The sequence below is a fragment of the Phaseolus vulgaris genome, chromosome 8 (assembly GCF_000499845.2).
Source record: "Phaseolus vulgaris cultivar G19833 chromosome 8, P. vulgaris v2.0, whole genome shotgun sequence".
Lineage (NCBI taxonomy): Eukaryota > Viridiplantae > Streptophyta > Magnoliopsida > Fabales > Fabaceae > Phaseolus > Phaseolus vulgaris.
In genome coordinates this window covers 56,172,193-56,241,524 of record NC_023752.2, presented here as the reverse complement: position 1 = coordinate 56,241,524, position 69,332 = coordinate 56,172,193, and the positions used below count along the sequence as shown (strand labels likewise).

General features: G+C 32.7%; 8 protein-coding genes across 11 annotated transcripts; 6 read left to right on the top strand and 2 right to left on the bottom strand.

The window, feature by feature from the left end:
• Window positions 1-13,388: 13,388 nt before the first annotated feature.
• Window positions 13,389-18,684, top strand: LOC137826049 (uncharacterized). The gene is made up of 7 exons (XM_068631891.1): window positions 13,389-14,149; window positions 14,244-14,393; window positions 15,765-15,920; window positions 16,013-16,144; window positions 16,233-16,397; window positions 17,189-17,658; window positions 17,780-18,684. The coding sequence occupies exons 1-7, from the start codon at window positions 13,576-13,578 to the stop codon at window positions 18,386-18,388; spliced, it is 2,256 nt and encodes a 751-aa protein (XP_068487992.1). The 5' UTR covers window positions 13,389-13,575; the 3' UTR covers window positions 18,389-18,684.
• Window positions 18,685-21,010: 2,326 nt separating this feature from the next.
• Window positions 21,011-25,516, top strand: LOC137826060 (uncharacterized). Its single transcript, XM_068631904.1, has 7 exons — window positions 21,011-21,616; window positions 22,024-22,173; window positions 22,443-22,598; window positions 23,280-23,447; window positions 23,558-23,722; window positions 23,960-24,420; window positions 24,668-25,516. The coding sequence occupies exons 1-7, from the start codon at window positions 21,070-21,072 to the stop codon at window positions 25,274-25,276; spliced, it is 2,256 nt and encodes a 751-aa protein (XP_068488005.1). The 5' UTR covers window positions 21,011-21,069; the 3' UTR covers window positions 25,277-25,516.
• Window positions 25,517-26,998: 1,482 nt separating this feature from the next.
• On the bottom strand, window positions 26,999-28,643 carry LOC137826059 (1-aminocyclopropane-1-carboxylate oxidase-like). Its single transcript, XM_068631903.1, has 4 exons — window positions 28,362-28,643; window positions 28,004-28,230; window positions 27,545-27,878; window positions 26,999-27,442 (listed from the first exon to the last, which is right to left on the bottom strand). Exons 1-4 carry the CDS (start codon window positions 28,464-28,466, stop codon window positions 27,191-27,193), a joined length of 918 nt encoding a protein of 305 aa, XP_068488004.1. The 5' UTR covers window positions 28,467-28,643; the 3' UTR covers window positions 26,999-27,190.
• Window positions 28,644-35,720: 7,077 nt separating this feature from the next.
• On the bottom strand, window positions 35,721-37,215 carry LOC137826058 (1-aminocyclopropane-1-carboxylate oxidase 4-like). The gene is made up of 4 exons (XM_068631902.1): window positions 37,028-37,215; window positions 36,700-36,926; window positions 36,243-36,576; window positions 35,721-36,152 (listed from the first exon to the last, which is right to left on the bottom strand). The coding sequence occupies exons 1-4, from the start codon at window positions 37,130-37,132 to the stop codon at window positions 35,901-35,903; spliced, it is 918 nt and encodes a 305-aa protein (XP_068488003.1). The 5' UTR covers window positions 37,133-37,215; the 3' UTR covers window positions 35,721-35,900.
• A 5,350-nt stretch (window positions 37,216-42,565) lies between these two features.
• On the top strand, window positions 42,566-47,170 carry LOC137826057 (vacuolar protein sorting-associated protein 29). Of its 2 annotated transcripts, none has more exons than XM_068631900.1 (4): window positions 42,566-42,757; window positions 44,368-44,536; window positions 45,404-45,541; window positions 46,578-47,170. In XM_068631900.1, exons 2-4 carry the CDS (start codon window positions 44,405-44,407, stop codon window positions 46,878-46,880), a joined length of 573 nt encoding a protein of 190 aa, XP_068488001.1. In that variant the 5' UTR covers window positions 42,566-42,757; window positions 44,368-44,404; the 3' UTR covers window positions 46,881-47,170. The 2 variants fall into 2 exon arrangements, with proteins under 2 accessions (XP_068488001.1, XP_068488002.1); XM_068631901.1 differs by having other exon boundaries at window positions 42,585-42,757; window positions 44,365-44,536.
• A 580-nt stretch (window positions 47,171-47,750) lies between these two features.
• Window positions 47,751-49,950, top strand: LOC137824438 (uncharacterized). Its single transcript, XM_068630085.1, has 5 exons — window positions 47,751-47,974; window positions 48,057-48,127; window positions 48,231-48,311; window positions 48,438-48,481; window positions 49,692-49,950. The coding sequence occupies exons 1-5, from the start codon at window positions 47,935-47,937 to the stop codon at window positions 49,789-49,791; spliced, it is 336 nt and encodes a 111-aa protein (XP_068486186.1). The 5' UTR covers window positions 47,751-47,934; the 3' UTR covers window positions 49,792-49,950.
• Window positions 49,951-51,493: 1,543 nt separating this feature from the next.
• On the top strand, window positions 51,494-53,463 carry LOC137824242 (small ribosomal subunit protein uS13m). 3 transcript variants are annotated; one of them, XM_068629786.1, is made up of 4 exons: window positions 51,494-51,716; window positions 51,809-52,042; window positions 52,331-52,483; window positions 53,243-53,463. In XM_068629786.1, exons 1-3 carry the CDS (start codon window positions 51,657-51,659, stop codon window positions 52,481-52,483), a joined length of 447 nt encoding a protein of 148 aa, XP_068485887.1. In that variant the 5' UTR covers window positions 51,494-51,656; the 3' UTR covers window positions 53,243-53,463. The 3 variants fall into 3 exon arrangements, with proteins under 3 accessions (XP_068485887.1, XP_068485886.1, XP_068485885.1); XM_068629785.1 differs by having other exon boundaries at window positions 52,827-53,463; XM_068629784.1 differs by lacking the exon at window positions 53,243-53,463 and having other exon boundaries at window positions 52,331-52,715.
• Window positions 53,464-63,533: 10,070 nt separating this feature from the next.
• LOC137825380 (uncharacterized) lies at window positions 63,534-64,631 on the top strand. Its single transcript, XM_068631053.1, has one exon. The coding sequence runs from the start codon at window positions 63,534-63,536 to the stop codon at window positions 64,629-64,631; it is 1,098 nt and encodes a 365-aa protein (XP_068487154.1).
• The last annotated feature ends 4,701 nt before the right edge of the window (window positions 64,632-69,332 follow it).

Sequence of the window (69,332 nt, the reverse complement as noted above, 5' to 3'; positions counted from 1 at the left end):
ATCAATTATTGTTAGTTAATGTATAACCCATTATGGGTAGTGTATTAGAAGTAGGGTCGAATATCTTAAATAATATTTTAGTCTAATAAGTAAAAAAAATAGTGAAGAAGGTAAATTTGGTTAAAAGTGAATAAATTATTGTTAGTTAATGTATAAGCCATTAAAATCTGTCTAACAATAAGTTTTTTTTTAATTAAAACTCTGTTCTAGTATCTCCATTGTACATGCACCAAAGATCACGTTAGTGTGGTTGGGTTGTGAAACACATGAATGAAATTAAATATGCTTTTATTTATTTGGGTCCAGAGGAAAAAGGCAGGTGCATGAATGGCTACTAGATTTTGTGTCTAGTATCTTCTTCATTGAGTGCATGGCTTTTGCTACTTTCTGGTGTAATATTTTCGTAAGGCTCACATTTTTTTGCTTTCGGAAAATGGATAAAACTTTCTAAAGTCCACATAACAAAAGTATAATATCCTAAAAAATATAATTTTTTTAAAAATAAAATAAAACAAATGTTCTTTATTCTTTTTTTCAAATTCCTACATGCACCTTCACATATATCTATTCGTGTACTACATAATAGTTATTGCACTTTATACAAAAACAATAAGAAAGTGATTCTGAATCTAATTAATTTTTTCAAAATCGATTTGTGAAGTAAACATTATTTTTATTTATATATTATAAATTTGATATTATTTTAATTAATGTACTCCAACCAAAGCTTAATTGATGCATGTACATCAAACATGGGTACTTTTGTAGTCTAATTGACAATAATTACATTTCACAAAAAGGTTAATTATTATCATAATGAAATGTAAAACCTATAAGTCAAACTTAACAACACGGATTTGAAAGATAGAAGAACATTGCTTATCTTCATCATGACAGCAGTGTCTTAATAAGGAAAGGAGATGAATTTTAGCACAAAATGTGAGAAAAGAAGTTTGAACGATTCATCTTGATTCTTGAAAATATTTTTTTATCAATAAAAAATAAATAAAATAAAATAAAGTATTTAAGATTCTAACCTTGTACAAAACTCAATCCCTATACCAATACAATGCTATCAAAACATCAGCAGCCAATGCTAGATTGATTAGCCTAAACAACATCTAATTTACTATAAGAGGACAACACATTTTAAAGATTAAAATAATTAGTTATTATTTAAATAAATTAAAAAATATTTTATAAATTAAAATAATTATTGGTATTTAAAGTAGTTTCTATTATTAATAAAAATTTATGAAATAGTTTTTAAATTGGTATCTAATTCTTATCTACCAAAGGTTTTAACTACTTACTATTTTATATTCTAAATTATTTTCTATTATTCTTTTAGAAACCAATTTAGAATCTAAAATATTAGTAATTAAAACTTAGATAACTAATTTAGATATCACTTTAGGAACTATTTTATCAAGTTTTATTAATTGGATTATAACTACATATTTGTTTTTGCATATTTTCATTTTTTTTATTGGTTTCTTAATCCGTTGATTCTTTTTCTAAAGTGTCATTGGTGGTTTTGAGTTAACAGCTTTTGATAAACTTTCGGGGTATCTCTTTTGAGAGTAGTTGTTGATCATTTTTGTTTTATTATGTAAAATGATTATATCATCTTTAAAATTGTTCTTATTTTTTTTTTATTGATAAAAAATATAAAAAAAAAACTTTCAAAATAAGAAAAAAAGTTTAAAATCATTTTTTGGTGAGAAGATTGACCTAGATTTAGACCATGGAGAATACCCCCAACAAATTTCTCCTTGCACCCTATCATTTTTTAAAAATACTATTTTATCCCATGATTTACAAATTATTTTTTTTTTGAAGTATTTTCAAAATATATTTTTCAAAATACATTTTATGAATTTTAAGTTTAACATTTCAAAAGTTAAAAAATATATTCCAAAAAAAAAATTAGAATGATTTTTTATTCTATGAATTTTTTATTTTTAAAATATATTTTAATTAAAAATATTTTCTATTTTAAATCATAATATTAAAGATAATTTGAATATTTAAAGAAAATAGGATTAATGCATAAATACGGAAAGAAACAATCGGGAGAATGAGCACAGGCCCAAACTCTTACACACTTAGGCCCTGTTTGGATCCAGGGGAGGTACTGTTGTCGACGACAGAAGTCACAACAACACCTCGTTTGGATCCATGCATGGTTGCGGGTGAGTGTGGAAGGACGAAGAAAGTTGAGTGAATTCGCCTTCTGCTCAAAGATGAAGAGAAAGTTGCACTGTAGAGTGGGAGTGCCAAGTCATCCGAAGGAAGTTACAAAGTTGCCCTTGTTTTTGCTGGAATAAGAGGAACAATGGCCCTGCATGCATGCCACATGAAGCCATGAGATTCCTGACTTGGCTCAGGAATCGTTTGACTCTGTGTGAAACTGTGAAAGGAGAGTGAATGCAGTGGGTGAGGTAGGTGGGCGTGAAGCTGGCTATATAACAACATGAAGGTGGTTCCTCCATTCACAGAAAACCAAAGAAACCGAGCCATTAGAGAGTGCAAGGTAGTGTGGTTGGAGAGATTCCTATAAGCCATCATAGTTTGTGTTAGGATACCTTGTTCATCTCACGTCCTGGGTTGATCTGTGTGATTCATCTGGGTTCGTCTGAGGTGAGAGCTTTTTTTGGAATGGTGCATAATCGATTATGCCTCAATTAGAACCAGTCAGATAATCGATTATGGTGCAGATAATCGATTTTTCAAAGTTAGTAATCAATTATCTGTAAAAATTTACAGGCATAATCGATTATCTGTAGTGTTGAAAAAGGGTCATAATCGATTATTGAGTGCCATAATCGATTATGCTGGATTTTTGCCTACCAGCATAATCGATTATCCATGGATAATCGATTATCCTATGTGTATAACTGAGAGCATAATCGATTATGTTCTAAATTTTTTTGGAATTTTGTGTTTCTTAATTTTTTTTTATGTGATTTTCAGGCACTGTTCTTCATCCTATCAGTCATCCTAAGTCATCCTATTGTGCTGTTCTTGCTTATCTTCAGGTTTTTAATTTTTTTTATGTAAAGTTATTTTTTTTTATTTCTGTTTTATATTTATGTTTGGATGATTATAATTTTGTAATATAATTTGTTTAGAATTTAGTTTAGTTAATTATGTTAAGGAGTTAGTAAATTAATGTTGGTTGTAATATAATTTATTTAGACTTTAGTTTAGTTAATTATGTCAAGGAGTTAGTAAATTAATGTTATTATTTGATTTATTGTTTTAATTTTTGTAGATAGTTATAATTTTTGTAAGATTTTAAAAAAATATTTATTTGTATGAAATGAATGATTTCCAGAATGGAAACAAAATTTTTTAAAGTTTAGGTGATTAAAGAGAAGTGAAAAAGTTTAGTTAAATATTGTTTATAAGAGAATAGATTTATTTATTTAAAATGATTGGACAAAAATTATTAATATTATCATTAAAATTATTAAAAAAATTGTTTTAGTTATTTTTGTTATAAGATTTAATTGTTTATAAGAATAAAATTAATGTTTTTAAAATGAATATTTTTACAATTTGAAATAGAATTTTGTAATTCGTAGGTTTTTTAAAAAGTAATTGATATTTTTAGAAGTTGTATTTTTAATTGATATTTTAATAATAAATGTACAAAGTTATTATTTATTTAAAAATGAATTGTTTATAAAAAAGATTTACAAAATTTAATTTAGACAGAATAAAATTCAAAATTTTAAAAATATTTTTATAGGGTTTTCATTTTTGTAGATTTAACATTATTTATTAATGTTATAATTAAAAAAATTAAAAAAATGTTGTAGTAATTAAAAAAAACAGTCAAAGTGTTGAGTAAAAATATGATTTTGACTTAATTTTTTTTAATTTGTATTTCACATTAATTATTGGTGTTAGAATTAAATGTTATAAAAAAATGTTATAGTAATTTAAAAAGTCAGAAAAACATTACATAAGAAATATGAATTTTTAATAATAATTTTAGATAGTAATTAGTGTTTCAAAATTAAATTGTTTATAAGAAATAATATTTTTACAGAATGTTGTAGTGATTAAAGAATAAAATTAATGATTAAGGTACAATGAATATTTTTACAATTTGAAATAGAAATTTGTAATTAGTAGGTTTTTTAAAAAGTAATTGATATTTTAGAAGTTGTATTTTTAATTGATATTTTAATAATAAATGTACAAAGTTATTATTTATTTAAAAATGAATTGTTCATAAAAAAAGATTTACAAAATTTAATTTAGACATAATGAAATTAAAAATTTTAAAAATATTTTTATAGGGTTTTCATTTTTGTAGATTTAACATAATTTATTAATGTTATAATTAAAAACATTAAAAAAGATTTTTAGTAATTTAAAAAAACAGTCAAAGTTTTGAGTAAAAATATGATTTTGACTTAATTTTTTTTTAATTTGTATTTCACATTAATTATTGGTGTTAAAATTCGACTGTCTTTGTTAGTAGCTGGACATGTAATATTTGACTGTCTTTCTTAGTTATTGGGCATGTAATATTTGATTGTCTGTGTTAGTTATTGGACATGTAATATTTTGCTCTGTGAACTTCTACTTTCATTAGCAATGTAATATTTTGGTTTTTGAACTTGCATTATTGCTTTATGATATTATGTTAACTTCTGTTTAGTTATTTATTGTAGTAATTGCATTATAAATGACATCATCATCCCACAAACGTAACAGAACCCGTAAGGGTAAATCTCCAGCAGAAGATGTTGACATTCCTTCTCCACCAACGAGGATTCCAGAAGTTCTTGATTATTCAAGATACTTCAGTACTAGGCGTCAAATGGTGGTTTTTGAAAAGAACTTTCACGCAAGAGCAATATTACCACCAAAAGTGATGCATACTCCATTTTTTGTTGGTTCAGGATTTGAATTCCAAAATCTTCTGAATTGGCAATTTTACAACCTTTCCTTGGAATTAATCTTCCGTATTATGAGGATTTGGTAAGAGTATTTTATACAAATGCAAAATTCACACCTGCTGGTCACCTTGCCATTGAGATTTGCGGAAAAATGATACACATTAAAGAAATAGATTGGATGATCATTGCTCATCTACAATATGACGGTCTTAAGTTAACCCCAGGGACGATACCTGAGGAACTGGATTTTGATCAAGGTCTAGCATTATCGTCCATGATTCGTGAAGATGTTGAAGGTCAAAATCTGAAAAATGTCGGTAGTCTGAAAATGAATGACCGATTGTTGCATTACACATGGGTGCATTGCTCATCTACAATATGACGGTCTTAAGTTAACCCCAGGGACGATACCTGAGGAACTGGATTTTGATTGAGGTCTAGCATTATCGTTCATGATTCGTGAAGATGTTGAAGGTCAAAATCTGAAAAATGTCGGTAGTCTGAAAATGAATGACCGATTGTTGCATTACACATGGGTGCATATCTTGTGCCCTCGAGGAAGCAACTGTGCACAACTGCTGAATGAAAATATTTTCATGATTGTGGTTAATCAAGAATAAGAATAATGTACGCATTAATTGGCCTCATTACATAATGCAACACATCATCAAATGTCGGGATAACAAGATGTCTCTCCCATATGCAAATTTGATAACGAGGATCTTGCAGGTGTATGGCTTTGATTTGTCCAATGAACAAGCAATAATGCTAGGCTGGAATCATTACTTTGGCAAAAAAGTATGACAAAATTAAATATATTCCAGGTCAATGGCATATGGCAACTTGGTAGACTCCAACATGCAAACGAAGAAGATGATGAAGAGGATGAATTGCCAGCACAAGATGTTGAAGGTGGTCAACCTGAGGAGGAAAACCCCACTCAAAGGGAATTGTTAAATCAAATTTTGTCCGGCATACAAAACATGAATACCCGAATGGACAAAATGGAGGTTACTCTGGCTGACATTCGACGTCATCAAGGTCATTGAGTGTGTTATTATTATGTTATTGTCATTGTTATTTTTATTTCTAAGTTTATGTTGAACATTGATGAATTGTGTTTGTTATTTTTGACGTTGACATTGTTATTGTTAAGGTTTTATACTACTTTTCATGCTACTTATTTACATAATCATATTGTTTTTAATGCAACTTTTTTACCATCTTATTACTTCGACAACATTGGTTAAGTGTCATTAATGTCTGCATATCACAACACGTCGTCATCTAGTTGTACTGGTTAGTGTGCAAAAACGTGGTACTTTTACCCATGCTACTGGGAGCACAAGTGCCTTCATTGATCCTATTTGTGATTGTGGACAATTTGCTGTTTTGAGAATAGCGACAACACAAAAAAATGCTGGAAAATTTTTTTGGGGTTGTCCCAACTACAAGGTAAAATTTATTCAATTAGGTTTCAAACAAACTTAAGAATGTTATTTTAAACTTATTCATTGTTCAATTTTATTGTTTTCTTCAAAACAGATTAGAAGTGGCATGGTTCTAGGCTGTAATTTTTTCAAATGGTGCATTGAAGACGTTGCCGATGAAAAATATGAAATTATTATCATACAACGGAATAAGATATGTCTTCTAGAAAACCGTTTGAAGGTCTCCAAAAAAAGGATTCAAATGTTATTACTGAGAATGTCTTTTCTTTTTCTAATTAACATTATTATGTTCTTCATGTAATGACTTTATATTATATATTTTGACACCTACTTAATATTCATGTTATATTCTAAATTTCTATTTTCTTTTTAAAATATATTCATTTTGCTATTCATAATAATGAAAATTATTATTAAAATTAATTTTATATATATTTGTATATATATATAACATAACATAATTTATAAAATCATTTATAATATTAAAATTATGTAAATAAATTAACTTAAATAAAAAATAATTCTTAATTAATAAAATGTTAAATAATATATTTATACTTTAATTTTAAATTATAATTAACTAAAATATAAAATAGGATTAATCATTATTTATTCTTTTTTTATATACAAGGGTAAAATTGTAATCTCACAAACTTTACTATTCAAAATAATTTATAATATTCTTACAACTATCACATCACTTACAGTTTTCAATAAACTTTTCTCACACATCCACTCTAACATACCCCAATCCAAACAACCTCAACTTTCTTCACACTTTCTTCACACTTCCACTCCCACTCACCCTTAACTTTCCACTCCCCCACATCCTTTAATCCAAACACATCCTTAAAGAGAATTAACACAATTCTTTTTCTGTCCATATAAATTAAAAATGAAATATTTTAACGACAATGTTTTTAAGAACTTTTTTAAATGAAAGTGTATATAATTTATTTTTCAAAAATGATTTTTACTATTTTAATTTTTTTTATCTCTTTCCATGTAATTTACTTTTATTTTTAAATTGAATTGCATTATTTTTTAGAAGATATTATCAATACTTAAACTAGACTCGTATCACAACATAAATTATTTATCATAAATATAAAATATAGTTCATATGTAAAATATATATTTATTTAGTACAAATTTGAAATATTAAAATATTTATTTATTATAAAATTTTATTATATAAAATAAACATTTATTTTACAATTTCACTAGTTAAAAAAGAAGCCCAAGAAGAATAAGAGAGGAGATAAAACGAACTAAAATATAAATTCTTTAAATGTCTTTATTATTTAAATGTAGAATTTAACATTTTCAAATAGGACATAAAACAAAAATATAGAAAAAGAACAATCGTAATTATCATGTTTATGCTGACCAAAATAAAATTGAAAATAAAACAACAGAATAAATTCTGAGCTAGTAAAAAATAAGACCAAATCAATTATTCACCTTTTTTTTTAACTATTCTACTTATAGCAAACTAAAATGCTTTTTTATGCAATAATTAATAATAAAATATTTTAACCTAAAGTTTTCTGCATATTATTACCTAAATCTTTCACTAGGTGGATTTCAGTTTTAAGTGAAAATGGTTAATTTCATGATGTCAAAACAAGTGTGCAGTGGCGAAAATAGTTATTTTTTAAGTTTCATAAAAAATTTCAAAATATGTAAACATATACCAATTCTTTCCTTCATCTCGAGTTTTATTCTAAAATAAAGGAAAAAGGAGAAAGATTATTCCTTGAATTTATACTTTTTGAAGAAGAACTGTGATGCATATACAACATGCATATGAAACACGCCAATATGTAAAAGCTTCCACAGTTATAACAACAAAAAATTGTGATATAACAATTAAAACTAGTAATCATAAAAGGAGTCAAACATTCGAATAAACCTATTGAGGAAAAAGGAAAAATGTATAATAAATAGGAAAAAATATGGAACACTGTTCCTCATTTGGGAAACAATTTGAGATAGTACCATTTTTAAAAAAAAAAACCACTAATACTAAACTTATATTATATTAATATTTTTAAAGGGTTAAGATCTCATTTATAGAAAATGTCACTCAAGAGGATTCATTTGTGAGCATAATTTTTTCCATTAACACTTAAAAGAATGGAATCTTTTTTTGTAAATTAAAATTATTTAGATAGAAGTAAAAAATGTATATTAAAAGAAGTTAATGTGAAAGAATTTTTACAATTTTGGTTATGTTTGGTAAGAAGAAAATGGCAAGTTACATAAAAATTCAAGAAAAGAAAGATAAGAAGATGAAACTTTAGTAAGCATTCTTCTTCAAGAATCCTTCATGCCTCCTTACATCTCTCTCTTTAAAAAGTGCAAAAAGCAAAAAGAAACATAACTGGAGAATTCCAAAAGTGACGAATTAAAGAGGGTGTGTGTTAATTGTTTCTATTTTCATTTTTTTTTTCTATATCTCACTTTATATAAGGTTGCTCTAAATAACTTAAACTCTTCCAACTAGGATTACAAAATAAAATAAACGAATATGAAAATATCTTTTAGTTATTTATAAATTTTTTATTTATTTTAGCACTTATTTATAAAACAATTTCAAAGTTTAATAAATTTTAAATGAGAAATTAATTACTAAAATAACATTAATATGTTAACAAACTATTTTTAAAACAGAAACTTTTGTCAACTAGATCGATATTTTTATGAGTTCAAATTCTCTGTTGATTTTTTGTTGTTGTGATTTAAAGTGTCTTTAAAATAATCTGATTCTAATATATTAAAATAACTTTTAAATTATTTTAAAATATCAAAAATCAATATATTTTAAACACACGGAATAGAAACAACACAAAATATTCACTAGAAAATTCAAATTCTAATTTTACATTATGGCTTTAAATGGAAATTAAAAATATCACCATTCGACATATTAACCTTATATTACTGTGTGCAAGAAAAATGATAAAAAATGTTTTTTTTTTCATATAATTTGCTTTGTCGACTTCAACTTCTTTTCTTTTAATATAGTAGGGTTAATTCCATTATAATTTTTTCTTTACCTTTAAAATAGTTATATATTTTTTTTATTCTTGATTTTTTAAGTGAAACGAGAGTTTTTAGTGTATCATAACTAACACTACAAGAAAATAGAAACCAATTTTTAGAGACCAAAATAATTAGTTGCAATAATAACTAAATTAGAGACTATTTTAGAAACTAAAAAAAAAGTTTGGTTTCTAAATTAGTTTCTACTATTGTTAAATAGTTTCTAAATTGGTATCTAATTAGCAACCAAGGTTTTAACTACCAATTATTTAGTTTCTAAATTTGGTAGCAAAAACCTTGGTTGCTAATTAGATACCAATTTAGAAACTATTTAACAATAGTAGAAACTAATTTAGAAATCAATTTTCTTTTTTAGTTTCTAAAATGGTCTCTAATTTAGTTACTATTGCAACTAATTATTTTAGTTTCTAAAAATTGGTTTTTATTTCATGATTTTCTTGTAGTGTAATCTTCTAACTCAATGACTAAATATTTTGAGGTACTTGTTTCTAACTTTTTTTGATAAAAACTTTCACTTTAGACATCACTATATAACTTGACATCTCAACTAGACTGGAGCAACAATAATTATCTGTCATCACATGAAAAAATATTATTAAAAAAAATACAAAAATATAGAGAGAATATACCAAAACTCATTGCTAACAAAAACGATATATATATATATATATATATATATATATATATATATATTCATAAAGAATTCTAATAACTGACTATATGAAAGTCTATTATACCAATGAAATAAATATTCTCTATGAATAATTAAATTAGTCAACTTATGAGTAGATGCATTTTCTTCACAAAAAATATGAGACTTATTTTTAATTGGTTAAGATAAAATTAATATTAATCTTCATATTTAAGTTATTGTTACTTTGAAATTGTAGGGTAAATTCCCTATCTAGCACCATTTACACTTTTATTTTCCTAACTAGCACCCTTTTGTTTTTATTTCTCTATCTAGCACCCTTTTGTTTTTATTTCTTTATCTAGCACTCTTTTATTTTTTATTTTCCTATCTAGCACCATTTCATAAATAAATAAATAATAAATTAATTTTTTTTTATAATTTTAATTTTGAATGCATTAAAATATAAGTATTTTTAATGTTTAAAATAGTTAGAAATATAATTAATGAATAAAGAAATGACTTTTTACAAAATAAAAATAAAAAAATAATAAATTAAAAATTTTTAGTTTAAAATTATTTTTTTAAGAATGAAGAAAATAAGAAATTAAACCCTACAACAACATAAAAGTTGAATCTATAAACATAAATTAGTATTAATTTTATTATTATTGATGATGTAATTATGTTAATTTCAAGTAAAAAATATAGGACATAATTATAGAAAAACCAGAGTCAATTAGTATTAATTAATAGTGGACACACAAATAATATTGAAGTGTCTACCCTAAATGCAAAATCCTAAAAAAAACTAATGCAAATGCTACACTTAATGCTTAAAAATGAGAAGAAAAAAATGCAAAAATAAATAAGTATAGAAAATAAAAACAGCAATAATAAAACAAAAACAAAAAACAAAAATAAATAAACAATAACAGAAAAAAATAATAACTAAAACACATATAAGATATAAAATAAAGACAAAACAAAATAAGATAAATATACAAGATATACAAAAAAGTAAAAATCCAAACAAGATAAAGATAAGAGATATAAGACGATACTAAATAAGTAGATGTTGATCATAAAAAAAAAAAATGAAAGATGATCATTCATTTAATATTTTCTTTAATGGTACATTAAATAGTTTGTGCGAAATGAAATATAATTAATGACGAGAAGTGCACAATCCAATAATGTTGGGACATGTTCTTTTTGTGTCATGGTGTTTGACAATATGAACATTTGTTTGTTCGATCATGGTATTCTCTTATGTCCATATCAGTCCTTATTCGACTTGACTTAGGTATCCCCTTTGAGGTTATTTTCATGTTGGGACTTTGGCATAGTATTTGACCAGTGTATGCATGTTAATACTCTTCATCTCTTAGGAGTTCCATCAAATAGTCTTTCGTAACATGAAAGATTTGTTTCAATGTTGCTGTTTTTATTTTCTATATTTATTTATTTTTATATTTTTCTTCTTCTCATTTTTAAGCATTAAGTGTAGCAATTGCATTAGTTTTTTTTAGGATTTTGCATTTAGGGTAGATAAACACTTCAATATTATTTGTGCGTTCAATATTAATTAATACTAATTGACTTTGATTTTTTTATAATTTTTTTTAACCAAAGAAGAAGACTAATATATATATATCAGAAAAGACAAAGAAAAGAGACAAATTACACACTAGGCTTCTAAAAATACACTTATTTTTATAAAAAAAATTATGTCTTGTATTTTTTACTTGAAATTAACATGATTACATCATCAATAATAATAAAAATAAATACTAATTTATGTTTATAGATTCAACTTTTATGTTGTTGTAGAGTTTAATTTTTTATTTTCTTCATTCTTAAAAAAAATTTAAACTAAACATTTTTAATTTATTACTTTTTTTTTATTTTGTAAAATCTCATTTCTTTATTCATTAATTATATTTCTAACTATTTTAAACATTAAAAATACTTAAATTTTAATGTATTCAAAATTAAAATTAAAAAAAATTTATTATTTATTTATTTATTTTTTGAAATGGTGCTAGATAGGGAAATAAAAAATAAAAGGGTGCTAGATAGGGAAATAAAAATAAAAGGGTGCTAGATAGGAAAATAAAAACAAAATGATGCTAGATAGGAAAATAAAAGAGTAAATGGTGCTAGATAGAGAATTGAGTCTGAAATTGTATGCCTCCATATAATGAATTAAAATATAATGAATTAAAAGGAAAAAAAATGTATATTAACTACTATTAACCTCTAACTAGTGTAAAATTTTACCACGCAATATTTCTTTCTTTATCTACACTCAATTTTAAGTTAATAACATTGTCACTCTCCTTTCTTTATCTACACTCAATTTTAAGTTAATAACATTGTCAGTCTCCTCTCATCCCATTTCTTTTTCATTCTATCATAACTTCTCAGGAAATTCCTAACAAAATTCCAAACACATAATTGGTTCCATCAATTTACAATAACAGTTCTCTGCAGCCCATGGAGCAACAACTATTTTTCTGCTTTATTTTTTTTTCCAAATTTTGTTGTTCAGTCACACTGAGAAGTCGAAAAGAATAAAAAACCAAAGGTCATTACAGCTACCATTACTAATAAACAGAAAAATTGAAGAAAAAGAATCAACAGAAAGAACAAAAAATGGAGGTTGTACTTTTTTGTAGTACAAGTAACCCTTTATTTTTCTTTCGAATCCAATAAACTCAGTAGGCCACTCCCAACAATTTGGAGTGGTTCAGTGATAATATTAATTTGAAAAGCGATTTAATAAAAAAAACATTTTTGAGACTGATCTCAAACCAAATAATAATTCTTTTACAATATTATATATATATAAAGTTTGTTTAACAAAGGAAAAAAAATCACTCTACAATTTTATTTTATTATAATAAAATAATAAATTTATTTAAATGTGAAAGGAAGATAATCCAATATCAACTTATTATTACTCTATATATATATTTTTATTTATGAGTTCTCATATGTTCACAATCTAACAACAAATTATTCCATAATATAATTAATAGAAGTAAAAAAAATGAGAAATACTCTTTTATTGTGAAATGTGGACTAATAGAAGATGTAAAACAAAAATGTTGTGAAAGTAATATTTTTTTTTATATTTATCTTCCTTCCTCTTAAATCATACAACTCATACTAAACAAAATGTAAGACTAATAACATTTGTATATTTTTTAATAAATTACTAAAAAAATGTATTTAAAAAAGTGTAACGTAGATTATTTCTTCATCATAACCATATGAATATATGTTTTCTTTTTCTCTTCTTTGGTGTTTGCTACAGTGTCATAAACTCAGAGTGGTCCATTCATGACAGTACTCTCAAATTATACTTCCCGTGTCAAATAGAAAAGTGGTAAAACATGTGAAGTTGAAGCATCAGTGCTACAATGGTCTCCTCCTGCCATGTTAAATAACACTACATACATACAAACATAATTCTCATATTATTTCAAGTTCAAGAAGGATGGATCCTGGAAATTTTGAAAATTCTGAAAGTTTTGAAAATTCTGAGGAGGATTTGACGAACTATTCATCAGATAAATTGAGTGACTGTGTGGCAGAGTTCACATTGGAAGGGAAATGGGATAAGGTTGTGGACATGTACAAGCGTGTCCCAGAGTGTCACACGGCAATGATTAACGAATCCGTGGGCACTGCACTGCACGTGGCCGTGGATTTAGACGAAGAAGCTGTGGTTTATGACCTTGTGAATGAAATTACCAGAGACAGACATGAAGAGAAGATCAAGGCACTGGAAACGGTGAACGATCGAGGGGATACTCCTCTGCATGTAGCGGCTTCGAGGGGTTTCACAAAGATATGTAGGTGGATCATAGGAACGAAGGAGGAGAGGATTTACTTGGTGAGTCGAAAGAACAAAAATGGAGAGACACCTCTCTTTGGAGCTGCCATCAACTGGAAGAAACAAGCCTTTGCTTATCTTTCTAACGTTTCCGGCCACAGCGCTCCCTTGCAAGATCTTGTGCGTCACAATGGTGACACTATTCTTCACTGTGCTATCGAGAGAGAGTACTTTGGTATGTTTCTCATACCTATCTTCTTTTAGACCACATTATTACATTATATTAATTCTTTCATTAATGTGTATATGTTTTTATGGATATGGCGCAGATTTGGCTGTCATAATAGTGCATTATTATGATTTCCTTAGCACACATAAGAATAAAGAGGGATTAACCCCTCTCACAGTCCTTGCTACTAGGCCCTCGGCCTTCAGAAGTGCTACCAAACTTTCATGGTGGAAGCGAATCCTCTACCACTGTAAGTATTCTGGAAAATATTATTTTACTGGTTTGTTATCTGTATGTTTTCTACTATATCACCATCCAAGTATTATTATATATCTACGATGTTAATATATCGTATCTATACACCGTATTTCATGAAATGAAGTAATATTTAGATACTTGTATCAGTGTAAACTATCCATTTTACTTAAAAGCTACTATTTTATCAGTTTTAATCAAATAAAAGTTTAAATTCTTTTAACTTTTTATGAGCAATGAATAAATAATAATTAAAAGACAACAATTCGGGTATCTGAATCTTTATACAAATATCTTCAACCTCTGTATGTAACTAACAAGTTCATAATCACTACAAATTCAAAAATACATCATAAAAACAAATCCACACTGCTTCCTACACAAAAACAGCTTAACCAAAGGCTAAAAGTTACATAATTATGCAGTATACAGCACCAAAAACAGAACAAGAGCTGCATAATTATGCAGTATGCAGCACCAAAAACAGGACCAGAAAACTTTCTCCCTTCCAATTGGCATCCGTTTGCTTGGTTCTTGATGACCCTTGTAGCATTAACACCAGTGCCCCCTGCTAGTGCCAAAAGAACTTTTCCTAGATCCCCTTCTGCTTCCTAAAGCATTTAACAACTGCATGACCTCGTGGAGAAAGTCATAGAAACCCCATAATGATGCTCCCATACACACAGAATCTCTCTGTCAGCACCCTTTCCATACCATAGCTGCTTAGCATTACCAACTGCTGCCTCATAGATTAGCTTCATAACCTCTAGACCAGAATCATGAATCCAAAATTGAAGCTTCAAAAGCTGCATACCAACTACCCCCACGCCATTTGCTTCCTCTAGGTGACACCTCTGCATGATACCTCCCCTGCACCTACAGCCGTTAATCCCAACTCTGAGGTTCTACAAAATTGCACCAAATTCTCCCAAGAAATATTTTCCTCACTTTAGCTTTCAATTTCTTGCTGCTCCAGATTCACAGAGCGGAGCTTTTACAGCTGTCAAGTGCTTAAACTCACCCAAAAAACAGCATAATGCCTTTACTTCACCAAACCAAATGATAAATCAATTTGTCCAACAATCATCAAATGTCCATCGTTTTACTAAAATCATGTTCATGTATATAAAATAAAATTAATTTGACAACTTTCAATGGTAAAATAAGAAAAACTTTCTAGTTTCAGATTTAAATCAGGTTAATTACAGGCGTATGCTTTATTTTGTTTAGAAAAGAGAGGATTATTGATCCATTAGCTTGATTAGTGATATATAATTTTTAAAAATGATCACACTTACTAATCGTAAGTACAATAATCTGTAAAATTTCTATGTACATTGCAAATATTTTTTTCTTTTGTCAAAAGGTATGCTTGTGGAACAAGTGGACCCTGAAAAACAAATGAAGAAAATTTTGGAAAAGATGAAGAAGCAACCAGAATCTGAGGAACTGAATTATCCAAAGAACTATGTCACATTATGTGACTTCTTTGCTATATTCAGAGGTCTTGCTGCTCCAATTGGTAACGGGTTCTGATTCTATCTTCTCTTTTTTTCTTTCTTTTCTGGGGGACTAGTTTCTCAATACTCAATGTATTTCTTACACATTTTTCAGAAAAACCATCAAAGAAGAAGCGTAAAATCGTATTTAAAGCTGCCGAGGTTGGATATTTTCCACCAAATTATGAAACCAGTCAACACTTTTTAAGGTCTGCATATGTACATACTCTTGGGCTCTCAGGAGTAGGTATGTGTTCTTGGTGCTAATTTGTTGATCTATTGCTAGCTAATGGTTTAATTAATAGGATTGATCTGGTTTGATGTGCTTTTTTAAGCATTAAAGGAAATAAGGAACACGAAGAAGAGGCATGAATGGAGTGGTCAACTCTTGAAGGCACTATTGAAAAGACCTTATGCAGCATTCACAGGAAGTGGGGGTGTCCCAACTGATATTCAAGTTGAAGCAGATATGTATAATGTTTATAACCAGTATAAACAAGGTATGTACGTATGCAAAAACCAACTCTCTATCTTATGCTAACTATATTACGTGAAATTTATGTGTTTTCTATCACTCTTCTTAGATTAATTATATAGAATCTGAGTTAGGCTTAAATACACTTTTCAATAATTTAAATACACAATTGTTTCGATGTTTTTGAACTAGCACCCAGTGTCTGATGGATGAAGCTCAAGTCAAAATCTATGAAGAAATAGACTTTGTTTAAAGAAATAATTACATAGAATGAATATGAAAGGATTAAGAAATACTAAACCTAAGTAGTTAATAAATAATAGTTAGATACTAATTTAGAAACTACTTTATAAATTTTTATTAATAATAGAAACTATTTTAGATTTCAATAATGTTTTAGTTTATAAAAGATTTTCTAATTTAGTTAATATAACGACTAATTATTTTCATTTTTAAAATTAATTTTTATTTCAATAATTTAGTTTATAAACCTAAGTTTATTAGAAATCAGAAAAACTATTATGTAGTGTCTAACACTAGTAAACATCTAGTTCATCGTCCAATAAATAAAGGGTCTAACATGGTACAATCAACAAATGAATAAAAGATGCTGTAAACTTGATACGCTATACGATTTATAGTCATTTCCATACCTTCAAAACTAATTTAAAAAATTGACAATGATGAATAAATTTAAAAAGCAATCTCCTTAAACATGCTTAGAAGTTTTATTAATAAAATTCTTTTGTCTGTAAAATATGTATGTGAAGATAAAGAACAACGTTTACCTTTTCTGGTTTGACTTCATACTGACAGGTGAAGCTAGTGCAGCTAATGAATTGAGATGGTTGGAAAAGGAAGAAAAAGAAATACAGGCTATAGACAAAAGATCTTTAAGCCCAAGTGACACAATTAAGAAAGAAAGTGATAAAGTGGCTGAGAAGAAAATTGACAAAACGGAGACAGCATTTCTGGTTGCAGCAAGAAATGGCATAGTTGAAATGGTGAATGAAATTTTAAACCGAATTCCAAGTGTCATCCATAACACTAATTCACATAAAGAGAATGTGTTGCTGGTGGCAGTGATGAACAGGCAACCCTTTGTTGTTGAGAATTTGAAAATGAAGATGCAGTCAAAACCAGAAGTTTGGAATAATTTAGCTCTGACAGTAGATGAAAATGAGAACACCATATTGCACTGGGCAGCATATGCTCCAGGGGGCGACAAGTCTCCACAGATAGCTGGTTCTGCCTTGCAAATGATGTGGGATATAAAGTGGTTTCAGGTATACACAAACAAATGTTACTTTGAGTTGTCAACACATCAAGATTGTTGTTTTAATGTTTTGTACATTGATTACTAGGGTATTTCATAGAATGAGCCTTTATTGTTTTTCATTGGAGCAGTATATTAAAAGCCTTGTGCCACAACACTTTTACTTTAGAAGCGACAATCGGGGGAAAACTGCAGGGCAAATATTCGAGGAAACACATAAAAGCCTGATACATGAAAGTGGCAATTGGCTGAAGGAAACATCTGAATCTTGTTCTGTTGTGGCTGCACTTGTTGCTGGTGTTTCCTTTGCTACTGCCAGCGCCATCCCCGGTGGCACCGATGAACAAGGTAGGCCTCGTTTAGAAGGCAAGCCTGCATTCGATATATTTGCCGTTGCTTCACTTGTTGGACTTTGCTTCTCTGTCACTGGACTCATAATGTTCCTTACCATTCTCACTTCTCGAAAGCAATCCAAAGATTTTCGCAGATCTTTGCCATTCAAAGTTCTTCTAGGCCTGAGTTCTCTCTTTGTATCCATTGCTGCAATGTTTGTCTCTTTCTGCTCCGGTCATTATTTTCTGCTTAGTCACAGATTCAAGATGGTTCTATACCCCATTTATGCAGCCACTGTTTTACCAGTCATTTTCTATGCTGTGGCACAGTTTCCACTATACTTTGATCTTATCACGGCCATTCTAGCTACGGTGCCATGGACAGCTGATAAAGGAGCCAAGTTATAGGATGTGTTGTGCTGGATTCATCATTCATGCAATTGTCATTCAAATCAATTTTCCCTTTTGATATTTAAGAGTGATTGTGAGCTTGTTTTCCGGGTAAATATCAAGCAAGTTTGGTGTGAATGCATTTTTTTTAGCTATGAAAAATAGCTTTTGAATTGTAGCAAGGTTCTGTTGGTTTCTTGGAAAGTTCCGATTGAGGAGAAAAGTTTCTGAACAGTAATGCTTTAAATAAATTTGAGTTCAACCTTACATTGAGAGAAATGAGAATCACAGCCTGCAAACTGTTTTTCAATTTACATTCTCTTTACCAAGCAGTGATACAAAAACAATTTTTTAATAGACAATTCTTTCTTTTTTTGTGTTGTCTCTCTTATTGTTTTGTCACGTCTTCTGTGAACATATTATTTTTCTGCAAATAATATGTTATCAAGATCCAAAAACTATTTTAATGCTATTCCCTTCCTAATCTTCATATCAACAATGGTGGTCGCCTTCCGACTATACATAGATATTTTACTCTCTTTTTTCTATTTACGTTCAAATAGACTATTATATATGTTCTGCTATGCCCATGTCCTTGTATATAAATTGGGACCTGAAACTTTCACTTCCATCAAACTTTATACTACTATTCCACAAATCACTTTTATTAGTCTTTTTTTCAATAATTTAATTTATGTTTTAATTTAATATTTTATTAAATATATAGTTGATAAATGCAAGCAAGAGAAAATGTAGGTTGTCAAAAGTAAATTTTTCCATACAAATTAGCTTATATGACACACCAACCATGTCATTGCTGATAAGGGACCCTCACAATTAAGTGATGGTTGCTTCTTACTGCACCTCCATAGGTTAGGTTATTGAGTTCCCCTCATAAGTTTTTTTATTCCAAAAATGTTTTTCTGTAAAAAAAATTAAAGTGTAGTTTATATTTTGAATTACATAATTCAGAAGTCTCTTCAAATCAATGATTAACTTCCAAATTACTTAATACATAAGTGTTTTTTCAGATTTGATATTAGTTTCTGAATTATATAATTTAGAAGTTTTGTTCTAGATATGAGATTAGCTTATGGATTATGTAATCCAGCTATTCTCAAATTCAGAAAAAGACTTTCGAATTATGTAATCTATAATATTATTTCTTTTAAAATATATTTTGCATTACATAATCTAGAAACTATTTTCGAAATCGAGATTAGCTTTCTAATTATGTAATCTGAAATATATATTATTTTTTTTAAATTGTTTCTGGATTCTATAAATCTAGAGAAACAATTCCAGATCAAAAAAATATTACAGATTATGTAATCTGGAATGTTTAAAATAAAACAAAAGACACTCAAATCAATGACAAACAAATGCAAGAAAATAGTGTACCGGATAAGTTAAAATGAAAGAAGAAAGAAGATGTAAAAGATGTGTGAAATTTTAAAGATTAATTTATTTTTAACTAAAGAACAAAAATGTATTTTTACATAGTATGGTGCCCACGACCCACCTTAACTGATCATTGACTGTTTCTTCCTGCACTTCCATATGTTCTTCTTCCACTTCCATAAATTTTTGTATTTCCAAAAATATTCCTTTGTAATATTCTGGATTATGTAATCTTTTTTCAAATTCGTAATTAGTTTCCAGATTACATAATCTGGAAGTCTTTTTAAGCTTATGGATTATGTAATCCAGAAGTCTTTTTTCAAATGCGTGTTCGGATTACATAATCTGGAAGCTACTCTATGGGGGTGACACAAGAAGAATAAAAAAGTAATTTCATATTTTGTGTGGAGGTGACAGAAGAATATATGGAGGTGCAGGAAGAAATAGTCCCGATCATTTTCTAGGTTTGGGATCGTCCTGCCAATGGACAATATAGTTTTTTTCAAACCAAAACCCGGCCCATAGAGAAAAGACCTTCCTACAAATATGTTTATTGTACCATTGTGATTGCTTTTATCCTTATTGTGCTTGATGTTTTGGCTAATTCTAATTTGAGGATCAAAACTTTCTAATAGTATTTGATATGCAGAGTTGATGACTTCATTGTCTTGATTGTTCATTCTTTGATTATTCTATCACAGTAATTTTAAAGTAAAATAATTCAGACCACCATATTTTAACACTAGTTAAAGTTATGCACCAAAAATACCATTTTTCAGCACTTTAGTCTATTGAAAAATGGTTAGGTTAACAGCAATTTGTTCAGTAACAGTGAAAAGAGGCTAAAGAAAAAGGGTCCTGACAAATCAGCCGGTCGAAAAAAAAGGAAGAAGTTTATGGAACTTGTACTTTACCAGAGCTACTGAAGTGAAATAAGTAATGTTTGTTTTTTCTTAAGAAACCAATAACACTTATGTGACCCCGCTGGCGAAAAAAAGAGAGAAAAAGAGCCTAAGATGAAGTGTGCGTAGGTTAGAATATTTTCTTTTCTTTCCTCGTTCACAAAAGTCTCATTGAAGATTGGTCCATCCATAACAACCTCCAAGATCTTACTATCTCCAAAAATTATTCTTCCCTTGTCACCTAGAAAAAGTGACATGACATAACATAACATAACATGTGAAGTTGAAGTATCAGAGTCCTTATTTGGTATATATAAGACGCATGCAGAAAATAGTAACGCATTATTTCAGTAGTTGAGACAAACATACATTCTCGTTAATTGAAGTTCAAGAAGCATGGATCCTGGAAATTTTGAGGAGGAGTTGTCTTACAATTCATCAGATGAAGTGAGTGATCAGCTGGCGGAGTACACATTGGAAGGGAAATGGCAGAAGGTTGTGAAGATGTACAACAAAGTCCCAGCATGTCACACGGCAATGATTAACGGTTCCGTGGGCACTGCATTGCACGTGGCCGTGGATTTGGACGAAGAAGATGTGGTTTATGACCTTGTGAATGCAGTTATCGGACACAGACATGAAGTGAAGATCAAGGCACTGGAAATGGTGAACGATCGAGGGGATACTCCTCTGCATGTTGCGGCTTCGAGGGGTTTCGCAAAGATATGTAGGTGGATCATAGGAACGAAGAACGAGAGGATTTACTTGGTGAGTCGAAAGAACAAACATGGAGAGACACCTCTCTTTGGAGCTGCCATCAACTGGAAGAAACAAGCCTTTGCTTATCTTTCTAAAGTTTCCGGCCACAGCGCTCCCTTGCAAGATCTTGTGCGACACAATGGTGACACTATTCTTCACTGTGCTATCAGGAGAGAGTATTTCGGTATGTTTCTCATACCTATCTTCTGTTCCTGCTATATTTTATATCACTATTTCGATATGTTTAGACCACTATGTTATAGTTTTATCCGAACATTATGTAACATATTATCACATTATATTAATTCTTAATAAATGTTGGGGGCTTGTGGATATACTTGGAGGCTATATATTCTCATTACTATATATATATTGTTTTTGTTGGTGGTATTCCAGCGTTGGAACACTTTGTATAGAACAAGAGGAAGATAAATTGAGATTGAATTTGTTGTTGAAATGATGTAGATTAACAACACGATATATTCTTTACTTAGGATTAGCAACTTTACTTAATATGTTGTATTTTTATTTTGAAATAACAGAACGCTCTATATACTGAATAGTATATATGCTTTTATGGATATGGTGCAGATTTGGCAGTGATAATAGTGCATTACTATGATTTCCTTAGCACACATAAGAATAAAGAGGGATTCACTCCTCTCAAACTCCTTGCAACCAGGCCGTCGGCTTTCAAAAGTGCTACCAAACTTTCATGGTGGAAGCGAATCCTGTACCACTGTAAGTAATATTAACATCACGAACTAGGTTGAAAGGGCCATGTTTCCAAGTATAAGTGTATTCTAATTTCAGATTTAAAATGGTGTATGTTTTGTTTAAATATATGTTCACAGTAACTTGAGACCTAACTTGAGACCTCCAATTTATAATACTATAAAAAGTGTTCAAAAAAATTATTACATAAGTTTTTAAAATGTGCATTTTTACTGTCATAAATACGAAGTTCTATCTATATATACATATACTGCTTACTTTTTTGTGTGTGAAAGGTATACTTGTAGAGCCACTGGATCCTGTGAAACAAATGAACGCGAATCTGGGAAAGATATTGGACAATCCCAAGTCTGATAAAGTGGATTATCCAAAGAACTATGCCACACTATATGATTTCTTTGCTCGATCGTTTAGTGTTATTGCTCTATTTGGTATGTGAACACTTTCATTCTGCTATATCGTCTATCTTCTTGTTTTCTTTATGTCATCTAACTTTATTCTTTTCTTTACTAATACTTAATATTTACTCAAACCTACTTTATTACACACGTCTTCAGAGACAGTATAGTTCAGAAAAAGGGCTAGCGGTTTAACTCATACAGAAGGAAGTTTGGTGTGTTTCATAAAACAAATAAATTAGTTTCTGAACTATATTAGAGTAGCTTATTAAAAACTTGTTTTTATTCAAATTGAAAGTTTCTTACTAAAATAACTAATTATAGTGTTTTTTTTTTGTTTTCTATATCTATAGTATTTACGTTTTATAAGTTTTTCACATAATTTATTTTCATTTTATCTTTGCTGCCCTATTATAACTGTTATATTTAAACCTTAAAATTGAGTAACTCATATTATAAGAGTTGGTCTATTATTATTTTTTTATCATCAAAAGTTAATATATTTTGAAATTTATATATATATTCCATTGGTTGGTATGCCTGGCCCTTGAAACAGTGATTTGTACTAGATTATAATTCTTTTAGTGTTTAAATGTTGAGGGAAGATTTTGGAGTGGATCAGTTAGAGTAATACATGTAATTAGTTGGAATATCCTTTTTTTTTACTGGTTTCTCAAAGCTAAATCTATTTCTGACGCATTTTTTTTGGTCAAGGAAAAATGCCCTCGACAAAGAATCAGCATGACTCAGAAAACCCGTCATTTAAAAAGTGTACCATTGAATTGGGAACTCCCCGGGTTGGACTTTTTCCTCCAAATTATGAAACCTCTCAACAATTTATTAGGTCTGCATATGTACATACTCTTGGCCTCTCAGGAGTGGGTATGGATTCTTCATGTTATTTTCTTGATTTATTACTAGCTACTTGCTAAATATTGATCTAGGGCAAGATGGTTTAACTAACACCATTGATAATACACCTGCTTTTTAAGAATTAAAGGAAATAAGAAAGACAAAGAAGAGGCATGTATGGAGTCGTCAACTCTTGAAGGCACTATTGAAAAGACCTTATGCATCATTTACAGGAAGTGGAGGTGTCCCAACCGATATGAAAGTTGAAACAGATATGTATAATGTTTATAGCCAATATAAACAAGGTATATAACTCGGAAAATTATAGCTTCAAATTTAAAGGATTAATGGTTCTTTCTTTATATCAGAACCAAATCCTTTTGTAGAACTTTTTATAATTTCTTGAAGCTTCTTATTTCGTCTTTTTATAAGTTCAAAGGTGAAAACCCTGAATCATTATATTTTATTATATGTATATGTTCAATTTATATAAAGAAGTACAACAAGCTCTACTTTTCCTTGTTTGGCATTGGTACTGACAGGTGAAACCAGTGAGTTAGGATGGTTGGAAGGAGAAAATAAAACAGATGTTGATGACAAAAAGACTGTAGAACGAAGTCAGACCATGAAGAAGGAATCCGATCAACTAGCTGAAGAAGAAAAAATTGACAAAAAGGAGACAGCCTTTTTGGTTGCAGCAAGAAATGGCATAGTTGAAATGGTGAATGAAATGTTATATCGAATTCCAAGTGTCATCCATAACACTAACTCAAAGAAAGAAAATGTGTTGCTTGTGGCTGTGCTGAATAGGCAACCCCTTGTTGTTCAGTGTTTGAAAACGAAGATGCAGTCAAAACCAGAAGTTTGGAATAACTTAATTCTGACAGTAGATGAAGATGAGAGCACCATGTTACACTTGGCAGCATATGCTCCTGGCGGCGATAAACCTTGGCAGATAGCTGGTTCTGCCTTACAAATGGTGTGGGATATAAAGTGGTTTCAGGTATACACAAACACAAAGTCTTTTTACTTAATTTAATTTTACACTTTCTGAGTTTGATCTTTAGATCTAGTTACATTATTTTAAAATAACTTTTCTAGCACACATAATAATACAATGTTATTATAAATGTAGAGTGGCAATATTTAGAGAGAAAAGATTGCATGAAACGGTAGAAAGAGTAGATGAATGAAAGACAATTACTGCAATATTTATGGTAATGTTGATGTTTTGTTTTTCTCTGGAGCAGTATATTAAAGGCCTTGTGCCACAACACTTTTCCTTTAGAAGTGACAAGAAGGGGAAAACCGCAGGGGACATCTTCGAGGAAACACATAAAGAACTGATAGAGGAAAGTGGAGAGTGGCTGAAGGATACGTCTGAATCTTGTTCTGTTGTGGCTGCACTTGTTGCTGGTGTTTCCTTCACTGCAGCCAACAGCATCCCTGGTGGCACCGACGACCAAGGTAGGCCTAATTTAGAAGGCAAGCCTGCATTCGATGTATTTGCCATTGCTTCGCTTGTTGGACTTTGTTTTTCCGTCACTGGTCTCATAATGTTCCTTACCATCCTCACTTCTCGAAAGCAAGCCAAAGATTTTCGCAGAGATTTGCCACTCAAACTTCTTCTTGGCTTGAGTTCTCTTTTCGTATCCATTGCTGCAATGATTGTTTCTTTCTGCACCGGCCATTTTTTTCTGCTTAGTCACGGATACAAGACGGTCCTATACCCCATTTATGCAGCCACTTTTTTTCCTGTCACATTCTATGCTGTGGCACAGTTTCCTCTATACTTTGATCTTCTAACAGCCATTTTAACTACGGTTCCACAATCAAGTGATAAAGGAGATAAGTTGTAGGACCTAACCTAAGCTCTATCATATCATTTCAGTGTGGCATTATGTTTAAATGTCATACAAATCTTTTTTTGTTTGTATCACATCCTTGTTGTCTGGATATCAAAGGTGTGCATTTATATGTAAAATGTGAGCTAGGAAGAAAGTTCTGAATTGTAGCAACGTTTCCAGTTTGCGATTTTGGAGAATTGTTTCTGGACATTCTTAGTGTAATTAATAATACTCAAATAATTTTGATTGCAACTTCAAAGGTAATGTTATGTTCTATGTTTAAGTTTTTTGTCACATTGTCTACCATAGGTAGGTTAAGACTTTCATGTTTAAGTGCGTGGTTGCACTAGAATTTATTTTGACTCTTAAAAGTAAATTTAAGGATTGAAAAAGTTTAAGCAAATGTTGGTATTTTATGATATGATAACATAGCATGTAATTTTTTATCAAAATATTAAAAAAAAAATAGATCACTCATCACTATTAGTCAGTATAGAAGATATACGTGTATATATATACACACGGAAAGATTGTCGTCTTTTTTTATTCTTTTTGGAAAATCAAGGTTCTTACTTCAACTCATTTTACATATTAGAAAGTGTTGGAAAATACGATGGCTTCTAATGGCCTTTAAGACTAACTTGGTTAGAAGAGAGATTCCTCTTGTATGTGTGAAGAAGAATAGGAGACAACAAGACATTTGTTTTTTTACTGTAAAATTGCTTGACTAGTTTAGATCCAGTGTTATATTGATTCTATTTCACATTTCTTGTATTTTAAATTATGCAATGTCCCAGTTTATGTAAATGTCGTTTGGAGAAGTGTTTATGTTGCAGTTATGAGTGAGATTTAGAGGCATAGAAACAAACACATCTTTGAAGATGAGTAATTGATCATTCTGAAATTCTTTCTTTGGTTCAACTAAATGTTTGGTTCTGAATTACAACTAAATTTTCTTCTGCTTATTTTTCTTTTTATGATTAGTGTCTTGATTATGACTTAAATCAAGAGCTTTTGTTAGTTTGTGTAGGTTGATGTTGTGTTGTTTTTCTTTTATTGTCCCCTATTGGTTTGAATTGGCAGCTTTTGGTAAGTTTATAAGATCTCTTTTTCCTTTCGAAAGAAGTATTTGTAAAAGAGTTAAATCATCCTTAAAGTGATTCATATTTATTAATTAAATTCGACAATATTTAACTTTTACTTTGATTCTCTATTGTTAGACATAGAGTGTTCCTTACCATCCTCACTTCTAGAAAGCTACCAGAGATTATCGCACAACATTGTCACTCAAACTTCTTCTCGGCTTAAGTTCTGTTTTCTTATCCATTATTGCATTGCTTGTTTCTTTCTGCACTGGCCATTCTTTTCTGTTCAGTCACAAATACGGGAAGGTCATATTGCCCATTTATGTTGCCACTTGTTTTCCTGTCCCTTTCTTTCCCCTCGATCAGGTGTCACTCAACGTTGATCATCTGGCTGCAATTTTTGTTAGGGTGCCAAAGGCAAGGGATAAAGATGAAAGTTTATAGGAGGACATTCTTCCATATCAGTGTGGTGTTGGATTCATGTCTTATCATATCATAAGCATCGCCAAATATTTTTTATTTCTCGCTTTCTCATGCAACTTTCCTGTTTAAGCATAGAGTGTAACCATTTTGGTAATGACACCCAACTTGAAACTTCCCTTTTTATTTTCCAAAATAATGGAGCAGATAAATAATACTAGAAATCAACTACCAACAAAGAATAATGACTTATATATTATAAAGAAAGTAAACAAATCAGGTGTTGTAAATAAGCATTTGAATAATTATAAAATAAATATTTCTTGCAGCATACTGCGGTCTTTTATCCATTTTTCTATTTAATTGTTCTTGAAGTGTATCGTGTTGGTTGAGACTTGCATGTGATGGAGTTGGAAGTATTCTAAAAAGAGTTGAGAGCCTTGATGGCTTGAAATCTTGGTTCCTTTGGTTGGAATTTGACCGTAGCATAGAGCTTCATGTAATCCTCAAATACAAATGTTGGGTACAAAGGGTCTCTCTCCAACAATGGTGGTGCAGGGTAGATAAGAGCATCACTGCCAGGGTTGTAGAATGAGGCCACCGACATTCTCGTCCCATCACTTCGAGCATTCACACGATGCTCCACACTCTTGTATTTCCCATTACTTATTACCTGTGAAATGTTGCATCACAATTACTATAACTACAACTTAATCAAACAAAAAACCTATATATATATATATATATATATATATAGGTAGCATAGCATATATACCTCAATTTGGTCACCAAGGTTAACAACAATGGAATGTCGCATCGGAGGAACATCCACCCATTGGCCATCTTTCAGAAGCTGAAGCCCACTGACCTTGTCGTCTTGCAAGAGAAGGATTATCCCACCCGCATCTGTATGGGCACGAAGACCCTTCACCATTTCTGGCTTTGGGCAAGCAGGGTAGTTTGCCACCTTTGTCCCAAAATTAGGACCTCTCGATCCATAAAACGCCTTCTTCAAGTACCCCTTCTCCAATCCAAGATTTTCACACAGCACCTCTAGCAACTCCTCTGCTAGTTTCTCCAGTTTCTCTGCAAACTCCTTCATTGCATCCCTGCATCATTACCTCCTCCAGTTAAGACATGTCAAGTGCACACAGTGATGCGTGTCACACTATGAACAATATGTCAAGTAGCATGCATGCATATTCATGTATCTCTTAGTTTTCAATTTGTTTACCTGTACTCTTGGGTGAGATCAGGAATTTCAGAGATGTTGGAAGTTGGGAGATGGCGCAAGAAGAAGGTGCTCTCCCAGTCCATGTCCTTGAGTTCATCTTGGACACACTCTAACCCCTTACTTCTCACTGCCTCGTTGAACCTCTTCTCCATGCATTTCCTATAATGCTCTTTTGTTAGCCTTTCCACCCTGTCCAGAAGTTCCTGGGATATTCCGTGATTCACCAACTGCAATCAGGAAAGCATCTTAGTTAGCATAATTCAAATGAACAACATCAACAAAACTTTAGCTTGCAAATGTATGGAGACTTATATGTTAAGAGTGTGAGAAAGCTCTTATGAGCCAGTTCGTGGGGTACCTCAAAAAATCCCCAGTTTTTGCAAGCATCTTCAATCTGCTCTAGGGTAGCCTTCTTCTCCTCACCATTGAGATTCGCCAAGTTGATCACGGGGAAGTTCTCCATCTCTCGCACCTTTTCTTTCTTGTGTTCCAATGAGGAATCTTAATAATGTATGTGTTTGTTTATGCATATTGGGATGCTAGGTGTATGGCTTTTATAGTAATTGAAAGAGTTTAGTGAAGACAACAGGACATATAAAAAATTCTACTGCCTCATGAATCATGAGATGCATGCTTTCTTAATTAGACCAATCAATGCCGCATGGTCATTTTGAATCGTTGAATTGTCCAGTTTTGGTATTGTTGGACTCATCTTGAGGGAGGCGAAACCAATCTTGCATTTTCCTTAAATTACTATGGTGTTTCAGCACGTGGTTTCTTAGAAGATGGAACAAGTAAATGAATCTCTAAAATCTGTTATTATATATCTTTTTATAAAAGCTTGTCAAGTCCTTATTCAGATATCTAACAAATGCTTAATTAACAATAGATCTGTCACGATATTATAAGACGCAATTGAATTTCTACAACTTTTATAACGTGTTATAGTTTTATATCTCAGATGTGATTTTTCAGGCGTTGACTGAGTTACTAGTTATAGTTTCTGCATTTCTACACGATTTCTTAGTTTTCACACACATTTGGGTGCCATTGCTTGAAAATTATAACCGGACAATTAGTTTTTGAAAAAAAATTATTGATGAAAACTAAAAACGGAAGCAAAAGATATCATTTTCTGAACTTCTTGTCTTTCTCTTTTGATTTCAACACTTGACTAATGGGAGCCACCGAACAAGATAAGGTGTTACATCTAACTGATAGGACATTTGTGTTTTGCATTATTTGAAAACTTTGTTTTTAATGGGAAGATGTTTGTTGTAGTCAGAATATGCTAATCGCCATCTTTAGCGTAATTTGTTTGTCTTAGCACATAAAAATTGAATTTAAGTGTCCGAAGTTAAGTCCAAGATGTAAGTTGAATATGGTGTTTTAATTATGTGGAACAAGGAGGCTGCCACGGGTATGCGTACTTTTTACGTTACTGTTTCAGGGGTGGAAAAAAACCTAATCAATAACATAAGTTAGAAAAAAAAAGTGAAAGAAAAACATAATAAATTAATTATTTTTTATTAACTAATATTATTTATTTTTTAAAATTAAAGGTCTTTCATTGAAGATTGATGTAAAAAATAAAAAGTTGTTTAAATTAAGATTTTAATTAACTGAAAAATATTTTTACAATAAAATCATAAAATAAAAAGTAGTTAAACTTCTGCTATATTATAATTTATAATTTTTTCTTATAATTATGCTGATAGAATTTCGTTGAGAATGAGAAATATTAGTATATAAAAGAAAATTTAATGTTCTCTATAGAATTTAGACTAAGTAAAATGCTAGTGAGTAAAGAGAAAGAAACCTTGCTATCATAAAAAAAAATGAGAATGAAATCTTATAAGAAACTATTCTGATGTATAAGTATAAGGGATATAATGTTCTATAGTTTTATTATTCTATGTGCAAGTTCCATATATTTATATATTTAGGGGAAAAAGTATTTAATTCCTCTATTTTTTTATATAAATACAAATTTTAAAAATATTAATTTTATCTTTAAATGTTTTCAAGTAGACAACATTTAAGTTGATTCAAATTAGTCCTTGAATTTATCACTTTTTTGAATTGACACCTTGAACTTTAATTGCATTCTAATAGATTCTTAAGATTTCTTTTGGCAATAGTTATTTTTATCAAATTAGAGAAACATAATTTATTTTCAATATAAATCACATTTAATTCTTTGGTTAAAATTCATGTATTTATATATTAAGATATAATTTCGAAAAACTAAAAGGTCATGAGATAAAAAAAAAAAATTATAAAGAGTGGTTTATTTCTAAAATTAACTATGTTTTAATGTAGAAAAATGTGATTGTGAAAAATAAATAAATAAATGACTATGTTTTAGAATAAAACGATTTAGAGTTTAACCCAATTCTATACGAGAGACTATTTAAAAAAGGGGTAAATTTTAAGGATTAATTATGATAAAATTAATTAAGTGACTATTTTCAAAATAAGTAATTAAAGTTTAAAGATCAATATTGGAATAAAATTGAAGTTGATAGTGTTTATTTGGAAACAAGATAAAGTTTAAGGATTAATCAAGAAAATAAAATTTAGATAATTTGTTTTTAAAAATATAGAAGATAAGAAGACTAAACAAAATATATATGAAAATAGCATATCCACCCATATATAATGTCATATATGAAGTTAATAAGATTATCTATTCATTATATTAAAACTATTATCATATAATTAACGTGTTACTAGTTTTAGGGAAGACCAAGGTATGCAATTTTTGAGAGGTCTAAACGATCAGTATAGCAATGTTAAATCCTATGTCCGTTTAATGGAATCCGTCCCACCTATACCAAAAATATTTTCTTTAGCAGCCCAACAAGAATGACAATTGAGTAGCAATGCTTTGATAGCTAATACAAAGAATGCTCAACCCATGGTAAACAAGAGTAATGTGCAGTCTTATGTTGTTTCTTGTTTTTGTGGCAAGAATGGTCATAATGATAGTGTGTGTTTTATGAAACATGGTTTTCCCAATCAGGATGGAAAAAAGGCCAGTCATAATAGTAATAGAAAGGTTTGCACACACTACAATAAAACTGGTCACACTGTTGATACATGCTATAAGAAGCATGGTTATCCACCCGGTTACAAATTCCAAAATGGTAAGACTTATTCTGTCAACAACATTGCCACTCAAGAGGAGTATGATTCTAACAACAATGAGAATGGCGATACTCATTTTACTCATCAGCAATATCAAATCTTAACCAACCTTCTCAAGCAAGCAAACACTTCTGCTGGACAAGCTCAAGTGAATCAGGTTGGATCTTTTGTTGCTGGTACAAGTCAACAAGACAGGGACTCTACCTCTACAGGCAACACACATACCTTAAAGAATCCTTTACTAAATAAATATACTTGGATTTTAGACTCTAGAGCAACAGATTATGTATGTTTTACTTTATATGATTTTTCCACCCAATGGCCACTATGTTACATCAAATTACTCTGGAACTGTTAATCTCAATTACAGAATTAGTCTTACAAATGTTTTATATGTTCTAGCTTTTTCTTTCAATCTTGTCTCTATATCCAAACTTATTTCTTGCCTTCAATGTGATTTAACTTTCTGTTCTAACAAGTGTATCATACAGGACAGTAGAACCAGAGACAGGATTGGTTTAGTTGATTTGATTGGTGGCTTATACTGTTTAGATAAATCCATTACACAACATGTTTCTCCTTTCTTGAATTATGTAACTAAAATTGTTGGTCTTTGGCATCAAAGATTAGGTCATCCTTCTGATGAAAGACTAAAGATTTTACAAACCTATTATCCTGATATATATGTTGAAAAGTCTTATTTTTGTGATGTTTGTCATCAAGCTAAACAAAAGAAACTTCTTTTTTCTCTTAGCACTACTCATTATGCACACATATTTGATTTAATTCATATGGATATATGAGGTCCTTGTTCTGTTATCTCTATGCACGGTCATAGATATTTTCTCACTATAATTGATGATTTTTCCCGCTTTATATGGATTTTTTCTATGCAAAATAAGTCTGAAGTTAGAGCTAATGTTGTGAGTTTTGTTTCTTACATTGAAAACCACTTTCAAACAAAAATCAAATATATTCTTCGTACTGATAATGGTGTTGAATTTGTGATGAAAGATTTTTTTTGCTTCAAAAGGCATTTTACATCAAACTTCTTGCATAGAAACACCCGAGCAAAATGGTATTGTTGAACAAAAGCATCAACACATTTTAAATGTTACAAGATCTCTCATTTTTCAGTCTAAACTCCCTGCTAATTTCTGGAATTTTGTTGTCCAACATGTTGTTTTCTTAATTAATTGTATTCCTACTCCTTTGCTCAATAATGCAACACCATATGAAAAATTGCATAGAAAGTAGTGTGACATTTCTGACTTGCGTATCTTTGGTTGTTTGTGTTATTCTTCTACTTTTGTTGCTCATAGAAAGAAGTTGGACAGTCGTGTTGTTCCTTGTGTCTTTCTTGGTTTTAAACCACACACCAAAGGTTTTATTTTTCTAAACTTAAAAAGTCACAAAATTGAAATTTCCAGGAATCTTATTTTTTATAAAAGTTGTTTTCCATATCTTTTGAAAAATGAAGAAGATCCCAACAGCCTTTCTCTTCCCATTCCACAACACTATGCTCAAACTTATGATGACATAAATATGCATAATGACCATGGTTCTCCTCATAAGAATGATGATGATCTTTGTGTTGATAACAATGATGTTCCTACTGCTACCCTTAGAAGATCTGACCGTAACAGGAGGATACCAATCTATTTGCAAGACTTCCAGACTAGCAGTAATCAGGTTAGTACCAAGTATCCCATACAAACTTTCATTAAATTTAATTCCTTATCCTCTAATTTTAGACATACCATAATGTTTATTTCTTCTCATGATGAGCCTCAAAACTATGAGGTTGTCATTCAGAATCCTCTTTGGGTTCAGGCAACGCAAAATGAATTAGCAGCCCTTGCAGCCAATCAGACCTGGAGTATTACAGATCTTCCCCCTGGAAAATATACCATTGGTTGTAGATGGGTTTACAAGATCAAATATCACTCAAATGGTACCATAGAACAATATAAAGCCAGGCTAGTAGCAAAAGGCTACAACCAAATGGAGGGCTAGACTTCTTGGATACATTTGCACCAATAGCAAAGTTAACCACTTTAAGGCTTCTCCTAGCTCTTGCTGCAGCAAAAAATTGGGATCTTAAGAAATTGGATGTGAACAATGCCTTCCTTCATGGTGACTTAAATGAAAAAGTTTACATGAAGCTTCCCCCTACAACAATAGAAATAAAGTGTGCAAACTTCAAAGGTCTCTTTATGGCCTCAAGCAAGTCGGACGCTAATGGTATGTCAAACTTTCTAATTTCCTCAAATCACATAACTATAATATCTCTACTGTTGACCACTCTCTTTTCTTGAAACATGATGGAGAAAAAATAACTGCATTCCTTGTCTATGTGGATGACATAGTCTTAATTGGGAACAACCTTGCTGAAATTAATCAAATCACAACCTTGCTTCACCGCATCAAGAATTTAGGGAATCTTACATACTTTCTTGGCCTAGAAATTGCAAGGAACAACACTGGTATCCACCTTAGCTGCGAAAATACACCTTAGATCTCCTTACAAAAACTGGTATGCTTGCTTGTGCTCCCTCTCTCACACCCATGGCACATACTTTTTGTCTTACTGCTGATAAAGGAGAAAGGCTCAATGAAGAAGAAGCTACCTCCTATAGAAGACTGGTAGGACGCCTAATTTACCTTACCAATACACGCCCATATATTACCTATGCTGTCAACCACCTCAGTCATTTTGTATTTGCACCTACCAACATTCATTCTCAGGCAACTCTCCATGTTCTCAAATATCTAAAGGCCTCTTCTGGTGCTGGTCTTTTTCTCCCTAACAATACTCCTATACAAATCAAAGCGTATAGCGATTCTCATTGGGCCACTTGCCTCGAGACCAGAAAATCCATCACGGGTTTCTGTATATATTTGGGTGAAACTTTGATCTCCTGTAAATCAAAGAAACAACAAACGATTTTCAAGAAGCTCCTCTGAAGCTGAATATAGAGCATTAGCGGCCACCACCTGCGAAATTCAGTGGCTTGTCTACCTCTTACAAGATCTTCGGATTCCCTTCATTCAGCATGCTCTCTTATATTGTGATAGTCAGTCAGCAATCCAAATTGCTCACAATCAAGTTTTTCACGAACGAACAAAGCATATAGAAATTGATTGTCATGTAGTTCGTGAAAAACTCAATTAAAGATTGGTCAGGTTGCTCCCTATCTCCTTTTCCATGCAAACTGCTGATTTTTTCACGAAGTCCTTTCCGCATAAGATGTTCAAGACCCTATACTCGAAGCTGGGAATGAAAAAATATTTACTGTTACTGTTGTATCATTTTGTTAAAATATCATTTTGTTACTGTTGTATTTTAGTTACTGTTGTTATTCTAAGTGCTTTTTCTGTTTTCTGTTTTTGGGCCCTTTGTGGGTCTTTGGACTTTTACTAGTGTCTATATTATTTTTTACTCTTTGTAAGCACAAAATATTGTACATTCATTTTTTGGTTAATGAAACCCTTTTTTACTCATCTTTTCTCTCTCTCGAAGTTTCTTCTTCTGCTTTCTCTAAACTTCTCTATGCTCACGGTTCTTGTTTTGGCACCCTTTCTTTTACTGCAATTGACCATTTTCATGACATGTCTGTCATTTTCATAAGTATTCAAATTTCGCCATGAGTCATTTGAATTCTAAAATATCTTTCAAGCATGGTTTGAACCTCGATTTTGGAAAGGACTTCGTAAACACATACACGAGATTTTCCTTCAAGGTTATCTTCTTAAATTCTGTCCTCCCCGAACTCAACAACGTCTCTTACAAGTGTAGTCTAACATCTATGTGTTTGTCCTCTCGTACTAGATTTGATGATCAACTAAATATATAACATTTTAATTGTAACAATGAATAGTCATACATACAATTTTGTCCAATATACAATTTTTTTACAATATACAATTTTTCAGCCATCCTTTTTTACCACAGTGTTGAAGAAGGTAACACAATGATCATGTATGATAATAACTTAACTATTAATTTTTTTTTTAAGAAAATGAGTCATGCATAAAAATACAAAAACATATTTGACACCAATAAAATAACTACTCCCACTTGATAATTAAATATATTATTATTTTAATCATATTTCTTTTATATTTAAATTTATTAGTATATATTATTGTAGAGGTGTAAAGTGAGAGTATTTTGTTATATAGGTGTCAAACTAGTATTTTTCTTTTCATTTCTAGGAAATATTGCAAAGGAGTGAAGTGATGTGTTTTAAAACCTAACATCAGGTTACAAAATTTAATGAATAAAGTCTTAAAACATGACACATTTAATAAACTTGGAGAGATAGTGAAAATGTCAGATTTTAGTAAAAGTATATTAATTATATATTAGTATAAGGAAAAGAATGCAGAAACTTATGACAACTTCGTTCAATAAAATAATCAATTAGTTTTCCAATTACATTAATTTTATTATTATTTCCTTGGGTTAGATCGCTACCGCGATAATCTTGGCCAACTTGGAACGCCAGTTCTTATTTTCCAAATATATTGGAGTAAACAAAAACACTAGAAATCAACTATAATATTTGAGAAGGGGGAATACAACGTTTATTATTAGAAAAATTACATAGTAATAAGCATTTGAATAATTAGAAAATAAATATTTCTTACAGCATATTGCGAGTTTTTATCCATTTTTTTATTTAATTGTTCTTGAAGTGTATCGTGTTGGTAGAGACTTGCATGTGATGGAGTTGGAAGTGTTCTACGAAGAGTTGAGAGCCTTGATGGCTTGAAATCTTGGTTCCTTTGGTTGGAATTTGACCGTAGCATAGAGCTTCATGTAATCCTCAAATACAAATGTTGGGTACAAAGGGTCTCTCTCCAACAATGGTGGTGCAGGGTAGATAAGAGCATCACTGCCAGGGTTGTAGAATGAGGCCACCGACATTCTCGTCCCATCACTTCGAGCATTCACACGATGCTCCACACTCTTGTATTTCCCATTGCTTATTACCTGTGAAATGTTGCAGCACAATTACTATAACTACAACTTAATCAAACAAAAAACCTATATATATATATATAGGTAGCATAGCATATATACCTCAATTTGGTCACCAAGGTTAACAACAATGGAATGGCGCATCGGAGGAACATCCACCCATTGGTCATCTTTCAGAAGCTGAAGCCCACTCACCTTGTCGTCTTGCAAGAGAAGGATTATCCCACCCGCATCTGTATGGGCACGAAGACCCTTCACCATTTCTGGCTTTGGGCATGCAGGGTAGTTTGCCACCTTTGTCCCAAAATTAGGACCTCTCGATCCATAGAACGCCTTCTTCAAGTACCCTTTCTCCAATCCAAGATTTTCACACAGCACCTCTAGCAACTCCTCTGCTAGTTTCTCCAATTTCTCTGCAAACTCCTTCATTGCATCCCTGCATCGTTACCTCCTCCAGTTAAGACATGTCAAGTGCACACAGTGATATGTCACACTATGAACAATATGTCAAGTATCATGCATGCATATTCATGTATCTCTTAGTTTTCAATTTGTTTACCTGTAATCTTGGGTGAGATCAGGAATTTCAGAGATGTTGGAAGTTGGGAGATGGCGCAAGAAGAAGGTGCTCTCCCAGTCCATGTCCTTGAGTTCATCTTGGACACACTCTAATCCCTTACTTCTCACTGCCTCGTTGAACCTCTTCTCCATGCATTTCCTATAATGCTCTTTTGTTAGCCTTTCCACCCTGTCCAGAAGTTCCTGGGATATTCCGTGATTCACCAACTACAATCAAGAAAGCATCTTAGTTAGGATAATTAAAATGAACAACATCAACATCAACATAAGAGTGTGAGAAAGCTCTTATGAGCCAGTTCGTGGGGTACCTCAAAAAATCCCCAGTTTTTGCAAGCATCTTCAATCTGCTCTAGGGTAGCCTTCTTCTCCTCACCATTGAGATTCGCCAAGTTGATCACGGGGAAGTTCTCCATCTCTCGCACCCTTTCTTTCTCTTATCACTTCGGATAGTAATCTGAGTTTGTTTGTGTGTGCAGATTGATTTAAAACTATGTATGTATTTGCTATTTATACAAAAATTGAAGTGTATAGTAGAGCTGAAGAATATGAAGAATGGTGTTAGGTAAGCCACATGAATGTCGTTATCATTTAATTTTGTGTCATTGAATTGTCAACTTTAACTCGGATTGGAGTTATCTGGAAGTTATCTTTCAAGCCTTTTATACTGAGGTAGATTCTAGATACATCTCAAATGTATATTAGGTTAGTTTAGATCATTTCTTAAATAAATGACGAATAAGAAAATATTTGTTAATTTTTATAAATGAGTATTGTCATTAACAGTTAATTATTAATTTATTACTTTCATATTGTTTAGTTCTTTTATTGGTTTTACTCACTTGTTAGTTTTTTAGGAATTGAAAATGAATTCGAACACTGTTATGAATTTATCCAATTTTTATAATTATATATAGGGAGGTTGATACGTGCATCCTCATTCCATTCTAATACTCATTCTCATTTATAATTTATTTCTAAGTTATATATTTAATTATTTTTACTTTTTTTTATAATTATTTTACCTTTATTTAGTTTTTATTTGATATTCTGATCCAATATTTATAAAATTATAATTTTTTTAGATTGAAGAAAATAAAACTTGTTTCTTTTATATATTAAATATTTAATAATATCATATTTTTTTATCTTTTTTATTTTTTATAAAAAAGACTATTTAATTAATATTTAGAACGAAGAAGGACAATAAAAACATGGATACATATATATTCTTTTCTTGATGGAACAAAATTTCATATTTATTGAGTGTAAAGATATATAAGAGATAATTTTTTACTTCTAAATAAAGATCGAAATATTCAAACTTATCCTATACTTACTTTGTTGTGTTTTGTTCAACTAATTACTATTCTTCTGTACCAACAATTAATGCCTTTCACACTTTGGAGCTTCTTTCTTTTAAAAAATCACTTGCTTAAATTTTTAAAATTTTTCAATGTGTTAGTTTAGCTTTATAAAATAATTAAAAGCTAACAAAATATGATTTAATAAGAAATTATTTAAATACTTTTTCATATAATATGTGTATTTATATTTATATTTTTAGTGCATTCATATATAATCAATTGTTTCATCGACTGAATAATTTTTGCAATCATAAATAAACAAATTAACTTCTATTCTATATATTAACCTATTATCATTAGATTATTTTACATGAGAAACGCATTTAAATATGTGACAAACCGGATCATTACGATCATTCTTATAAAATGGATTGTGTTGATTAATACTACTATTAATAATTTTGTATTAATATCATGGATAAAATTATCATACGTAATTCAAAATAATAGTTGGTGTTATATATTTAAATAAATCACGAAAAGCATAATTTAAAAGATAAAATTATGAAAATTAAATCAATATAAATGTTGCACAAAAAAATATATAATCACATGTTTAAACTCTGCCTAAGAAAATAATCACATGTTTAGACCATGTTTAGCCGTCTCAATTGAACTTAAAAAAAATCTAACATTGTTTTAATTGGACGGCTGAACGCCATCAATCCATTGTCACACCAAAACTTCTATTTATTTAATACATTTCCTTTTGGGTATCTTTCTAATCCTTAATAAAAGTTTACTTAAGGAGTCAACTAAACATGATTAAGAAAGTCAAAAAAATTGACCACTTAATTGGAAGCTCTTGCCAAAGTAACACTGAAGAGTGTAATTTGCTTTCAAGTTGTTTCGAGAACAACAAGAAGAGAAGTAATTTGGCATTTGATATGTTATACACTTAAATTGAGTGGTCAAATTGTGTTTGGATTTTGCATCTTTAAATTGGGTAAGAAAAAAAATAGTAGTTTTACATAATAAAAAAAATAACAGTTAATGTTTTAATATATTTATATTTTGTAATTTTATTTATACACAGACGTGTGTGTACCGTTGATTATAGAGTTTTTCAATAAATGATTGAAATTATTTATTTTACATTCTAAAATAATTGTTCACTTTAGTGGGGTGAAAGACTTATTAATGTTTAGTTGCTAAACTAAGATAATTTATATTTTGTTTTTTTCATTTTTTATAGTTGTTTTAAAAATTTTGAAATTACATTTTTAACACTCTCTACTATTATTGATATTTTTAGCAACTTTTGGTTTATATTTGTTAAAAACTCTAGTTTTTGTATACATGAAGCTAAGACGTTTTTCGTATCAGACATCGATACTCGTAAGAAACATGTTGATAAAGTATCAAATTCAATAAATATTTGTTAGATTTTTTACAATTCTAACATGGGTCTAACACAAATTTAAAAGGAGAAATACATTGATTTTCTAAAAACTTAAACTTATTGTATAAATTTTTATTATAATTATAAAAATAAGGAATAAATCATTTGAAATCAACCATGAAAAATATTTTTCTGTTAAAAAAAACTGAATCGTATAATTATATAATATATAGATTTGTGTCCTCGTGTCTTACATTTTAAAAATTATACGTATTTCTGTATCCGTGTCCGTATCGTATTAGTGTATGTGTCCGTATTTGTGTTACATGGTTATGTATGTTGCACATTATAAAATAAATCCTTGTGGATTTTGTAGTTTTAAACAAACAAATTTAACCGATGAAAAAGAGAGTGCAGTAAAAAGTATGGTCGAAAGTGGACATTGCTTAAACTCCTCTAGCTTTTTTTTATATTATTTTATTAGCTTGATTTGTTTTGCTTTTTAAAGTTTTCCGGGTTTTCTATTTGGTTTGACTAAAAAATATTTATATATTTTCATTGAAGCTTATATTTTATTCAATTTTATCTTTTAAAATCATGGTTTTTTTTTTAATGGAGAGACTAAAGTAAATTAACGTAGAAATTATATGACAAAGTCTTTTCTTAAAAGATGACAATATTTTAAAACAAAAATTATAGGCAAATGCTTCCTACACCCAATCATTTTTTTTAACCTTCATCCAACATATTTTTTTAATTTTCAAAAATGTCCTTTATTCTGGAAATAAAAATATGAAATTGAAAATAATATATTTTAGAAAAATAAATCTGGAAGTGGTTAATGAGTTTCGAAAATAAAAATCTGGAAACAAAAATTAAAATTCTATTTCGGACAGAAAAATCTGGAACTGAAAATAATACATTCTGGAAAAAAAAATCTGGAAGAGAAATTATTGTGTTTCGGAAATGAAAATTCGAAAACAAAAATGAAAAGGTTATTCCAGATAAAAAAATCCATAATATAAAGTTTTGTTTCGGAAAAAAAAATCCAGAACACATATTTCGAAAAAGGGAGTTTGAAAGGTATTTTATATGCACTTATTTTTTTAAGGACAGTTTCGTTTTTTTCACTGGAATCGGGTGCAGGAAGCAATTGCCAAAATTATATAAAGATTATCTTATGCTCAAAGCCCACCAAGAAAAAGAGTAAGAACTTACTGGTCTCATATTTTGAAGTCCAGTCCAAAACAATACTAGGAAGAGGAATTGTTGGTCAAATTTTCAAATTCTCCCTGCATATCTATACCTTCTTTTCACACCTCGTATTTTCTTTAATTCCAATTCTAGGGATTTTTTTTCACTTTTTTTTCCGTGTATATCGGATTGTGTAACACCCTTTAACTATAATATGTATTCTGGATTATATTGCATTATGCATAAGTTATTTTTGGATATTGTATAATCTATAAGTTATTATTGAATCAGAAACTATGTTTCAGATTCTATAATTTGGAATGGATTTTGTGAAAGAAAAAATTATATATTTCGGATAGTAGAATTTGAAAGATTTCCAGATCCATAAATATTTTATTGAATTCTGTGTAAACAGAAAAAAATAACATTGTAAAATCTAAAATGTATTTTTTCACAAACAAAATGGTTTGTGAGTTTCACCTATGAAAGTGTCTAAATAAGCTATGGAGGTGTAAATAGAAACAACTATCAAATATGGTATAATTTTGGCTTTCAAATGCATTCAACACAACTAACTTCGTATTAAAAAAAATTATAGTTTCTTAATAACTTACCCAACTTTTCAAGTTGATAAAATTTTAGGTTATTTCTTTCAATATTCCTAATTTATTTTCATGATTAAAAGATTAAATTATCAATTATTTTTATTATTGTTGTAATCGCCCATATGTATATATGTATTATATTATTGTTTTTATAATGTATTATGTTATGAATAGATTAGAAAAGAAATCCATACAAATTATACAATTTAAAATTACTTTTTTTATATAAATGTTTTTAATTGTATAATTCATAAGATATTTTTAAATTATACAATTTAAATATTTGTTAAAAATTAACTTATGAATTATGCAATCTTTACCTAATTCATATTTTTTTTTGCAATATTATGAAAAAATAGATTACACAATTATAAAGTCCAAAAATAATTCCTAAATTGTAAATCCGCACATAAAAAAAATTAGATTTGTTAAATTTTTTTTCATGCTAAATTTTTTTATTGTATAAATCAAGAATCAATTTTCTTTTCAAATATTTTTTCTTAAATAAGAAGGATAAAATGTAAATTTTGATATGAGATAGGAATGAAAAAAGTATCTAAAAGTTATTATAATTTACGGTGAACCTAATTTAATTTAATTAATTTCGTAATTTTTCCAAAATCTAATGAACTATAAGTTCTTTTAATTATTTTAGCTTGATTAAACTCAATTGCAACAAAATGATCAATAATTAAAACAATAGCAAGAAAATAAAGCTTTAACTTTTTTATTTCTGCGAGTTGTCAGACTATTATTTAATTTTACCATTCATTTTAATCACATGAGTAAGTCTCATTTGATTTAAATTTATTAATTCTTCTTCAAATTAAAATCAATAAGAGTTGCTCCGCAATCTGTTTTTTTTATTAAAATTTTAAAAATAACCGAATACACTAATTGTACTATTAATTATTAAAATAACATTATTTTTCCCATTAGAGAAACTGGAAAAAAAAGTCTTACAATTGTTCGAAAAAGTAAATTTTAAATATTTAATTCATAAAAATTATTATTAACTATAAATTAAAAATAAAATTAAGAAATATGGGAATTTAAAACTTTTAAAAGTTATGAAAAATAACTAAAAATAATATATATTTTTTATTTTATTTCAATAATAATCTAACAAAACGTTTACCAGAAATTCAAAGAAAAGAAGTTGCAGACAGTAACTAACCTTTTTTACAAATAATAATTAAAAGTCGCTTATAAACTTTTTATATTTCACCTTTTACTTTTATCTAAATATATTGGTACTAGTTAAGCTAAATTATATTTAATTTGAGAAAATTAATATGGCCTTAGTATTAATCAATACCCATAATACTATTATTATTACATAATAATAAATAATAATCACAACTAATGATTTAATTAATGGGATGAAATTCTTAGTTAGCATATGTTGGTGCAGGTGCAGGTGCCGGTGTTAGAATTGGGGTTTGCGTTTGGAATTGTAGCGAGCAACTTCGGTGGAGTCTTGCTCTACCTTCTCTCGATCTCACCCTTCTCCAATCTGGCGTTTTCTCTCAGGTTCTCTCTCTGCTTCAATCATCTTTTCATTTTCTTTCTTCACCCCTTCGCTTATTATCATTTTTTTTTTCATTCTATGACACTGATTATTTATAATCGATCGTATGCGTTCTTATTTTAATTTCGAATTTAGGAGTGTAGATTGTTGTTTTAGGGATCTGATGCGTTTCCTTCACTCTGATCTATTTTTCGATTTCCAGACACTCAGTTTGAAGAGAGATTTATAGGCTTGTGACTCATGTTTCTATTCGTTTGATTAATATATTTTGATTTAGTTTTTTTGGATCCCTCAAATTCTGCATGAATCTAATCCCAGAAAATGGAGTTAGTTTGCCTAAAGCCTGTTTTGGGTTTCCGAATTGGGTAATTAGTTTGCTCTTCACTTTTGGTGAGAAAATGAAGTTGAAGCGAATTCAAATTGAGATAGATATAGCTGCTTGGTAGCAAAGGTGGATTTGTTAATGTGAAATATGGCTCTATTATGTTTATAGGCGAATGGATAATTGTATAAATTGAAGGAAATGTTTTTAACTTCGTTTCTGAAGTTCAGCTTCTTGCTGTACAAGTAATAGACTATTAGACTTTAAGAAATCAGCAACTGGGTTGTTTTTTCCAGCCAGGCATTCTCAGGGTCAGATTATTTTCCTTTTCAAGCAAGATAGTGGTTTTTGGGCAGGAGACGTAAGATTAATATAATGGTATTTGTATATAAAATAGGCCATTAGGGATCAATTAACACTGGATAAGTTTTTATTGGATTGTTTTTCTCACAAATTCTATATTCGGATTAATAGTTTCTGGCATGTGAATCACACCCATAAAAAGTTGCAAATACCTTTGAAGATTAAGGGACTAAATACTTCTCACATTAACAATCCTGTTTTTTGGGCGACATGCAAGACCTGAATGGTATGAAATTTCATTTCATCATTCAGATATATTAAAATTACTTATAAAAATTGAAGGGGTTTCTCTTGTGTCTATTTGGAGGGTTTGAGAGTCATAAAAAGAGAGGGACTCTTTTTTGCAGGTGCCCAATTTGTGTCATTATTTGGTGCTTAGGCTAGAGAGGAATGCCATAGTTTTCAAAGATAATTCCTTCAAACTACATCAGCTTTGGGATAAAGTATTCTTCTAAGCTGCTTTGTGGTGTTCAGCCAGTAGATATTCCATAGTGGGTTCTTTATCTGCCTGGAGAATGTTAAGCTTTGCTTTGTTAATTACCTTGCTTAAGTTGTTATAGGCTTGTTTTGCTTTCATTCTCTTTTAGGAGGATATCTTATCCTCTCTTATACATGCTCCTCTTGTCATCAGAAATTTTCTTTTTTCCATTTAAGATGTGGGATAGTTAGCCCCCCTGGACACAGGTCAAGTGATTGGTATTTGGGTTGTTGTAATAAAATATAATGATAGAAATGGAATTTATTGATTGATAAGAGATTTGATGAAGTTTTGATCGGTTTTCATTCTCTTTTCGAAGCAGGTTATATGCAAGCAAACTAACGTTTATATGAATATCCGATTACCGGACATGGTAAATTGTGTTGGAGAAATTGTTTTAGCAGTTAATAACTGTTTCTTTGTATATGGGCAATTAATTGTTTCAGCAGGTTCCCCAAGTAAACTTTTGGTTTTTGATTCTTGAGGATGGTGCTCGTTTTGGCCCTGGGGGATTTGCACATACCCCACAGGGCACCTGATCTTCCGGCAAAGTTCAAATCCATGCTTGTCCCTGGCAAGATCCAGCACATAATTTGTACTGGAAATTTATGTGTTAAAGTACGTCCATCTTATTGAAATAATTGTTTTTGGTTCAGTTTTGACTCTTGCCATGCTTTGTTTGAATATAATCAATATTCTCTGCTTTATAGTTTTCAACTTCTTTATTATGAATGAACACAGGACACAGATTAGAAGATCTGAAATTTTCATCTTCCCTTTTATCTTTTGACAAGTGAAATATTCTCTAAAATCTTGTAGTTGTAAGATTTGAGTTCATTTGGAAAGTTTAGCCCTCATTACAATGTGTAACATTTAGCCGTAGAGCACATTAAATTTTGTTTTGTCAGTGTCTGCGTTGTCTATTTTATCTTTGCCATTGTTCATGATTCATAAGTAGAAAATTGACGAGTGTTGAACAATTAGTAAATTGGGGTAATCCTGGGTGCCTGTATGGAAGGTTTGTAATGGTTCCTTTGGCCAGTGGCATGGTGTTGTGGCCTAGTGGGATGCTCCTTGATTTTTTCTGTTACGCATTATTTACTATTTCCAAAGGGCAAGCTGAAAGACTGTTTTCCCCACACCCTGTTCTCTATTTATATATTATTGAACATTTTCTTCAGTAGCCTAAAACATTTTTATGTGCATATAAAACTGATTATCAAGCCTGTTAAGATCAGTGAAACTGTGTTATTGATGACAACAGAATGAATTAAATAATGATTTACTATACTGCCACTGGTAGCAGGGTTACTGTCACAATCTTGTAGGACAACTTCTGTTCATACATTATTTACCCCCTTTGTATTGCATCAATTATCTATGTGCACCTGATAAAAATAATTCATTACATTTGTTATGATTCTATTTTTTATATATTACATATTTTATTCTGTTTTTAGTTAATTTTACTTCATTTCTGCTCAGGAAATTCATGACTACTTAAAGACTCTTTGTCCAGATTTGCATATAACCCGCGGTGAGTATGATGAAGAGACGAAATATCCAGAGACCAAAACACTAACCATTGGCCAATTTAAGCTGGGACTGTGCCATGGTCATCAGGTCTGATTTTGATTCTTTTGCCCAGCTTTATCTAAACTGGACCTAAGAAAATTGGGAGCATGGATGAATCATAAGGAAATTACCTTTTGATGTATCAATAGAAAAATGAATGGTTAGTTAAGATAACTTGGGACTTGTTTGCGATGAATTAGAAGGTTTAAAATATCAATTACAACCCACATAAAGGTTAATTTATTTCACTGTCCATTGAAATTTATCTCATCTTACAAGCCAACAATCCTAGAGCGAAATGTGTAGTGAATGGTAGCCTTCATTGACACTGTATTGCCATCACACAAACTTAATCAGTTTTCAACATGCCCCCACGTTCTACATCCTTTCACCATTTCCCCTATTATTTCCTGTTTAAAGAAGAGCACACAACGATATAATTAAGATTTATGAACAATTGATTTCTGTCGAACATGGCTTTAATGGGAATGGGTAACCAAATGAGATGACGGAAGAGAATAACATTATAGTTATTTAAATGAAACATTTAGCAATATTGGGGCCAATTTAAAAAAAATAAAACCATAAATCCTACTATAACAGATCAAAATCCAGGAGTATGGATGGCCACAAACAGTGGTTTCTGGTTAGAAGAATTCATTTGCTCCATTTCCCTTCTAGGTTTTAGCGGGTAGGATTTTCAAGGCAGTTTTTGGGTGCTGCATTTGAGTGTTTTGATCAAAGGTTTGTGGGTTGGAGTTGTAAGTCATTCCTGCTGTATGTTACTTTGCTACAGCTAACAACTTTAATCTCAGCTGAATGATATACTTCACTCTGCTACGCTGCACTTGTATAGGTTTATTTATAGTCTCTTTCCCATCTTTCTTGATGGTGTTTAAGTTTAACAGTTAGAGTTTAGATCTGTTATATTTTATTGTTCCAGCTTCAACATTTCCATTCAACCGTATTCCTCCTGTGATTAGAATTTTTTTGAAACTGTAATTGCTTCTGTTTAGTAGAAACTTAAATCGTGCTATATAATGCATTGATATATGATAACTATGAGTCTTTAATGATTGTGAAGGTTATTCCATGGGGAGACCTAGACTCACTGGCAATGCTACAGAGGCAGCTTGATGTGGACATCCTTGTCACAGGTCACACCCATCAATTTACAGCTTACAAACACGAGGGAGGTGTGGTTATAAATCCAGGTTCTGCAACCGGTGCCTACAGCAGTGTCACTTATGACGTGAACCCAAGTTTTGTCCTTATGGACATCGATGGTCTGCGAGTTGTGGTTTATGTGTATGAACTTATTGATGGAGAGGTTAAGGTGGATAAGATTGATTTTAAGAAAACATCTACAAGCCACTCTGCCCATTAAACACTAGGATTTTGGACCTGGTCTCTTCTATCTTTCTCTCATTTTGTTGTTTAGTTTTTTTTTCCTCTTTCAAACTTTCCCAAGGGTGTACTGCTTTTAGTTTTATTTTGTTTTGTATGTACACTTGTATTTGGCCAAATCATAGGATTGTTAGGATTTCATTAATTTGTGATCTGTGCCAAACTTAATGACTGATTGATCAGTAACAGCTTTGTGTATTACTCCTTTTACTAGTTATTGGCCAAGAGCCAAGATGATATGCAACCAAAACAAAATTGGCTACATTATAATTTTGGTTTTTCTTTAACATTTTATGAGTATTTTGGTTTTGTTATTTCCCCCCTATGATTTTAGTCTCCAGATTTTAGAAAATTTGCAATATTAACCAGATTTCAATTTTGCATACATTAATTTCTTTAAATTACTTGAATTATTCTTCATGATACTTTAAATGGATATATTAGCTTTTTATTCAGTTAGATGAAAATAACGAAAACGTATTTAAGGTACTGGAGGATCATATAAAAATTACAAGTTTTCTATAAGTTAAACTAATAATTTTGTAGAAGTTAATACCGTGAAACGAAAAACAAAATGGAAATCGCCGATATAAGAATATAAATATTATTATAGTGAATAAAATCTTATTATAAGAAGGTATTATGGAAGAAATTAATTTGGGAATTGAGAATAAAATTTGGAGAGTGAATTAAGATAAAAAAAATAAAACAATTATAATAATAAATAATTTAAGAGTTTGGAAACATAAATAAATTTTAAAGTATGAAAGTGGATATATTGAATTTGTTGCATGTCAACTCACCCAGAGGTTAACTTAAATACTTAACTTTTACGATAACATGCCATTTTGTTACTTATCATCATGAAATCATAATAACATAGTCATATTTAAAGTTAACAAAAGCCTTAACTAGAGAGACTAGAAAAAACTAATAAATAAAAAATATAAATAAAATCAAAACTAAAATACTCCTGTATCCATTTAAAAGATAGATTTAAGAAAACGAAAATAACGATTATACTTTGCTTGCGAATGGATCCTCGAGTGTGGCACAAAGTTGCAGCGATTTCAGGTGCAATTCCTTTCTCTCTTTCATAACAATTCATATCCTTTTCTTCACAAACCATAATTCACTGAATCTGAAACATAAACAGGTGTTGCGGCACTTGGATTGGGAACCTACGGTGCTCACGTTTTCAAACCCCAAAACCCTGCTTACAAAGATGTCTCTTTCTACTCTCAACTTTCTCCCAATTCATTTCCACTTCTATTAAATCATAAAGCTTGGTTTTTTTGGTTCCTGTTTAAATTGAATTTTGTATCTGAAGGTTTGGCACACTGCATCGCTTTACCATTTGGTTCACACCGCTGCCTTACTTGCCGCCCCAATTACAAAACACCCCACTGTTGTAAGTTCTCCTTGAGAAATTTTCCTACTTGCTCTTCCCTTGTGAACCCTTTGATTGTTATTGCTATGATCAGTGTTTGTGAAATGAAGACTTCATTTTTTTGACTCACCGTTTTCTTCTTTGCAGTTTGGAGGCCTTCTAACAACTGGGATTTTAGCCTTCTCTGGGACGTAAGCTTTATCTCAAACCTTACTATTTCAATGCCTATTTTTTATTTTACCAGTGATGTCTTCTTTGTGATGCTTATTTTGGGACTAGAGAAAATGTTTTTCGACTTTTATTTTATTTTTCTTTTTGGGAGGGGAGTTGATATGAAAAATTAAATGTGGGCTTAGTGAAAGAGGTTGATCTCAACGTGGGAAGGGAACGCCTGCATAATTTTATGTTAATGATGTAATCAACTATAATTTCTCTTACTGAATCAACGTTTGGGTCCAAACTCTAAAAATATAATCTCTAATTTTGGAGTTAGGGATGCCGAACAATGGAAGGTTAACCCAGTGCTTCGCAAGATGAGCAGGATACCGGTTATCTCTGTAGAATTATGCTAAAATCGTATCATATTCTTGACAATGTTGTGGGATGTGACTAACCTATAATACCTCAACAAAGTTAAATTGTCCACCTAGGTAGAAGGGTGATGTGAGTGTGTTCTAAGATTCTTAAGGCATACCTTTTGAGTGCGGAAAAAAAAGGAAAAGCTAGCAATTTGGGTTTTTGCCTGCCCAAACCGAAGAATGTAGCTGTTTGCAAGCATGTGTAGAGCATTTCAATTCTCCCTATATGTGACCAGTGAGTCCGAGTCAGCCCAAGAAATACACAGATCAGGGTGAGTATTCTGAGTTGATTGAAACCTGGGAAATTCTAACGTCTATACTTCAATATCTTTGGGAGGTAATCCAATTACCTATAATATTTTGGTGATCCAAAATATTGTTTCTGCATCTCCGCACCACAAAGGAGCACAAAGTTCTAGAATTTACATCCCATTGTTTGAAGCAGTTATTTTCAGACTCTGTATCCAATAGCTGTGTTCTTATTTGATTGATTGATATGCTAAGCAGGTTGGATGGTTTTTTAACTTGTTTATTCTTGAGCACAATAACTTATGCCTTGAATTTTTGTTGGCAATCAGAAAACATGATACTGTGGATTTTTTCATGTCTTGTGTCAGATTTTGAAATATGTTGTATCAGATTTTAAGTGAATTGCTGCCATTTTAGAGCTGTTGCATAGAATACGCCCTTTCTCCAATTAATTACGCTGGCCTATAACAATATTTTGTTGCTGCATATTTTTGGTTTGAAATATTGGTAAAAAAGTGTTGGAATGATGAAGGATCACTAAGCTGTATTCATGTTTATGATGTTGAATTTTTAGGTGTTATACTGTCGCACTTCTTGAAGACAGAAAATATTCAACTCTGGCTCCATTTGGTGGCTTTGCGTTTATAGCAGCTTGGGGTAGCTTGTTTTTCTGATGACATTTTGGTTTGTGCTGTTACGGCATCTATCATTAAGTTTATTAAAAAGTAATCTCTGAATCAACAGTTATCAGCCCATATTGTACTTCATATTTGTAAATCTTTTACGTTTGTCTTGCCAATGGTTCATGATCTTGAAATCAGTGTTTCTACCAATGATTTTCTTAACAGATTGAAGATTTTCTGTTGACTGTTGAAGCTAACTCTATGTCCTTAGCTGAAGGGGGGGAAAAAGCACGACCTACATAAATTTAGCTATAAAACATAAATTATAACATTGCTTTCTAAGATTTATGAATAAAACAAGAAAAAAATGATTGTATAGATGTTTGAAAATAGAAAACAGATTGAACATAAAGTGGCTGCTTTGTAATTAAAAAGTGAAAAAAAAAAACAATTAACCGAGTTATTTCTTTCACAAGACTGGAAAATGAATTTAGCTTTTTTCAACACTGACTTTGGGTGCTCTCTGGTGCTGTAGTGGGATGTTCATATGGGTATGCTTGATTATTTCCATAAAGTTTGTGTTTACCAAATGGAAAATAGGCAACATTTTATGTTTATCATTCCGAAGAGAGAAATTAAAAAATGGAATGAAGAGTGCTTTCTAGTTGATCCATCACACCATCCATGTAACATGTTGGGTTGTGATTCAGTTGCATCAACAATAGTGGAAGCACCTAACTATTCTGGGTCTGGTGGATGGTTAGGAATTGCAATATGCTTAGCATTAGAACCTTCAAATATGCAGTCTTCTTCTCAATCACATGTGAGTCTATATTCCATGGGAAATGAGGAAACAGGGGCATGTAAAGCTCCTGGTGGTGAACCTGACTTGATTTTCCCCATAGTATCTAAACATAGCCACTCAGTTCATGAATGCAATGAAGAAAAATGCCTTCTTCAACTGATATTTTATGTCTAAGGCATGGAAGCCAAGTATAAGGAAGTGTGGGTGCAGAGTTATATTTAAGGAAGATATTCAAGAATGGTGCAATTAGAAGCAATCAAGTGGTACCATTACATCAAGACTAACACAAATGATTATTTGTAACAGTTATATTATTTAAGTTTTTTATTTCAGCTAATTTGCCTTGCCTGCCACTAAATTTTTTGAGTTTGGACAACAAATTTTATTGCTGAGAAAGAAAGTTTGTTGAAGACATATTGATAAATTTTATATTTGCATGTTTTGAAGTAGGCTCCAAAATAAGTATGAAAATTCCCAAATCTCATAAAAACGAAGTATAAAATGTAAGACAATAAAGTAGACGAACTCAGTGTATCTTGGACTTGTAGTCTTGAGATGAACTACTTTGTGGTTTCAACTACTGAAGAATAAATATAATATACTTATGCAAAGAAACACATAATTAAAAAATCATTAACTTAAATTAATTTTTATTTTGACTGGTTGATTTACCTGGTCGATTCTCTCGGGTAATATTAAAATTATTTCATAAATATTAAAAACAAAATTATAAGATGTGATTGATTGTTTAATTTTGTTTCTAAAAAAATTATATATATTGATTTTAATATACAAAATATTAAATTATTCTTTGTCCCGTAATTATCCGGTACCATATTTTTTTAGTAATTAAAAAGTATCTTAATTAAAAATTATAAATATTATTAAATTAAATACTCAGAACTGAGATTATTACAATATAATTTCAACAACATATTTAACTTTTTAAAAAAAATTATCATTTTGTTTAGAAATAAAAAAAAAATCAAAGTTTTGATGCTCCATTTGCACCGCTACCACTCACTCCACTGCAGCATCACCTTACTGAAAGAACAAACATAGAATTGGAAAACCTAGTCTCTGTCTCCTTAGTCTCATCTTCAAATCCACCATGTTCGGCTCCGCGCGAATCTTTTCTGACGTCGCTCTCCGCCTCCGCCAAAACCTATCGGTAATTTCTCCTTCGGCTCAATTCGCCTTCGCCTAGGGATTTGTCGAACATTCTAGAGCTTCACGTTGTCCCTTTCTCTTCCGTTTTTGCAGTTTCGATGTGTGCGCGTGCAGAACATCAACATCGGAGGCGGTATGGGAGGCGAGATCCCCGACAACAAGCGTCTGGAGTACGCTCTCCAGCACCTGCACGGAATAGGGCGCTCGAAAGCGCACCACATCGTGTGCGAGCTCGGTGTCGAGAACAAATTCGTCAAGGATCTCAGCAAGAGGGAACTCTATTCAATTCGCGAGTTGCTCTCGAAGTACTTGATCGGAAACGATTTGGTACTTTCTTCCCACCATTTAAACCCCTGTTTGCATAAATTTCTCTGTGTTGATTTGTTAAAAAAAGAAAAGTAAATTGCACCTACTTTTCTCATTGGTTGAAAGCAGTATGTGTATTGGTTTTCAGAGAAGGCGGATGAAGAGCATATATAAAATGTGTAGTGTATAATTCGATTTTAACTTATAAAATAGGTTTAATTTATTTTAACCTTCTTATTTTCTACTTGTATGTGTTTAAGGAGAATTTTTATCTGAATGGGCTTGTTTGTTTTGTTATGTGTGTTTCAGAAAAAGTGTGTTGAGAGAGATGTGATAAGGTTGGTGGGCATTCAGTCCTACAGAGGGATCAGGCATGTGGATAACTTGCCCTGCCGTGGACAGAGGACTCATACGAATGCACGCACCAGGAGGAGCCGGAAAACTTTCTCTGGATCAAGATAGGTACTGCTTGAGAAACAGATGAGTTTGAGATGATGAAATAAGTTTAGAAACTTAGCTGGTTTAAGTGAAATCAATGTTGAGATTTACATGTTCAATATGCCTTTGGCGGGTTTATCTTTTCTTTGCAAGAGCTTTAATGGTCTTATTCTACATTTTGATGTGTTTCTCGTCTTGGTTGATTGGCTAGGGAATATGCTTTTTTTATTTGAAATTTTTTAATCATTTATGCTGATATTGGTTGAAATCACTAATTTATTTTTACCATCTTATTTTCTACTTGTATGTGTTTAAGGAGAATTTTGATCTAAATAGGCTTGTTTGTTTTGTTATGTGTGTGTTTCAGAAAAAGTGTGTTGAGAGAGATGTGGTAAGGTTGGTGAGCATTCAGTGCTACACAGGGATCAGGCATGTGGATAACTTGCCCTGCCGAGGAAATAGATGAGTTTGAGATGATGAAATAAGTTTAGAGACTTAGCTGGTTTAAGTGAAATCAATGTTGAGACATGTTCAATATGCTTTTGGCGGGTTTATCTTTTCTTTGCAAGAGCTTTACTGGTCTTATTCTACATTTTGATGTGTTTCTTGTCTTGGTTGATTGGCTAGGTAATGTGCTTTTTTTATTTGAAAATTTCTAATCATTGATGCTGGTATTGGTTGAAATCACTAATTTATTTTTACCTTCTTATTTTCTACCTGTATGTGTTTAAGGAGAATTTTTATCTAAATAGGCTTGTTTGGTTTGTTATGTGTGTGTTTCAGAAAAAGTGTGTTGAGAGAGATGTGGTAAGGTTGGGGTGGGCATTCAGTGCTACAGAGGGATCTGGCATGTGAATAACTTGCCCTGCCGTTGAAATAGATGAGTTTGAGATGATGAAATAAGTTTAGAGACTTAGCTGGTTTAAGTGAAATCAATGTTGAGATTTACATGTCTCTTAGTGAGTACCTGCCAATTAATACTATTATTTCAGTACTTTTCTCTAGCTTGTTTGTGGCTATTGGCACAGTATCTCTTTTTCTTCCTCATCTGCAGCTGCAGCTATCAATTATTTTTCCAATTTTCCCTTCCAAAAATACTTTGATGGAAGGTAGTAATAGGATTTGACCTCTAAAATACCCATTTTAATGAATCAATTTTTAAAAATGGGAAATATTTGAGTAATATTTTAATTTGGTTTATTTCCATCTTTTCTTCTTGCCTTTTTTTTTTATCTTATTAGGACTTAGGATTTTACTGATAATTTATTGTAATATTTATTTTCGGGTAATATTATATAAAATTATTAGTAACATTATATAAAATGGAAAGGACAGTCTAATTTACAACGAGAAAGATGTTATAATTTATAAAAACAAGAAAAATACAAATAGTAAAGAATAAGATATCATTAAGGATATGTTATGAGTAAATTACGATAAAAAAGAGGGTATATTAAATGCTAGTGAATAGTTTGTATAATTGATTTCATTAAACATATAGAAGTTAAATTTTGGCAAAATCTATTTCTTAATTTCCTTCTCACTTAAGTAGTCCAAATCCTAAAACAATAAAAATGTACTTCTAAATTACAAGGTTTCTAATTCTAAATATGTTAAAGGTTTAATAACTCTTTTTTTTTTACTTTTATGATTATTTTCTTAATTTTGTCTCACTATTTTAACCGTTCTCAATTTGGTACTATTTTTTTAAAAAAATAACTCAATATAATATCTTTTGTCAAATTGATGGCAATAACGTTATAAGAAAAACACATAAATAACAAATGATATGTCTTCAATCAAAGTTTACTTATTATGGAAGTGAAACATTAAACATAGAATCAATACCACTTACTGTAGTAACATTGTCAACAATAATTTAATAGAAAAAATCACATTGACTTAATTATTTTAAAAACCTGATCAAATAAAATATTAAAAATAATGGAACAAAATAGAAAAAATAATCATAATAAAGGGACTATAAAAGTTATTAAACTAATTTTAAAGACCTAATAAGAACAATCCCGTGGTGGATGCACTCTATGAGAGGTTCATTTAGCAAGTCCATTAAGTCAATCTTAACATCCATCTTTTTTTCCAAATTTTGTAACTATTTATGAAACTTTGCAAGTTTTCTCCCACACCAACCAACTTGTGCAAGAAACTATATATTTATGAATGGTTCACAATGGGTGATTGATAAACTCAACAAACATTTACAATGATAAACTCTAAATCGTTTTGATAACTTATTATAAAATGAATTAAGATGAACAAAAGAGGAAAAAAAAAAGACAAAAGATATGAGATTTAATATTTCTTTAATTTTTTTTCTTACTTAGATCAAAGCAAAAAGCATGAATATATGGTTTCCCGAGGCGTGAGTAATAACTATCCATAAGGACTTATCCGCGGTGTATTGCGCAAGTTCTCCAGGATACAACAGGAACTTTGCGGAAATTTTTTAGGATCAGAACTAGCAAGTTTCTCTTTAAAAGAGTAATACCCAAATAGAACCCAGAAATATTATAATAATAAAATAATGAGGAGAGAGAAATTGAAAAGGAAAAATGGAGAAGGAAGAAGATGGTGAACGGAGGGTTTGAAGAAGATGAAAATGTGAGTGTGTGAGATGCGTTTTCTGAAACAAATGGGATGCAATATTTATAGATGGAGAAAACACACTGTCGCATCTTCAAACCCTAAAGGAGCGATCATGGCCGCCAGAGATGGAGGAAGACCCGCGGGAATGGAGGAGCCAACCACCCACGAATCTCGCAACGTTTTCAAGATTCCACACGACCAGCAGAGCAAAGGCGTGAGTGTTCCCAGTCGTGCGGCTACGATTCATGATGGAAGGGGCAACGTCACGCGATAACCTCGGAGTAGATCCAGTCTTCGTCGAACCTCCGCGATCTCCTCCAACGTCACTGAAGAATTTTAGGGTTTTACCACATACTCTGTTTTCAGTTTCACACACTCTGTTTTTCGTTTTTATTTTTCTATATTAGGTTCTGTTTTACAACAATCCCCCACATATTGCAAAAGATAAAACATAGAAATATTGAAAGAAAAGATTATGGGTTCATCTAGGATGTAATGCATCAGATCTAGTATAGCAAGCTATATGAACCAGTCTTAGATTGATGAACGTAACACATAGTGTAGTTGGTATAGTGGTATAGCAAGCTATATGAACTAAGACATTTAGTATGTGTTAGAGGTTTATCAATCACAATACACCCTCATATTACTTGCTATTGTCGTTGTGTTGCGTTACTAGGCCATGCGCGTGCCCGATATTCATGAGTGCTATAGAAATCTTGTTAAGATCTCATGCAAGCGGCCTCATTTGACACTCATATAGGTGATTTCATCAAATGTATGCTGCAAATCATACACCACCCATAAGGGATATGAATATCATTAAAACTTTGTAAATCATTAAAACTCCTTTACCTCTGAATTTTAACCACAAAGTTTATCCTCTCGATTATGCAGTATCTAACACTTTCACACACCATAGGAATGGACAAAATTGATTTAAAATCAATATTAGTGCTAGCAGAACTAACAAGTGACTTATTTTTACCCATATGAACCTTATTCATGGGATCTCCAATCACAAAGGTTGGGTTTCCATCACTTGTTTGTTTGCAAGTGGCTTAAGTCCCATTCCCCTCGATGTTTCTAAAATCATTTTTCTCCCTAGGGGTTTTGTTAGAGGATCTGCCAAATTCCGTTCTGACTTGACATAGTCAATAGAAATCGTTCCACTCTTTAACAGTTGTTTCACCAAATTATGTCTCAATTGTATATGTCTATTCTTTCCATTGTAGCTTTTATTTTTAGCTATAGCTATTGCCGATTGGCAATCACAATGCATTGATACAAATGGGGTTGGTTTCATTCCTAAAGGAATGTTTGCTAAGAAGTTTTTCAACCACTCGGCTTCACTACCAGCCATTTCTAGAGCAACAAACTCAGATTCCATTGTTGATCTTGCAATAATAGTTTGCCTGGCTAACCTCCATGTAACTGCACCACCCCCAAGTGTAAATACATAACCACAAGTGGACTTTGTCTCATCTGAATCAGAGATCCAGTTAGCATCACTGTACCCTTCTAGCACAACGGGAAATCCACTATATTCAATGGCATAATCCATTGTACCTCTCAAGTATTTCATGAGTCTCACAAGTGCATCCCAATGATCCTGACTAGGACATTGAGTGTATCTACTCAATCTACCTACTGCATAAGCAATATCTGGTCTAGAAAAGTTCATTAAATGCAATAAGCTCCCAATTATCTGGGCATACTGAGTTTGAGAAATATATTATCCTCTGTTCTTCTTTAATTTAGAGTTAGCATCATAAAGGGTACTCATTGACTTAAAATCATAGTAACCAAACTTCTTTAGAAGTTTCTTAGTGTATTTTTCTTGGGATAGTAATATACTATCTCCCTTCCTTATGATTTTAACTCCTAGAATCACATTTGCTTCACCTATGTCTTTCATCTCAAACTTAGATCCAAGAAACAATTTTGTTTGAAAAACTATATCATTGCATGTACCAAAGATTAGCATGTCATCCACATACAAACATATAATGACATATTCACCATTTTCAGATCTAGAATACACACATTTATCAGCATCATTGGTAGAAAAACCTTCACAAAGTAAAACATTATCAAGTTTTTCATGCCATTGTTTTGGTGCTTGTTTCAAACCATACAAAGATTTTAAAAGTTTGCATACTTTTTCCTTTTGACCTGGAACTACACATCCTTTAGGTTGAGTCATATAAATTTCTTCTTCTAATTCACCATTCAGAAAAGTTGTTTTAACATCCATTTGGTGAATTACTAACTTATGGATAGATTCTAAGGCTAGCAACACACGGATAAAGGAAATCCTAGTAACAGGTGCAAAAGTATCAAAGTAATCTATGTTATGTTTTTTAGTAAACCCTTTAGCTACTAATCTTGCCTTATATATGGATCCATCAGGATGATACTTCTTCTTAAAGATCCACTTACAACCAATAGGTTTTTCTCCTTTAGGCAGATCTACTAAGGTCCACGTATTATTTTTCTTAATTGAATCAAGCTCAGTTTTAATGGCGTTATCCCAATGTTTAACATCAGGAGCACTAGTAGCTTTTAAAAAACTTATTGGATCATTCTCAACTAGATAAGTATAAAAGTCATCTCCAAAAGATGTTTCCTTTCTCTGTCTTTTACTTCTCCTAACATCCTCACTCAAGGTATCACTAGCACTATCTATAGGTTGTTCAGATGTACCATTACTCTTTAGCGCAAAGATGTGTTAAAAGAACTCAGCGTTTTTCGTCTCTACTATAGTGTTACGTTCAATTATATCACTATTAAGAACTAGAAACCTATAGGCAACACTATGTTCTGCATATCCTAAGAACATACAATCAGATGTTTTAGAGCCTATTTTCCTTTTCTTAGGATCAGGTAACATCACTTTAGCTAAACACCTCCACACTCTTAGGTATTTCAGATTAGGTTGATAACCTTTCCATAACTCATAGGGTGTTTTACCAGTTTTCCTATGTGGTATCCTATTTTGTAAAAAACACGCAGTAAGCAGAGATTCACCCCATAAATTATCAGGAGCATTAGAACTAATAAGCATGGCATTCATCATTTCTTTAAGAGTCCTATTTTTCCTTTCAGCTACTCCATTAGACTTAGGTGAATACGGTGGGGTTACTTCATGAATAATACCTTCTTTTACACAATAATCATTAAATAAAACATATTCACCACCTCTATCTGATTTAATTCTTTTAATTTTCTTATTCAATTGATTTTCTACTTCCGCTTTATAAGTTAAGAACATGCCAAAAGCTTCATCCTTATGTTTAATTAAATACACTTTGGTGTATCTAGAAAAATCATCTATAAAAGTTACAAAATAATTTTTACCACTTCTAGACATGGTTTGTTTTAAATCAGCAAGGTCGGTATGAATTAAACCAAGAATTTCAGTTTGACGTTCTACAGAGTGACATGTTTTCTTCGTTATTTTAGATTCTACGCATACATCACATTTACTACTTTGTTTGTCATTCATGTTGATTAATCCTAATCATTGCAATTTTATAACATACGAAGAATTCACATGTCCTAATCTAGCATGTCATATATCATGAGTCAACAATATAAGCAGAAAATTCAGATTCATTCATAATTTCATAAATGTTTAATACAAAAAGGCCTTGATCACAATATCCCTTTCCCACAAAAACATTGTTTTTTGTCATAACAATCTTGTCAGATTCAAATGACACTTTAACCCCAACTTTGCTTAGCAATGCCACAGAGACCAAATTAACTCTAATTGATGGCACATGTAGCACATCATTCAAAGCTAGAGTTTTACCAAATGTGAGCTTCAGAAGAACTTTTCCTTTTCCTAGGACAGGAGTTGTCCTGGAGTCACCGAGATATACTTGTTCTTCTCCATCCCCCACACTTGTGTAGGAGGTAAACACATTTCTATTTGCACAGGTGTGTATGGTAGCCCCATAGTCTACCACCCATTTGCTCACATTTGTCACAAGGTTTACTTGTGAAACGACTGCCACAATAGTATTTTCCCCTTCGGGTAGATTTGCCTTAGGAGGATCGTCGTTTTTGGCCCTATGTCTGCACTGAGGTGTATGATGACCTAGCTTTCCACAGACAAAGCAATTACTCTTTTTCTTGAAAGTGGGGTTAGTTCCACTGGGACAAGAGAATTTGATATATTTCTTTTTATGATCAAATTTTTCTCATACCTTTTTTGAGCTAGTTTGTCTTCTACCACGTTTGCTTTGGCAGACAAACTTTTGGCCTTTGCAACAGCGCAATCCTTCCTGTTTGTGTCTTCGATGATGATGTCGGTGATCAGATTTGATAGTGACTTCTGTTTTTGTTTATGCTTCAGTTGTTGTTTGTAATCCGTCCAAGATTGCGGAAGCTTTTCGATCAAGAGTTTGGACACGAATTCATTCGGCAAGGTTATGCTTTCAGTTTTGATATCTTCAATCAGCTTGTGATATTCGTTTATTTGGATTTTGATGTCTTTGCCTTCGATCATCTCCCAGCGGTAGTAGTTTGCAATTACGAACCTTTGTCTGACAATGTCTTCGACAGTATATTTGAGGATAAGAGAATCCCAAATATCTTTCGCATTCTTATAAGAAGTAAAAACATCGAACAGATCATTAGATAACACACTGAGTAAAGTGTGACGACATATCTTATTTGCATGGATCCAATCGTCAACTTGTTTCACAATCGTGGTTGAGTCGAGTTTGGAAGTTGTAAGTACAAGAGGAACTCCGTACATGTCCAATAAGGTGAACACGCGTCCTTGCCAACGTCAAAAATTCTGATCAGTGAAGACTTCAATTTTTTAGACATCTGGAAATGGTTTCGCAAAAATGGTTTGCGTTGCGGAAACAACATTTAGTGTTCCCTGAGCAACGTTGTTGTTGTCGTTCGTATTTTCAGCCATAAGTCCTTACGATTGTAGTTAAAAATTGGCTTTAAAACGAACAAAATTGGTATGCCGAGGCGTGAGTAATCACTGTCCGTAAGAACTTATCTACGGTGTATTGCGCAAGTTCCCCAGGATACAACAGGAACTTCCCGGAGATTTTCGAGGATCAAAACTAGCAAGTTTCTCTTTAAAATAATAATACCCAAATAGAACCCAGAAATATTATAATAATAAAATAATGAGGAGAGAGAAATTGAAAAGGAAAAATGGAGAAGGAAGAAGATGGTGAATGGAGGGTTTGAAGAAGATGAAGAGGTGAGTGTGTGAGATGCGTTTTCGGAAGCAAATGGGATGCAATATTTATATATGGAGAAAACACACTATCGCATCTTCAAACCCTAAAGGAGCGGTCATGGCCGCCAGAGATGGAGGAAGACCCGCGGGAATGGAGGAGCCAACCACCCACGAATCTCGCAACGTTCTCCAACGTTCTCAAGATTCCACACAACCAGCAGAGCGAAGGTGTGAGCGTTCCCAGTCGTGCGGCTACGATTCAGGGTGGAAGGGGCAACGTCGCGCGATAACCTCAGAGTATATCCAGTCTTCGCCGAACCTCCGCGATCTCCTCCAACGTCACTGAAGAATTTTAGGGTTTTACCACATACTCTGTTTTTCGTTTCACACACTCTGTTTTTCGTTTTTATTTTGCTATATTAGGTTCTGTTTTACAACATATATATCACTACGTACACTTATTCTAAGTTTAGTTAAAGAGAAAAAATGTAAAACAAAGAACCAAAAATATTATAATAAAAAAAAACAAAATAAAACTAATACATTTATAAATAAAAACAACTAAAAATTAAAAAAAAAATTTAATATTAATATTTTTTAAGTCTTGTATCTATATAATTTGTTGTAATACCAATAATGACACGAAGACACGAAAAGATGCTCTTACCAATATGCTCCAAAAGAAAACGTCTTAAATATAATGTTATCATCATGTGAATCAAACTTTGTGTTGGGTCAAATTCACTGTTTAATAAGTGCACACAAGGGATGGAATAGGTTATGTTATGTTCCTCTATTCTCGTTTTTCACTTTCCCTTTTCTATAGTGGTCTTATATCTTTCCCACGGAAAATCTCTATCTCTTCAACTACACTCTTACTAGAAAAAGTTCTTTTCTTCAAACTAATTACAAAACTGGTGCTGTTTTTGGCTACATCACCATAGAAATAGCCGATATTTCTATGAAAAGTGATTTTTTTATTTAAAAGTTACGGTGATAAATTAATTTTAATTTATGAAAATATTTATTCATTTTCTGTTAAAAATTACACTTTACCGTATTTCAGCTAGATGCCTATGATATGCTGCGACCATTGTAGTAATAACCGTCTACTGGTATTAGTCAATAATTATAATATAGTTTTTATTTTAGTTATAGATTTATTATCATTCATTCCACTTTCATAAAGTGAGTTTCTAAATAATAGATATAAAACTCTCGAAAGAAGAAAAAAAAGTTATTGACATAACACTTGATGAAAAACTGAAATTCATATACTGTAGGGATTAAAATGTATAAGAAAATTGTAAGAAAAAAAATATTTCTTATTCTCTTGTGTATTTAGCATAGTAGACAAAATGTGATGTTACAGTACTATGAGAGTGACAGAATCCGAAACCAGAAGATGACATGTAGATGTTGTTGTCAAAAGGATCCCAATTTGATGTGTTTAGCAGTATACGTGCTCTAACTGGACTCAGAAGAAGGAAGCATGGTAGAAGACAATGGCCATAATGAATGTTCAGAAATTGGAATCTATGAATCACTGTTAGGAAGAACAGAGCATGTGACTTAGAGCTAAAAGACAAATTAGGGTTGCAGGTGGAGAGAGAAACCGACTTCTGTAACAGAGCTTCTGCACTGCTTGAAGCTACCAGGTGGCGCACCACCCACTCTATTTCTCCATTTTTTATGGAACAACCCTTTTTCCTAGGTTGTTTACACTCTTTCTAGTTATGTAATAATGTTCAAAAAATAACTGTTATATATTTTGATAATGTTGTTATTTACATGATAAACAGAGGACACGTGATTAATAAATTTATAAGATGAAAAATATTCTTGCACAAGATCGAAATCATCTTCATGAGATATATCATATTCAATTTCCTGTTTCTTATTATTTATAAAGAAGAAAGAAACTAGAGTGTTATATTCAAATAAAAAAAAGGTACTCTTTTAAAGAGTAAGGAGAAGATCTATTCAACAAATTATCATTTAAAATTAATTTAATCGCTCTTATATAACTTTTTTTACATTTAAATTAAAAAAACTACTTTGTTTGGAAAGTTCTTGGAAAATAAAATATTAAATATTTATAGCGAAATTGATAATTATTTTACGTAAAGTAGCATATATGCATAGAATACATGATATTTAGTCACGTGGGTTTACGTTGGCTGACCCAAACAAGGACATATAGGAAAAAGTATATATAGAAGAAGGTGCAGTTTTAGGTTATCTGAGTCCTACTTTGATGTGAAGAATCTCATCTATGATTTATGCCTAATTTTTCTTTTCCACACCTCTCCTTCTAAAAATAGTTGCTACGATAAGATACCCATTTCAGTGTAGTTCTTAGCCCAAATATATTGTAACTATTTGTACACTCACAATACTTACTTCTAATATCTTCATACGGATTTTTTAAAAGATTTCTCAACATTATTTTGCCATATGTGGAAAACGTGAATAACACCAACAATATTTGAGATATTTCTGGCTCTAAAATAATCAAAATCACCAACACTAGTAGTATGTGGAAAACGTGAATAACACCAACAACCAAAAATCCTCTAACCTAAAAACTCAACAAGAATTTTGCATATAAGTTCTATTTATAAACCCCACAAAATAACTATATCGCGTTATTTCTTCCTTAAGAATTTCGACATATTCTTGTTGTGGAGACATTTCTTTTGAAGAATATGAATTCCTCTAATTTAAGTTCAATTTTAAGTAGATTCTGATCAAGTTCTTGTACTACCAGATGGCCGTAAGGCCGACTAGACCGGATAGACGACAAAACCGACTAGACGACAACAGGCGAAGCTAAACGCGTAATTAAGCATAAACAACCCAACTTAAATGATAAGCACGGTTAAGGCTCAATTGGGCCTTCGTTTGGACCCTAAAGCAGGCCCACAGCGGCCATAGCCCACCTAGAGCAGTATAAATAGCAGAAGAGGCACATCACCCAAGGTAACTATTCACTCCCCACTCTTCTGGTACTTAGCTCTCGGTCTGACTTGATCGTCGGAGTGTCTTCGCAGGTACTCCCCCCATCGTGTCCAAGCCGAAGATCCAGCTGGAGGAAGACCAACCGGAAGACCGACAAGACGAGAAGAACAACACAAGACATCATCAGAAGAAGTGTTCTGCAGGGTCAGATCTTGTAGGAACATTTTGGCGCCCACCGTGGGGCCGAGAAGACTAACCCCACGAATTATCCGCATGGTGACTACGAGGAACATGACGGGTAACGACAGGAATGCACACGAAGAAACCAGCCGTCCAGACCCTATGACGTTAATCTTGAAGATGCAGCAGGAAATGGAAGCTTTGAGGAAGGAGAATGCTCAGATGAAAGAAAAGCTTGCTAAGAAGCCGGAAATACCGGAAGCTATGGATAATATCCCCTCAAGAGATCATGCGAACACGGATACACATGAGGCCGGGAGCTCGTATCAAGAAAACGTAAGGCCGACCTCAAATAATGCGCTAAACACGGCGCCTAGAAGAAGCCCCTTCACTGAAACCATCCTTGAAGTCCCCTTGCCGGGAACCTGGAACAACCCCACGTTGGACAAGTATGATGGGTCCACGGATCCGGATGAGCATGTAAATGCGTACCTGACACAGGTCGGCTTGCATACGGCGGAAGACGCGTTGTGGTGCCGAATATTCCCCACCTCACTTAAGGGGGCAGCCTTGAGCTGGTTTACTCGACTGCCAGCTCAATCCATAGATTGCTTCGACACACTTACGGCTAAGTTTGGAGCACAGTTCACTACCAGCCGACCACACCACCTCACCTCGATCGCCTTAGTGAATATTCGGCAAGAGAAGTCGGAGACCTTGAGGGCCTTCATGAACAGATTCAGCAAAACAGCGTTAGACATACGAAACCTAAGTCCCGAAGTGGCGATGCACCACATGGTGACTGCGCTGAAGCCGGGACCATTCTCGGACAGTTTATGCATGCAACCGGCCGCAACATTGGATGAGTTGCGCCAAAGAGCCACCAAATACATGCAGCTGGAGGAATTGAAAGAGTTTCGGAGTAGAGCTCAAGCGCCCGACGAACCTGAGAGGAGGAGAGACAGAAGCAGGCCAACACATTTTGGGAAACCCAGAGACTTACCCAGGGGACCACGTTTCAACCGTTACACCCCCTTGACTGCCGAAAGTTCAAAGGTCTTAGAGGAAGCTCTCAATGCAGATCTCCTGAAGGCACTAAGCAGGACTCCTACTCCGTTGAGTGCCGACCAAACCAAGCATTGTCGATACCACCGCAATTTTGGGCACACAACGGAAGATTGTTGGGCACTGAAGGATAAAATTGAATAGCTCATCCAAGCTGGTCATCTGCGACGCTTTGTCCAGACAAGCCGAGAGGAGAGGAAAAACGAAGTTGATCTGGAAAAGAGAGAAGGGCGTAGGGACACGCAGGCAAACGAGCAGAGAGGTCGAAGAGGCCGGGACGGCCGAGAAGGACGAGGAGCAAGAGATCATCGAAGAACCATGCCGGTACGGGGAGTCATAAACACAATCGCCGGAGGTTTCGCGGGAGGAGGAACTACATCATCCTCCCGAAAAAGACACCTCCGGGCGGTCAGTTCGGTGTGCTCCATCAGCAGAAGCAACAGGAGAAGCCTGCCTCCCATGCTTTTCACGGATTCGGACTTCAGAAACATAAACCCGAAGCACGATGACCCTATGGTAGTCACCATCGAGGTAGCCAACTTTGTCATCATGAAAACTCTGATAGATCAAGGGAGCTCTGTGGATATCTTGTATTGGAAGACCTTCCGAAAGATGGGCATATCTGACGACGACATTGTCCAGTATGATGAACAAATCATTGGCTTCGCGGGGCAGAGAGTCAACACCAGAGGATACATTGACCTGGACACCAAATTTGGAGAAGGAAATCGAGACTGTCGGACGATCAAAATCAGATACCTGCTTGTCGACGCCGAAACGTCTTACAATATTTTGATCGGGCGATCCTCTCTCAACAAATTGGGAGCTATAGTCTCGACACCTCACCTGGCCATGAAGTTCCCAGCCGACAACCCGAGTAGGGGCCGAGAGGTGGTCACTCTCCATGCCGACCAAAAAACTGCTAGAGAATGTTACGCGGCAAGTTTGAAGATTCTGCCACCGCGAACACCCACCCGGAGGGCCGAGGTTCATCATATATCCTTGAGTAATGACTTGGATCCAAGACCTAATGACGAACCCCAAGTGGAACCCAAGGAAGAGGTGGTGCCGTGCCGAGTGGGCCGAGCAGGTCAGAATACACGTTTGGGATCAACCTTAGGAGAAGAGGGAAAGAACATTATCACAGCTGTCCTATACAAAAACACAGACTTGTTCGCATGGTCGGCAGCCGACATGCCGGGAATAGATCCTCGCATAATCTCGCACAAACTATCAGTCTGTAAGGAGGCTAGGCCGGTAGCCCAGAAGAAGAGAAAGTTCGTGGGAGAAAAAGGACGGATAGTCGAAGAGGAAACCAGGAAACTACTGGATGCTAGGTTTATCCGAGAAGTGCATTACACCACGTGGTTGGCAAACATCGTCCTGGTGCAGAAGAACAATGGAAAGTGGCGAATGTGTACTGATTACACCCATCTTAATAGGGCATGTCCAAAAGATGCATATCCATTGTCAAGCATTGACCGGCTGGTAGATGGCGCAGCCGGTCACAAAGTGTTAAGTTTTCTTGATGCATACTCTGGGTACAACCAAATACGCATGAATCCGGCAGACCGAGAGAAGACAGCCTTCATTACCGACAAAGCCAATTTTTGCTATGAGGTCATGCCTTTCGGCCTCAAGAATGCTGGAGCCACCTATCAGAGGCTCATGGACCAGATGTTCCGAGATCAGATAGGAAGGACCATGGAAGTATATGTTGACGACATAATTGTAAAATCCGATAGCGTGGAACAACACGCCAACGACTTGGCCGAGGTCTTCCAGCAGATAAGAAAGTATAACATGCGCCTTAACCCAGAGAAATGCGTATTTGGAGTTGAAGGAGGCAAGTTCCTAGGTTTTATGCTGACAAGCCGAGGAATCAAGGCGAATCCGGACAAGTGTCGGGCCTTGGAAACCATGAGAAGCCCGGAAAACCTGAAAGAAGTTCAGCGGCTGGTGGGAAGACTGACGTCCTTGTCCAGATTTATGCCTAGATTAGCGGATAAGATCAGACCAATCTTGAGGCTCATGAAGAAAGCAGAGAAGTTCACATGGAGTGAAGGTTGCGAAGAAGCTTTTCAAACGGTAAAAAAGGCGTTGGCCGAACCGCCTATTCTAAGCAAACCCGTCCATGGGATCCCTCTACTGGTCTACCTGGCCGTGTCGCCGGAAGCCGTAAGTGCCGCCATAGTACAAGGCACGACAGAACAAAAACCAGTCTACTTCATTAGCCGAGTACTACAGGATGCGGAAACCCGGTATCAAATGATCGAGAAGGTAGCTCTAGCCCTCGTCCATGCCTCCAGAAGGCTACGACAATATTTCCAAAGTCACGAGGTTATAGTGCGAACCGACTTCCCCATCAATAAGATTTTGCAAAAACCCGAGTTGGCCGGAAGAATGATTGGCTGGTCAGTCGAGTTGTCCGAATTCAGCATTAAATACGAACCACAAGGACCTATCAAGTCCCAATGCTTGGCAGACTTCACTTCAGAGTTACAGCAATGCCAAGAACCTGAAACCATATGGGTCTTGCATGTCGATGGCTCCTCAAGTAAGAAGGGTGGGGGAGCCGGAATTGTTCTGGAAGGGCCAAAAAATATACAGATTGAGCAATCGTTGCGTTTTGGTTTCCCTACTTCGAACAATCAAGCAGAATATGAAGCGCTCATAGCCGGACTGTTGCTGGCAAAAGATGTGGGAGCTCAGAAAGTGGAATGTCATACGGACTCACAACTCATGGTCGAGCATGTCAATGGGAACTACCAAATCAAAGATCCTCTGCTCCTGAAATACTACCACAGAGTGGTTAACATCATCAGTCAGTTTCAAAACGTCAAGATAAATCATGTGAAACGACAAGAAAACCTGAGGGCCGACACCCTGTCCAAACTGGCAACCGCTAGGACGAAAGGCCGACACGCCTCTGTCATTCAACAGATCTTATCGGCTCCGTCGGTCCCCATCGGGGAATGCATGGTCACCGAAAAGGGAGAAGACGACTGGGTGTCCGACATGAAGAAAGCTGTCAAGGACCGTGAAGAAGGGAAGGACGGCCATGACTTACACCTATCCAGGAAAGCGTCACGGTTTGTTATAATAGGAGAAGACTTATACAAGCAAGGATTCTCAACCCCTTTACTCAAATGTGTGTCGAAAGTAGAAGCCGAATATATTCTGCAAGAATTACACCAAGGGGCGTGCGGGTTACATTCTGGGGCCCGAACAATGGCGACGAGAGTCCTGAGGGCCGGATACTATTGGCCTACGCTAAGAACAGATTGCACCAACTTTGTGAAAAAATGTGTAAGTTGTCAAGAGCATGGTCCGCTAATCCACCCACACCCTCACAACCTGCAAAGCATCAATTCTCCCTGGCCTTTTGCCCTGTGGGGGATGGACATAATAGGTCCCTTCCCCCAAGCGACCGGGTAAAGGAAGTTTCTACTGGTCGCAGTGGATTACTTTACAAAGTGGATTGAGGCGGAACCCCTTGCAAACATCACAGCTAGGCAAGTCCAGAACTTTGTATGGAAAGACATCATCTGCAGGTTCGGAATCCCGCACACCATCATCACGGACAATGGGAGACAATTTACTGATCGCAAGTTGGCCGAATTCTATGAAAGCCTGGGCGTCCAGCACAAGACAAGTTCAGTGGAGCACCCGCAAACCAATGGCCAAGCCGAATCTGCTAACAAAGTCATCCTGAACGAACTAAAGAAAAGACTTGGCAGTGCCAAAGGTAAGTGGGTAGAGGAGCTCGTAGAAGTTCTCTGGGCATACCGGTGTACCCCCCACTCGGCAACTGGGGAAACCCCGTACAATCTCACCTACGGCACAGACGTCATGCTGCCGGTTGAGGTTGGAGAGCCGACAATCCGAAGAGAACTCCACAGTTTGAAGATGAATGAAGAGTGTCTAAGAGCGGAGTTGGATTTGCTCCAGGAAGCACGCGACAGGGCCAAGATAAGAGAACAAGCTTGCAAGCAGATGGCCGCGAGAAGATATAATTCAAAGACTAAACCAAGAGCCTTCCAAGAAGGAGACCTGGTCTGGAGAATGAAAGGAGAAGCTCGCAGGATCCCAGCAGAAGGAAAGTTCAATGCAAACTGGGAGGGTCCCTTCAAGGTCAGAGAAAATCTCCAGAACGGCGCATATCGCCTAGAACACTTGGATGGCAGAGAAGTTCCCAGGACGTGGAACGCGAGCCATTTGAAAATGTATTTCAGTTAACATGTATTATAGGTGTACTCTTTCCTACCTTCGATCTTTTTTCCCAGAGGGCTATCCCGAGGGTTTTTGATTGAAGAAGGTTTTAACGAGGCACCACAATCAATGAAATCATGTTTATCACTCAAAATTCTCTGGCAAATTATTAATACAAGAAAAAATAATACCTCTCGGCCAAGGAAGAATTCACCCAAGTGAATCCCTGCCGAGAGTACAACAAAAAACCTCTCGGCCAAGAGAGTTCAAGATAAACCTCTCGGCCAAGGAAGAATTCACCCAAGTGAATCCCTGCTGAGAGTGCAACAACATACCTCTCGGCCAAGAGAGTACAAGATAAACCTCTCGGCCAAGGAAGAATTCACCCAAGTGAATCCCTGCCGACCGAGAGTGCAATAAAAACCTCTCGGCCAAGGAAGAATTCACCCAACTGAATCCCTGCCGACCGAGAGTGCAATAAAAACCTCTCGGCCAAGGAAGAATTCACCCAAGTGAATCCCTGCCGACCGAGAGTGCAATAAAAACCTCTCGGCCAAGGAAGAATTCACCCAAGTGAATCCCTGCCGAGAGTACAAGAAAAACCTCTCGGCCAAGGAAGAATTCACCCAAGTG

Coding starts and splice junctions, on each gene's coding strand:
- LOC137826049 (XM_068631891.1), top strand. CDS start 13,576: ATGGATCCTGGAAATTTTGAAAATTCTGAAAGTTTTGAAAATTCTGAG. Junction 15,921..16,012: donor AGGTCTTGCTGCTCCAATTG/GTAACGGGTTCT, acceptor CACATTTTTCAG/AAAAACCATCAAAGAAGAAG. Junction 16,145..16,232: donor TCTTGGGCTCTCAGGAGTAG/GTATGTGTTCTT, acceptor TGCTTTTTTAAG/CATTAAAGGAAATAAGGAAC.
- LOC137826060 (XM_068631904.1), top strand. CDS start 21,070: ATGGATCCTGGAAATTTTGAGGAGGAGTTGTCTTACAATTCATCAGAT. Junction 23,448..23,557: donor TCTTGGCCTCTCAGGAGTGG/GTATGGATTCTT, acceptor CTGCTTTTTAAG/AATTAAAGGAAATAAGAAAG. Junction 23,723..23,959: donor TTATAGCCAATATAAACAAG/GTATATAACTCG, acceptor TGGTACTGACAG/GTGAAACCAGTGAGTTAGGA.
- LOC137826059 (XM_068631903.1), bottom strand. CDS start 28,466: ATGGAGAACTTCCCCGTGATCAACTTGGCGAATCTCAATGGTGAGGAG. Junction 28,231..28,361: donor AAAACTGGGGATTTTTTGAG/GTACCCCACGAA, acceptor TCCTGATTGCAG/TTGGTGAATCACGGAATATC. Junction 27,879..28,003: donor GATCTCACCCAAGAGTACAG/GTAAACAAATTG, acceptor GTAATGATGCAG/GGATGCAATGAAGGAGTTTG.
- LOC137826058 (XM_068631902.1), bottom strand. CDS start 37,132: ATGGAGAACTTCCCCGTGATCAACTTGGCGAATCTCAATGGTGAGGAG. Junction 36,927..37,027: donor AAAACTGGGGATTTTTTGAG/GTACCCCACGAA, acceptor TCTTGATTGTAG/TTGGTGAATCACGGAATATC. Junction 36,153..36,242: donor ACCTTGGTGACCAAATTGAG/GTATATATGCTA, acceptor AACATTTCACAG/GTAATAAGCAATGGGAAATA.
- LOC137826057 (XM_068631900.1), top strand. CDS start 44,405: ATGGTGCTCGTTTTGGCCCTGGGGGATTTGCACATACCCCACAGGGCA. Junction 44,537..45,403: donor CTGGAAATTTATGTGTTAAA/GTACGTCCATCT, acceptor ATTTCTGCTCAG/GAAATTCATGACTACTTAAA. Junction 45,542..46,577: donor GACTGTGCCATGGTCATCAG/GTCTGATTTTGA, acceptor ATGATTGTGAAG/GTTATTCCATGGGGAGACCT.
- LOC137824438 (XM_068630085.1), top strand. CDS start 47,935: ATGGATCCTCGAGTGTGGCACAAAGTTGCAGCGATTTCAG. Junction 48,312..48,437: donor TTACAAAACACCCCACTGTT/GTAAGTTCTCCT, acceptor TCTTCTTTGCAG/TTTGGAGGCCTTCTAACAAC. Junction 48,482..49,691: donor ATTTTAGCCTTCTCTGGGAC/GTAAGCTTTATC, acceptor TTGAATTTTTAG/GTGTTATACTGTCGCACTTC.
- LOC137824242 (XM_068629786.1), top strand. CDS start 51,657: ATGTTCGGCTCCGCGCGAATCTTTTCTGACGTCGCTCTCCGCCTCCGC. Junction 51,717..51,808: donor GCCTCCGCCAAAACCTATCG/GTAATTTCTCCT, acceptor CCGTTTTTGCAG/TTTCGATGTGTGCGCGTGCA. Junction 52,043..52,330: donor ACTTGATCGGAAACGATTTG/GTACTTTCTTCC, acceptor TGTGTGTTTCAG/AAAAAGTGTGTTGAGAGAGA.
- LOC137825380 (XM_068631053.1), top strand. CDS start 63,534: ATGACGGGTAACGACAGGAATGCACACGAAGAAACCAGCCGTCCAGAC.